Source organism: Corvus cornix, chromosome 10 (assembly GCF_000738735.6).
Source record: "Corvus cornix cornix isolate S_Up_H32 chromosome 10, ASM73873v5, whole genome shotgun sequence".
NCBI lineage: Eukaryota > Metazoa > Chordata > Aves > Passeriformes > Corvidae > Corvus > Corvus cornix.
Window position 1 is genome coordinate 12,331,333 of NC_046340.1, and position 60,948 is coordinate 12,392,280.

Genomic DNA, 60,948 nt, shown 5'->3' on the forward strand with positions numbered 1-60,948 from the left:
GGAAGGTGTACAGTGAAGGCATCTTTGCCTGGGGCTCCAAGCCTTGCTGAGCACCTCAGCTGCTTCGAGAAAGCAAATTCACTCTCCGAGAAGTGGAGTCGTTGTGCTGAGGCACTGAGAGACAGCCAAGCAAACCCATATTCACCGTGGTCACAGCATCTGTGTGATAAATGATGTTAATTAAGCAGCACATTCCAGCAAGTGCAAGGGAGCTGAATTCCCAAGTGAACCAAAGGCAGCATGTCCCACACAGACTGAACTGTGTCACTCGGGCTGTGGTCATACCTGAGGGTGGGAAGTAGAATTAGAAACAGAAGTGGGTGCAAGGGACATACCAAAAACTTGTCACGTTCACATCAGGACATTGTTGCAAATAGTTTCTGGTTCCCCTTACCTCAAACAGAAGTGGGATTTGCTGCTGCCTTGGTTTATCAGCAGGAGCAGGTGGGAGTTTCAATGGGATTATGCAACTCCTGGAATACAGGAGCAGAAGCAAAGGGGACCTCCGACCAGGGCTCCTGGGGCTGCACCAAGGGATGGAGCAATGGCAGGAGAAACCCTGATCTCCCCTGGACTGATTTGATCCCGGAGATAAAGCCTTACCATGACTATGGTAAACGGGAGGACAGACTAACAGAAGGGATAAGGAGAAGTGATAAGGAGCCAAAGGAATGTAAAGATCAAAAGGAATTTAACCAGAGCTGAATGCCTTCCTGCACAGAGCAGTCTGGCCAGGGAGTTACCATGCTGCAGTTTAACTGTTTCATTTGCAGCAAAAGAGAGAGAAAAACGGGTCTCTGTGGCAACAGAGTGTGCAAATACATCAGAGCACTGGCAGAGCTGCAGACAGGTCTTCAGGAGGACAATCTGTGGAGAGCCAGCCCAACTCAGGGGAAAACATCTCAAATAGCTGCTGTCGTCAGCACATCTTCCTCCATCCTCACGGATGGGCTGGCCAGCTGCACTGGAAACCAGAGCTCCCAGGCAACCACAGCGCACTTTCCAAAGCTTTAGAGTCAGTAGCAAAGGCAAAGCTCTTCCTAAGCTTCTTATCCTTGTGTGTGTGTGATGTCTGGGGTTGGACCATCAACAGCTTTGAACGTTGTTTAATCTCAAATGGATCAACAGTGAAACTGGAGCCCCGCGACCTTCAGTAGCTCCTTCACCCTATGTCTCTTCTTGGGAACTCCTGTCAGCACCGGAGAGATCCTGGATTCATTTTTAGGTTGATGAGGAGCAAAGCAAGCAGGGTCCCAGGTTAGCAACCATCCAGGCATGCAGGATTTGTAGTGTAATAATAGCAACCCCAGCGTCTCCCACAGTAACCCCAACCAGCAGCGTCTCCTGAAGCCAGAGAAACCCCACACAGCTCCCCGAGCCTCACAAATTAGCTCCATTATCTTGGCTGTGCCTTCCCTACTCTCCATCTGCTCTGAGCAGTGGGAAACCAGTGGGGTTTGAACTCCTGCCTACTCTGAGGGAGCAGCTGAACCTGCAGCAGCCAAATCAGCCTGGGCTCACAGAATGGAGCTGCAGCAGAGGAGGAAGAGGAGAGGCTGGAGCATGAACAACCCCCGGGGTGGCACAGGAGAACAGGGTGACCTGAGGCTGGCACACGACTGTCACTCACACCAGTTACTGCACCCCCGAGTTCATGGTACTCCTGCGAAATAAATCCTGTGTCTGCTGTTACTGCTCTCTCTTGGATGCTGGCCGATGGCAAACGGGGTCTGAATTTCCTGTGAATGGGATTCATTCTGCAAAGGAGCTTCGGCTCCTGCTAGGCAGCAATCTGTGCACAAATCCGGGAGCTGATCTCGCTGTAGAGCAGAGGCCTCAGCCCTTGGAGCAGTCCTAGAAGAAGGGGCAGGCACACAGTGTCCTAATTCCACTGGCCCCTCACAGCTTGCTGGACAAAGCCGCTAGGCTGCCTGAAATACCTGCTGGATGGGTTCGGCAGCTGGGAAACCTGAGCCGGCTCCCTACGGATCTGTGCTGCCGGAGCTATTCAAGGATGGGTTTTCTCAGTCTTGTCATTTCAAGAGGGGGAAAAATACCCGTGGGCAGAGCACCCAAACAGCCTGGGAACCTCTCCGGGAGTGCTTTGCTGTGCCCTTTTGGTGTGATGAGTGCCCGGAGCAGACACCAGACACAGTCCCGACATCAGCCCCTCCAGCGCCGCCGGGATGGTGCATGCCGCAGGGCATCCCACCTGGGAATGCTTCCCTGGCTGCGTGGGCAACTCCTGCTCCTCAGTTCAGGGCTTCTTTTAGCTGGTGAGACTCCAGCCCTGCTAAACAGTGTCAGTGTCCGTGTCCATCGCTCTTGGATTCTGTTGTTTGAACACACTTGTCTGCTCAGTCTCTCAAGTGCAGTGAGCAATCTGCAAACTCCATGGATAAAATAACCTCTGTCCTGCTACAGGGCAGCTTCCACACTCAAATTCTGCCTCACATCCAGCCTGGGACGCATTCCAGAGTGGTCTCTGCTGCAAGAGCCTCTCGAACAATCAGCTGTACACAGAGATCACAGCGTGAGTGATTGCATGGCTTCGCTCCCTCTCCATCCCCTGCAGGGCCCAGCAGCCCTCCAGGACTGTGCAAGTAGGGGAAGAGGCACAGCTAAATCCAAACCAGTTCCAGTTCTGCTGGACTGGGGTGAACTCTGCCCTAGGGGTTTCCCCTGTGTCAGGCACCACTGCTCCACGTCCCCCTGCATTTCCAGCTCGAATGAGAACACAGGATCCCAGAATCCCAGACTGGTTTGGGTTGGAAAGGACCTTAAAGCTGCGGGAAGTCATTCCCCCTTGTCCTGTCCCTCCAGGCCCTTGTTCAAAGTCCCTCTTCAGGTCTCTTGGAGCCCCTTTAGGCACTGGAAGAGGCTCTAAGTTCTTCCTAGAGCCTTCTCTTCTCCAGGCTGAAAACCCCCAGCTCTCCTAGCCTGGCTCCTTAGGGGAAGAACAGGAGGAACCTGAGTTACTTCAGAAATATTAATTCTGAAAACTTGGTAAACAAGGGCGAGGACAAAGCTAGCAGGGAAAAGTACTGAAACGGGGAAGTGAACAGTCAAACACAAGGTAATATTATGTCTTAAAAACCTAAAAGCTCAGGAGATCATGTTCAGGCATGAAAAACCAAAACCCCAATAAATGTCCTTTCAGAGTCCCTTCAGCTGCCCAGCCAGCCATGTCCCCTGCAACCCCACTCGGTCACCACCTCCCTGTGACACCGGTCCCTGGCAGTGCAGTGCCAGGAGCAGCCGTGGGCAGGCAGGGATGTTTGTGCTCACACTAATGAGCTGCTGCTTTGCTGTGTCCTCAGCGGAGCGTTCCAGGCTGCTGCACATTCCATGTGCCGGTCACAGCTGCTCTGCGCTTGGACTTTCTGGTGTTCGCACCGAGGAGGGAAAGAAAATGACTTGTATTTTGAATAACAGCTTAAATCCTGAACCACGAGACCCAAACACTGGGGAGGAGAGCCTGTTGCCAAGCCACCCTAATCCCAGCCTTTTCCTTCTCTGTGTTTAGCATTCCTGCTAATGGAATTTGGACTACAGCTAATGCTGATTAACATTTCCATGTTAGTTATTTCACATAATATCTTCTCCAGCTGTGGCAGAGCCTAGAGATGCACCATTTATCCTTGTTCAGTCTCTGCTTCCCGAGCTCTTCCCAACCAAACCACTGGGAATGAAAGGCTACTGTGTTTAGCTGCCCCTAATATGGATCAATTCCTAAATGCAGGAATGGTGTCCCTTCCCTCTAAACCTCCACCTGGATACCAAGATTGTGATTGCAGGCCAATCCTGGGGCAGGAACAGCACCGACTGGGAGGCAGCAGCACGGACACGACTGAGCCGGACGTTTCCGTGATGGAGCACTGGTAACCACCAGCCCAGAAATAATCAAGCTAATTTTACACCTGCACTCATTCTTCCCTGCAGGAATCCAGCACCAGAGACCAATGCCTAAAATTAGGGCAGGTTACAGACATGATCCTTTAACATGTTAAAAGTAGAAACATGCCAATGGATGCAGTGCTCTCATCTCACTGCTCCAGCCGCTTCCCACTCGGGTCACGGGAACATTCCAGACACCACTTGGGGCACCTCCCGGCTTTGGTTACAGGGCTCTGGTCGGGACAGCCCCCAGCTGCCACACACGAGGGCAGGAGCTGCTAGGGTGGCACAGGAAGGTGCCCAGACTCTGCAGGTCAACCACCGAAACTTCAGTCGCCTGTGTCACAGCCGGCTGTGCCGGGCAGACCTGCTGTGCTCCCACCCCAGCTGCAGCCAGCTCGGCACTCCCGCAACCTCCGGCACTGCCCCGGGCTCAGGGATGCAGGAGCTGAGCGTGGTCGAGCAGAGGTGACAGGGTCCCCAAGCCAACCACTGACAGCTCTCTGTGACATGAGCTCCCCATCCTACTGCACCTTCTCCTTCCAGCACCAGCCTGCTCCACTAACCCTCACTTCCATCTGCCTCGGTTTTCCCAGCTCTTGGAGTACTGATCCCGTCTTCTCAGAGGACTGGCTCAGGCACCAGCTCGGGATTATTCTGGCATAACTATTTTTTCCTTCCTCTGGGGAAAAAAAAAAAAAAAACAAAAACATTTTGTGACACAGCAGTTGTTAATCAAAATTAATTTTTCTCTGTCATTAATTCTCCAAGGGTGAAAAAAAAAATACCACAGACATGTGTGACTGCATCTCTTTGCAATATATAATCAGAGCCCACTGTGATGTTGACTTTATGGAGGGACCAGCGGTTTTTTCGCCCGGACCTGCGGGCAGGTGAGGCAGCAGCTGCCGCACAGATTCAGCTGGGGCAGAGACACTTCAGAGCAAATCACGGGGAACAGCTTCTGCTGGGAAACGCCGAGAGACAAAGGATCACGAGGAGCTCCTCCCCGGCCTCTCCCAAGCGCTAATTGCTGAACCGCTGGACCAAGAAGCACGCAAGGATGGCCCGGGCCAGTAATTATCCCTCCTCCTCCTCAGAGCATCACCTCCACCTGCGGCCGGGTTCAAGCGCAGGCTTAGAGGTGTCGGGGTCAGGGCTCCCCGCGCAGTGTGTGGTGTGGTGGCGATACCTGCCCTGGGCTGGGCTGGCAGCAGGACCGGGGTGTCGGGGCTGCCAGCGGCAGGAGGAGCTCGGCCAGCCCTACATTCCTCGCTCCCGGCATCACTCATGTATTGAGCAACCCAGGGAGGGAACAGGGAAAATCAGCACAGCCCAGTCCCTGCCGTGCAGCTCTCCTGCTCTGTCCCGCTGCCCCCTCGGATGTCAGCGGGCACTGGAGCAGCAGTGCTGGGCAGCGAGAGCGCCAGGAACCTGCCCTGCTGCTGTACAGGAGCCGCAGGTCCTGGGACGGGAAGGGCCAACCCGTCCCTTAAGCATGGAGCACCCTCTGAGTCCAGGGAGGAGACAGGGATCGGGCCATCCTCTCGGTCTGGGGAGGGCACAGTTGCTTGGGTGCCAGCTCGGAGCCCCGGCATCCATCGCCCTGCTAACACCAGCATGGCTGTGGGACTCGCGGGGATGATGCTGATCCCATTTCCATGGAGAGCTCGATAGAGATCAGAAGAGATGGAGAGGGGTGGGAGCTCCATTAGTACGATTCCGAGCACTGGGGCCCTGGATAACGAATCCCTCTTGTTTATACGGGAAGGGGACGCCGGGTTTCCACTCCCCACCCAATACAGAAATATAAGCAGTGATTGTGGCAGCGGGAGCGTCCGGCTGATAGCGCACCCGCAGCTCCGCAGGGAGGTTGTCCCGAGCCAGCACACACCCGGATGGCTCCTGGAAAAGCCACTTCCCTCTTTCCTCGGGGTGTGCCCGCGGGCTGTCGCAGGCTGGGAGCCAGGGCAGGTGCTCGGCCCTGTCTCCCGGGAAGGTTTCCCAGGTTCAGGTGTGCCCGTACCACACCGGAGACCCACGGACCCACATCTGCTGTGCCGCAGTGGGGCCAACACCCCAGGAAAACAGCCAGGGACGAGCAAGTGGGAATAGGGACACATTTCATCCCAGTTTAGTGCTCCCGAGGAGCAGGAATCTGGACATGGTGCAGCCCAAGAGCCGTGAGCTCGACAGTGACAGTGGCAACGGCCAGCAGTAACAAATGCAACAACATGCCATGTTTTGAGAAGGAAGAATTTTGGGGTAGAACATTCTTTTGTCACACACCATTCTCCAAATTTCAAAAGCAAAGCCAAAACATCCCAAAACTTTCTAAAATGTTGGTGCCCCCTGCTCCCTGAGGCAACGCTTCATTGCAGCCCCTGGGGCCATGAGGGAGGGAAGGAGTGGGGCAGAGAAAAGAAACGAGACAAAAACCAACAAAGAACTAAAAATAGTGCAGCACCGAATTGTTCAAGTGCACCACAGTCTCTCACAACTTCTCTCCCACTTCACTGAATCTCAAGGAGCCCTGAGAATTCACAGGATCGCTCACAAGGCTGCTCCTAAAGCACTGGCAGCAGGAACACTGCAGTGCAGGGGGACGCAGGGCCTCAGTGTGGGCACCTGAGGAACCTCTGCTGCCCAGGACAGCAGTGGGGGAAGGAGGGCTGGCCTGGCCACCACGTCCTGCCTGTGCCACCGTGCTGTCACCCAGCTTTGATCTCTGGGAGATGGGAAGGAGGGAGCATGCACAGGTTTGTGCTTGCCAGCTCCATTAGCTGGCCTAACGAGGTAACAACACCCCTGTCCAGCCCTGGCCTTTCCCAGATCACCGAGCTTCTCCTGAAAGGCTGCTTTAGAGAATAAACTAATTAGCCAGCAGCCTTCACTGCTGCATTGAGCAACCTCTCAGTGCCAATTACAGGTGACAGCAGCAGCTGAGCCAGAGCTGCTCCCTGGCCCTGCTGCCCTGGCTGCTCCCCCTGCTCTTGCCAAGGACAGGGACTGGATCCCGTGGGACTCCCACCCTCCACCCATTCATGTTGCCAGTGGGTGCTGCCTGGCCAAGGCCTTCCAGACCCTCCAGCAGCTGGTGGGTGATGTGAAGCCATGGGAATACCCTGGGAATGGAAACCTAATGGTGCCACCCAGCAGCAGGAGCAGGGTCCTTGAGGGGACACGTGGCTCGTGGCAGCCCCTGGCACCCCCTGCTCATCACCCAGGGCAGCTGCAGAAAGCCGCTTTACTCCCAGAGAAGCCGATTACAGCTCCCTGACACCCAGGAAGGCCACACAGGCAGCAGAACCCACAGTGGGGCTGGATTCTCTGCTGCCACCTTTCCTCCACAGGCACCAGCAGGTCCTTGGGGTGATGGGCCAGGGGCGCATCCTCTGCGGTGCCCCCTGCATCTGTCCACCCTTCAATTCATTAATTCCAGTTAATAATTGACAGGAATGAGTGTGGCAAGGCCTTGGCATAATCCTGGTGTGGCATTAGAGCCCATGGAAAGCCCGGTGCACACATACCTATCACAGGTAACAGGGAGCCCCATGGAGCCTTAATGGGCTTTGGGACCCGTTAGCTCCTTATCCTCTGGAATAAGCTCCTTATCTCTTACAGGGAGCTCCAGAACCCCCCAGCAGCTCAGACAGCCCCAGCTCCTTCCCTCGGCCGTGTCAGGCCCCTCACTCTGACCCAGCCCCACGGCCACACGCAGGGCCCCTGTGTGATGTGTGCACCCCCAGCACAGACCCCGGGCAGGGCACAGCCCCCGGGCACATCCCGAAGCACACGGACACAGCACATGCAGGACACAGCCAGGAGGATGCCAGGGACGTGGTTATGGGGGGCACTCACCTGTGTGGATGCCATGGCTGAGCTCGGGCAGTGCCACAGGGATCGCTCTGCTCACTCCTCTCCCGGCTGTCCCGCGGAGCCGAGGCAGCCGGGCTCAGGGCAGGGACCAGCCCTGGGGATGGAGGAACGTCGGGATCACATCTGGCACAGGCGCTGCTGTGCTGGGCAGGCTCGAAAGGGCAGCAGGAAAACAGGGCGAGGATGGACCCAGCCCTCCACACCCCGTGGCACAGGAAACCACCCTCACAGTGGAGCAAAGGAAGGAAGACGGCGACACAGTGCGTGGGGCAGGGTGCATGGCCAAAACACTGGGAACAGCACAGACGGAACACGGGGAATGGCACAGCCAAAACATCAGGAATGGCACAGCTGGAACACCAAGGATGGTACGGCCCCACCCTCCCACCGGGCTCACCCCAACAGGGACAGTTCATCATCACTGCTCCCCACGACCTCCTCATACAGTCATTTTCCATGTGTAAAAGCACCTTTTCCAGGAGGGAACTCAGCCAGCTGAGCTCCTCTAGGCTCTGTCACACCGTGCTGTGCCAGGGACTCCACTTCCAAGAGCCTCCCTTCCTGGGCACTGGGCTTGGCCCCCAGTAGTCCATCCTTGCAAAGATGTAATTTTCTGCTCTACAAACTCCTCAGCTTTCCAGTGGGTACAGCCCTGCCTGAGGAACCACAATGATGAGCACACCCAGCCTCTGTGGGGTCTGAGGGTACCCACAGGCTCTTAGCTCATCTTCCAGCTCTCCAGGGATCTACAAACTAAACACAGGGATGCTGGCACAGCTCCCATCCCTCTATCCCAGATCTAGCTCAAAAAACTGGGCTAAAGATGAGTCCCTACCAGTGATCCAACCTCAGAGCAGTGGTTGAGGCTGCTGTGCCTTGGAAAAGAACATGCACATCCCAGAGCACTGGGAGCAGGAGCTTTTATTTGTGTGGGTACAAGGCACATGTTGTAACCCTTCACCTTGTGAGACCCAGCCTGACCTCCAGCAGGGCACTTACTCCGGGCTTGGCATGGAATCCATGATCTGAGAGATCTTTTCCAACTTAAACAGTTCTGTGAAATCACTGCCTGGAAGCCGATGATTCCTCCGGCCAGCCCGGAAGAGTTCACCCTTCCCAGGAGGAGCTGGAAGGAGCAGAGGCTCCCAGCTCAGAGGGGCAACACGGTACCAGGTGTCCTCTCCCTGGGAACCTAGGTTTTTCAGCAGGACCCCAGGGACCTTCCCACATGAAACAGAATCACCAGAAAATCCGAACGGGCCTTGGTATAAACACTGTTCTGTGAACACGAGCACTGACAGCAAAAGGCCATTTCCACTCTTGGGGCAGCTGGCAAAGGATAAATCCATTGTTCAGATTGGAACATGATCCTGGCTCCGGGTAATGGCCAGGATAAATAACGAGCAGCAGCTAATTAACAATGCTGAGGTGAGCAGACAGTGATTGGAACAGCACCAGGAACCAGAGGAGCACCCACCTTCTTCCCACACGGCTCCAGCCCAGCCCAGAGCTGAGCAGGGAACCCACAGTGCCCCTTCCCTACTCCCTGCCTGCCCTGAACAGAATTCCAAGTAGGAACCTGCCTTGGAAGTGCCACAGCTGCTCCCAGCCCTGCCTCAGTTTCCATGGCAACTTCCCCTCACCCTATTGCTCAATATTGTTCTTTTTCCATGTAACAGCAGATCCTACTGCTCTTTCAAACAGCTCCTTATCTAACCGGACCATCCCAGCCCTAGCACCACTAGGCGTTGTGCTAGGACACAGGACAGCAGGGCACCAGGGCAGGGTGGGACAGGACCCTGCTGGATTCCTGTCCAGGGAATGTGCTCACACCTTCCCTCAGCCCCGAGCAGCCCAGCCCATCCTCACCCCCAGCAGGTGCTGGGAGAGCACAGCCCATTTTGGGGACACGTGTGGGACCCTCCTGCCCCTCAGCCCCCGCAGGAAAGGCTCAGTCCCACCCCAGCTGCACCAGACCAGCCCTGGGGCAGGACAGGTCCCAGATCCCTGGACACTGTGGCTTCCTGCAGTAACATCTGTGATTAAAACCTGGTACTTTGCCTGGAAAGAGCAGCTACTCAGAGCCCAGCCAAGTCCTGCAATGGCTTTGAGATCCAAACCCCTCATTCCCTTGGATCAGCCTGGCCAGGACACTCACACAGCAGTGACTGATGCAAACACAAACATCAGAAACCACATTTGAAATTAAAAAAGTTTATTTGCAGATCTGTAAAACAGCTCTGCGAAAGACCAACACTTGCAAACACTACGAGATGAGAATGCATTTTCCTATTGTTAGAATATAAAAAAAGTCACAGTCCTTCAACTACCCCAAGAAAAGCAGACATTTATGAACCAAACATCGAACTTCCAACACCAAAAAGTCACTGGGGTGAGTGAGACAGTCAATAGCACCAACACAGGTGACACAGCCCTCGTGGGTCTGTCATTACTATGGAATAAAGCGGGTAAGTGAGGCCAAGCCTCTGGGGAGAGCAGCCCTATGAGCACTGAGTTCAGACAATGACACACCAGAACACATTCCTCTACATCCCAGCGATGCAAACATCAAGCCAGAAACACCACAGAGCTCCCAGGAGCTCCGAGCTTCCACTTCAGGACAAGAAATTCCATTGGAGAACAAGAAATCTTCCGAACTTACGTGGCAGTTCCATTTCACACACACAACTTTATTCACTTTATGTTTACAGGAGCTGTGTGATGGGGAGGTGAAGGACGGGATGCAGAAGTGGACAGTGGTGCAGGATCCAACTCTTGCTCCATGGAAAAGTGGGATTACACCGCTTTCCGGTGGTACTCCGGAGGAGCCACCTCATAGTCACTGGCACTGAACAATGCAGAGGAATTCTTTGCTAAGTACCTACAAAAATAACAAAAATGTTACATTACTTCTTGCCCAAATTCTCTGTTTTTCAGTGGATTTGTGAATCAGGCGGTGTTTGCCCAGACACACAACAGGGTTTGAGAAGCACCAGTCCCACACGTAGCTGCTCACGTCAGCTCTGCCAAGCACTTACAGATCTGACAGCTCAGCCAAAAAGCCATTCCAAACAAGCTGCCAAGCACCTCTGGCTCCAGGTGAGCTCAGGCAGCTCGGGATTAACAGGATGAAGCCATTGATATTTGAGGTTCAGGCAGCTGCTGTACCAAGAATCGATTTGCTACTGCTCTACTCAAAGGAGCAGGGGCAGGGAACAGGACACCAGGAAGCTCTGTCTGCACAAAGGTAAGAGTTATGTGCCATTAATTCTCATGGAATGGGTTCAGGATTTCTGGTCACTGGGTTCACATTTCTACCTCACAGCCAGAATTCTTCAGCACCTGCATTTACCTCAGACTGCCCCAGAAGACCATGGCTATCCCCCAGAGCAGGTTTTCCCTGACTACCAGGCTGATTCCTGTCAAGCTCTGCTGCAAGGACATCCTCAATTTAGTGAGGGTTTTCTTTCAGCTTCCAATAGCTCCTAATCATAGAATCCTGGAATGGTTTGGGTTGGAAGGGGCCTTAAAGCTCACCTCATTTCACATTAAAGCGTTTTATTATTATCAGGATGTTTTCCTCCTTAACATCCCATGGCTACAGGGTACCATAGCACACTAAAGCCCCAGTGACAGTCTGTCCCAGAAATAACATTCCTAAAGTTCATCAGTTTTTAAACATTTGCTCAATTGTTGTTGAGTAACTATTGTGTAATTTAATAGCTTGCTGGAATTATCATCTGCTTTTTTTAGCAGCTATAAATAAATGTCGAAGCATTTATTTTGCAACAAGGAGCAGACGGGACGGGGTAGAAGTGCAGATTAACAGAACCAGAGAAGTGGAGTCTGAGAGGCTTCATGGCAGCCGTGGGGAAGATCCCACACACAGGCCCCAGTTCTACAACAATTCACTGAAAAGGAGCAGCCTCACAGCAGCCTGAGCTCCCTGACCTTTCTCCTTCTTGCTGGAAGACCTCCCAAGTACTCACTTTAAGAAGTCATGCAAGTAGTTTAAGAGCAAAGCCAGACTCTTCTCATCCAGGGGCGTGTAGGCCAGCATGGCTCCGATCCGCACTGCTCCAAAGGAAGGACACTTGTCACAAACACTGCTTCAAGTTGTTGTTGAACTCCACAACTTTACAGTAGCACAGAAAAGCAGCCCAGGAATCTATTCCAATATATACAAGCTCACCTAAACCAACCAGACTTAAAAACCCATTTCCATCCCAAGCCTCCCAATGGCTCTGAGCCTTTTGGATACATGGACAAGGAGAGAATGAACCCACACTTCAGAGCTGCCTGTCACAGACTGGAGAGAGGGAAAGAAGCACTTGAACACTTCCCACTGCTCTTCCTCAGCCCCCCAGGTGGCACTCACCAAAGAGCCTCAGGAGGTGTGGGGCACCGTAGACCTGGGACATCGGAGCATCCGGGTGATCCGCCAGGATCTCGGCGTACTGGGGCCTCTCGAACTTGTACAGCAGCTGAGTGCCCAGCATGACATTGAAATACTCCTTAATGCCAGCCACCACCTCGTTGACAGCATATTCCCTGGGGACAGAGAGCTCTGCTAGGCCTGCTCCAAGCACCAAACCAAGGACTGCTCCAGGCTTGGCTTGGGGAGACCACCAAAATCGGGAGGGTCTTTCACAGGCATTCAGATCTTGCAAGGAAATTTGTCTGGAGACCTTAAAATCTACAGCCACAGGGAGGAGTGCAATTCCAGACCTCTCTGGAAAATGGGCAGTTCTGACCTGAGCCGGGATTTAGGCAAACCAAGAGCAGCAGTTTTCAGTCATCCTGTCCAAGAGGTGCACTCTGGGAGCAGCCCTTCCGAAGCCACAGGCAGCACTGGGGACATTCAGCAGCTTTTCTCTTGTCACCCAAAGCTCATTCCAGCTCACACCAGGTTCAAAGGACAATACTGAATTAATTGCACTGAACAGAGGGATAGCCCCCCAACATTTCAGGCACCTGCTCCCTTCCTCCCAGGCCTCTCCTGCCAGATTCCTGCAGGCCTCCAACCTCACCCTGCCTGTACAAGAACTGGCAGTGACACTGAGGAGCACAACCCTCAACCCCACCCTGCCAACAAATTTAGAACTGGCATCAGGACAATTACATCAAGGAGGTTAAAACACCCTGACAAGTCAATAATCTGCTTCCTCTTGAATGGAAGAAAATTACTTCCCCCTTCTGTTCTCCCTTTCAAACATGAAAGTTTCCTGCAGAGTAAACACACCTTGTTTTGCTCAGGGCTGATTGCTGGGGTAATTACAAACAATAATTAGCTTTGCCCATCTGAGTATGTACAAGTTCTCGTGCACCTCCCTGGCCCCCAGCCCTGGGCTTGTGAGGGAGCCCAGGGGCACTGAGCTCTCCCCACACAGCTTTTCTGGGAAGTTTCTATCAGCTTCCTTCAGGAAAAGGCTTAGGGCAAGTGGGGAAGCAGAAATCATATCCAGAAAGCAGAACTGCAGTCTGGAATTACTCTCTCAGGGTTTCTGAACACCTCCATCTCCTTGGGCTTAGAACAGGGCACTGGATCTGGGGCTGGGCTGGGTTTCACAACCTTATTCCATTTTCCATGGAATCCAAGTCCAACAACAGCAGCCAAGGAAGTGTTTAAGGCTGGCAGTGACCACTACTCACTTGTTATCGGTATTTCCTCGGGATTTTTTGTAGTTTGCATAATCCTCTAAAATGGAGTCCACATTCTTCTTGGCAGGGAGGTAGAAGAGCTACAAAAGCAAAACAGAACAAATACAAGTTTGTCTCATTTTTGCAGACATTTACACCTGGAAGCTGAACTGAAACCCTTTCTCACCAGGACACTTCTAGGATGAAATCAGCAGGTTAAGCTGGTACAGGTTATGAAAGGAACTCCACCAACAGTTTTAGCTGGGCATTAAAATCCCCAACCAAGCTGGGCAACCTGGGATAGTGGAAGGGGTCCCTGCCCATGGCAGGGCCTGGAACTGGATGAGATTTAAGGTCCCTTCCCACCCAAATCATTCCAGGATTCTCTGACTATATCCATGTGTCCACTTAACACTTGTGCTGCTCAACAGCAACCTGCTGATGAACTGGTAAATGAGATGGTTCCAGTAAAGCCAGGCCCAGAGTGACAGCTCCACAGCAACACACACAGCTGTCCCCCAGAGCTGGGCAGCATTTCCACAGGTACCTGTTTCTGCCTGGTGATCAAGTCCCAGTCATCCACCAGCCACGGCTTCAGCTCTTCCGGGATCTTCACCTTCACTTCAACTCTGTTCATAAACGTTTCTTCCTGAGAAAAGCCAAGCCAGACTAATTACTCGCAGATACTAATTGGGAGCAGAGCACCCTTCTGTTTTGCACCCAAAATCCCTGGGAGGGAATGGAAAACACTCACACTTTCAACTGTTGGATCTACCCGAGCCCTCTTCTTCCTGGGAGGCTGGGGAGTCTCACTGGTGCTGCTCCCCTCTCCAATGCCTGGAGCTGTGCACAGCACAGACAGTAGCAGGAAAAAACAGCAGAGAAGATTTAGGAGAAGAATTTCAGAGTAAAGCTCAGATTTTTTTCAGATCACCTTTGCACCTGTTGGGTTTTTTGTTGTTTCAAATATTACTTGTGTTCTGGGAGTCCCCCATTTGTGCCAGTTTAAATTGCTGCACTGACACTTATCTGAGGGAGGTCTCTGCACTAGAACCAAACCAGTCTGTCATATTTTTGGGGGAGAATTTTTGGACCCAGCAGCTCACCTTTGCAGCTGTGTCACATCGCTATCTCAAAAAGAAAACCTAAGTTTGACTTAGGAAATTATTTCATCAGATCAACTTTGCTTTTCAATTGCAAGAGCTCAAAATCCTGACAGACTGAAACAAGTAGATTTTTGTGCCAACAACAAAAGTGTGACCCTTCCCCCTCCTGAGCAGAGAGCCCCAGGAGTCCAGGAAGGACAGCACAAGGTGGCAGTGAATTATTGGGGCAGACTGAAGGTCTTATTTCAGCTACGAATCCTTCACTAGAGAGACCCACACAGATGCAAAATAAGACACACTTACTTTTCTGCTTGTTCTTTTTTGTTTTCCTGCAAGAAGAACACAAATTATTGCACATATCAAGAGAGTGGCACTTAAGGAAGCCACAGCAGAAAGCCAGAAAATGTTTCAAGCATTCAGCACAGGGAGCAGATCTGCAGGGGCCTGGGCAGTGCTTAGCTAAGGACACACAGAAGAAACACAAGCTATGACTTGGCTTCAGAGCTGTGGTACCACAAGATTCTTCATGGAACAGGTTAGAATTCACCATTTTTGGGATGTTTTGTCCTTTCCAAGTGCTCTTGGAGAACTACAAGAGATTTGTAGCTGTTTTATCTCAGACAGAATATGGCACAAGGAAACAGGAGTGCTGGGAATTCCCAGAAAAATCTCACTCAGCTGAATTAACTTCCAGTAAAAGACTGAAAAAACCCTCCAGTTTTACCACTGCAGCGGAGGGAAGATTCAGGAGTACTTTGTCTACTTACTACCCATTTTCAGGAAGTTTTACCTGGACTACCACTACTCATTCTCAGTTTGCTCCCTGCCAACAGCAGCCTGCATCAACTGCTCAAAAGCTGGGCATTGGGTGGATAAACCTCTACCAGTCCAACACTGATTCCTTGGAAATTCAGCACTCTCTCAAGTGACTCTTGTTTTCAGGCTCTGAACTGCATTTATCAGGGCCAGGAAATAGGCAGAGTTCTGAGGAAGGGCTGGAGATAGGAAGAGTAAAGGGTTTGTTTAAAGTCAGAAAAGCTGAAATGAGGCTGAAACTGTGGGCAGGATAAATCTCATCCCTCAGAGGGAGCAATCCCAAGTTAAGTCACTAATAGTGGACTGGTGCATTGAAGAGAAAGGCTTTTCTTCCAAACCCAAAGTCAACAGGGGGGAAGAGGGAGTCCTTCCCAGGATTAATTCACAAGATAAAAATAATGTTAACAATTAGAACAGAATCAGAGTTTTTTTAAACTCCATTAAGAATTTAAAACCAGATGTTATTCCCTAATTAGTTATTCAGTGCCATATCTTCCCTCCAGAACACTTAGTTACTCCTCCTATTTTTCAAGCACCCATTAACTCTGACTGTTTCCTGATTTTTAGGCCCATGAAACATAGAATAAACTCGTGGAAGTCGGAATTCAGCAGAGCTACATTTAACAGAGTCAGAAGGTGTTGCATAGGCAGCCATAAAACCTGCTTTAACTACACATTTTTTCTGCTACAGCTTCCAGTTATCAGAAGATGAGTAATTATTTTAAACCCAACCTGCATTTCATGCATATTTCTATTTGATCACAGATTGCTTCAAAGTGTTTGGAGCCAGTTGCTGCAGTTTGCAGAACAGTTGCTCTGAACAGACTCAAAATACAATACAAGGAGCAGGTGCTGAGCTCTCCCTTCCAACACCAGCATTGCTCCCAAGGCTCCAGAAAACTCTTTGTTACTGGTTTCCATGAACTCCAGGCTTCAGGAAGCAGGCAGGCCCCTGGAACCTTCTAGAAGGATCCAGTGCCAAAAGTCTGGAGTCATTTGGACGCAGGGAGTGTCCTCCCACTGTACCCAGCCCAGCCAAAAAGATGCAGGGCAGAGGAACTGGAAAGGGGCTTTAACTAACCCCAAACAGGGCCCTGCTGCCAAACTACCCCAGGACCGCCGAGGGCTCCCAGGGTCTGTCCAGAAACCAGGAAAGAGGGAGGGTGGGATGCTGGGGTGGCAGCCCTGCTGTGACAGCCCATGCCTCACTTACCGTGTGGAGATGGCCGGGGTCTCCAAGCAGCAAACAGTGTGGGCTCCATCCCGCCGGAAAAACCTGGGGACAGCGCAGCAGGTTGGAGACAGGGTCAGAGCTCCTGGGCAGCCTTCACACGAGCCCAGGAGCCAAACATTTGCATTTCTGGCAGCATATCACTACTGAACATTCCTGGAGCATAAGCTGTGCTTACATTAGTGACATTATTGCTTGGTTATCTGAATAATAAATTTTAGAATATAAATTACCTTTCCCTCAGATCCTCCAGGAGTGCCACAAAAGGTAAATTCTGAGGCCCACAGAGGTGGGCAGTGTTACCCTTTTAGAACAGTTGTGTGAACAGTTTCTCCCCCTCCCCACCACCAGTACTTTATTTATCAGCAATGAGCTCAAATGTACAAGGGAACAATCCAAAAGTTTGATTTTGGAAGTGTATTTTGGGATTTTCCAGAAGCCCTCTCGCCTTTAGCTGTGAGCAGATATAAGAGGAACACAACCCAGGGCAAGTCAGAGCATTTCCTCTCCCTCAGCCTCCAAGAAGGGAAGAAACTGTTGGAAACAGTGCAGCTGTAGTTCAGAGGGATGTGCTGGATGTGGCACTCCCAGAGATGAAGAGCAAGATCAGTGCAAGAAGCACACAGGACCTGCTCTAACTCACGTCCCCCAAGCCAGGCTGCTGCTTTCCCTCTGCCTTTTCCCAACTCAAGGAATCAGTTTTTCCAATAACATGAAACAGAAGTTTCACATAATTACCTTACACCTGCCCTGCTGGAGACACCATAAAAGCTCAGAGCAGCGACGGCAGCAGAAAGCCAAGGCCCTCCCACCCCAAAACTGGCTTCAGCCAGGAGTGAGGTCAGGCCTGGTAAGGTGGTTTAAGTTTATCCTCACACAGGGGCTCAACCCAGAGGCATCTTTGCCATTGGGCCTCCCTTGGACACAGCCCTGGGTGGGGTGAGAGGATGAAGCCAGCTCTAACTTTAGGCCCAGGTGACCACTCAGAGTTCACCCAGGCAGAGAGGAGAACCCCCCTGCTCCCATCCCTGGTGACTCAAAGTGGCAGCAGTGGCACCTCCCCTGCAGTCCCTCCTGCCCTCCTCTCTTCGGTGCAAACCACACACATTCACCACTGAGTCACACCCACAATCAGCTCCCCTCCCACCACTCACACAGGAGACTCAGGTGCAACAACCCCTTAAGCAGCCAGATTAGGAATGGTCATCATTTAGACCTGTTTTAATTAGATTTTAATGACACTCGTTATCAGCTGCCTACACAGCTTTGGGCTGGGTTTTGTCTGACCCCACATGAGGACAGGCAGCGACTGGTCCCTGTGAGAGGTTGGTCCTGGGCTGGCAGAACTCACCTGACCTGGAGCACCGGAGCACAGGGGAGCATCCAGCCAGCACCAGGGTCCAGCATATCCACTGGGATCCCTTTTCCCCAGACCAGGAGCCAGCTACAGCCTTGGCCAGGCTTTGGCTAATCCCAAAGTGAAACTGCTCCAGGATCCAGAGCAAAACCCAGTTCCCTGTCCCCACCTGAGCTGCACTCCTCAAAGCAATGATTCACATTTCATAACAAACCTGCCCCTGAATGAGACATGAAACCTGAGGCTGCTGCCAAATCCACTTCTGAAGAAGGGATGGCATTTCAGCAGCTTCCTTGTGAAGGCCAGAATCACAAATGAAGTTAGGAATTCAAAACATCCCATTAGTAAGGCCATGTTCATCATTAAGTGAAACCCTGCCCAAACAGAAGATGATAAACGAGCAGAGCTGGACTGACTGTCTGAAAATCTACCATAAAATCTGCCATCTGCCCTGAAACACCAAAAGGATGGAGTGAAGGGAATCTGACAGTCACAGCTCAAATTAAGTTTTTCTAGTAGATGCCTGAGCTTGCTTCTGGTCTCTTCAGATGCAAACTCCTTTTTAATGGTGTATTTATTGGTTTAGTTTTGTCAAAACCAGCCAAAGAAAGACTCTTTAAATGCAGTTTTGACAACTCTACCATGAGAAGGCAAGGCATTGTAAGGATTTTATTCCAAAGTGCTTGGAAGAACTGGGAAATTCTATAGAGAAACTGATTTTACTGAGATATACAAGAATAATGAGCAATCACCGCTTTCTGAGTGTCAAGTCACCAACTTAAATGGAATAAAGTGAGAAAAATGCAGAGTGTGTCTACTCAGCATCTCAACTCAACATTAACTCTGTACCATCTAAAAGGCATTTTAAATAAAATACTTTAACAAAGGCCTTTTTGATACCATTAAACAGCTTCTGCACAGGCTGTGCCACGAGAAATGGAGTTGACCTGCAGAGCCATTAATAGTAAAACTGACAAGCAAAAGTTTGGGAGGTATTTTGGGCAGGGTTTGGGGGTGACTTGCCTTGTTTGGGTTTTTCATTTTTAAATAAAAAGAATCTTACACTTCAACATTCTTCTGCTGCAGACCAGAAGTCTTCTTGCCCGGAGCAGCTCCTCTCATCTTCCCCTCTGCATATTGTTCCCTTTAAACAGAGCATATTCAGAAATAAGATTTTGGTGGAAAAAGAAGCTTCTTTGATTTTGGTTTGAAACTCATTATTTTCCCCTGATAACTAGATAACCTGATTGAAGCTCAGTTGAACAAGTATTCCCTGACAAGCACTTCTTCCACACTACTCACTGGTTGGCCTTCTGGAGTTCTTTTTGTTTCTGCAGGTTGGTGTCCACGTATTTGAGCACTCTGCTTTCTGGAACCCATTCATCCCAGCTGGAAAAAACCCAGAGATCAATCATTACTTAAAACCATCCCATGATTGCCTTCTACACACAACAGCCAATTAAAAGCTTCACAGAATTCAAGACTAAACTCTGCTTTGTGTCAAATCATGGACTGGCACAAGTCAAGGTCAAAGTTACCAAACATTCCCCACTGACTGGAGCTGGAATGATTTCTCTAGGGAAGTGTAACCCTCTGTCAGTTCCAGTTTCCCAAACTTGAAGTATGGGCAATGTAGGAGGGAGAACACTGTCTTAAATTCAAAGGAAGCATCACGGGAAAAAAAATATTCTATGCTTACATAATTATGGGATATCTGTATCCATAATATATTACTGAGAAAGTTTCCTTTTTCTATTTCAACATTTTATAGGTTAACAAATTCAGCAATAGGATCTTACTGTAAGGAGAAGAGCTCTGATTTCTGTCTGTGAAGGAAACCAAGATGGCATGAATATTTGAAGAATCTGAAGTGAACGATTTAAGAGAACAGGTGTTGGGGAAATTGCCATTACTAGCAGGAATTCCACTTCAACAAAGAGTGGCTCAGCTGAGCAATCTGACAACTTATCTCAAATAAAACACATTAAAAGTGGCCAAGGTATTCTGAAGTGCATCAGGTAAAGCTCTATAAAGAGTTCTGTGCCATTTTTCAGTAGCTGCCAGTCTTGGAGCATCACATGGCCAAACCAAACCAATATTGCTACAGGAGCACCAGGACTTCAGAGGGTAGACAAAAGACAAGGGCAGCATCTAAAAACTGCAGAGAAGCATCTCCAGCTGTACCCAAAGATTGTGGGGTTTGGGCAGTGCTTTGCTCAGCTGTTTAAGCCACTTATCCCACTCCTGCCTGTCCAGCTGCAAGAGACCTTCCAGAAGAGGTGTGACACATTTATACCCCATGGTGACACATTTACGTCCCACGGTGACAAAGCTTTTTGGTATCCTGAATGTTGATATTGGCAAAACAATTCCAAGTCAGGCCATTACAGCTGCAGAAGGCCAAATGAAGGCTGTGCTGCCCTGGCTCTTGCAGCAACGCCACTTTTAATGTACTTAATTGGAAGCTTGAAGGCAAAAAATAAAACTCAAACAGCACAAGCAAGAAAAGCGGGATCAGGACACCACTTCTGGCCCCCTTCATGGCATAAGTAAGGGAAGGAAGGGCCAAATTTATGCTGCCTCATTAAGAGAAGCCGCCACACAAACTGATTACGCTCCTGTAAGTGTTGTGTTTACGCTGAAACATCCCCTGTCCCTCTGGCAGGAGGGGGAGCGGATACAATTAAAAGTCACATCTAAAACATGAGGCTCAGCTTTTAGTCACAGCACAGAGATCAAGGCTGCTATGACTAAGAGTTCTCAGCATTGAAATGAAACCAAACCAAACAGGAAACTGTGCTCTGAGACTTCTGGGTCTGAAGAGCCGAGGTTTTTAATCGCTTAGGAAAAAACCTCCACTTCTCCTGAATTCAAACCGAGTGGTAGAAAACAACTCAAAAAATGGGGAAAAAGTACATCAATATAACAACCTCATGAAGTTCTCACCTTTAATGGGCTCAGCATTTATCTCACAGAGGTGCCTGAAATCCTCAGCCATCTCTCACCTGGAATCCTGCCAGTTTTGCAGGAGGGAAAAGTATCTGCAAGTTTACTTTGAGAGGCTGGAACTGAAACACAGGCTACACCTGCTGCTAATCCAGCCAGCCTGAATACAGCCCTCAGCAAGCTGTGCCCCAAAATCCCCTGCCAAACCTGGGGTAAAAGGCGAGGGAAGGGTATTTGAGTGGTTTTGCCCCACCTCAGTAGGAGCTGCCTTTCCTACCGAGGCATAACAAGGAAGTTTTCATGGCAGACATTTCTGCCAGGGAGGAGTTCCAGTGTTACCCACCCTGAACACCCAGAACATTCCAGAGCACTCCCTCCTGACAGCTCTGCAGGAAATGGCCAGTTTGGCAACGTTCTCTTTGTGTTACATAAATCATCAGCTTAGGTATAAAATCTAAAATATAAAATTCTAGTCAATCCCAGACAATCTGCCAACAGCAGAGATGTGGCAGTGCTGCTGCACCCAGCTCACACTCAAACAAAGCATCTCCCTGCAAAGGAAAGAGAAATCCTGCTTTCATTTCATGCAGTACTTACTTTTTATTCCAACCACTGTAATGGATAAAGTATTTCACTTGCTTGTCCTTTATGGCAACCTTTACACACTGGAACAGAGAAGAAAGGTCAGTCAGTCCCAGAGAAAACAAGGAGGTCTCAGGGAGCTTTGCTGCTTTAGCTTGCAGAGTTTCCCCTGCCCCTGAACTTCTTGGCTGTACCAATTAAATCCACCAACTCAACACTTCCTCCAGGGAGTTCAAGTCCTGTTCTGGAGGTGCTGAGATTGAGCTGCCACTGCCCCCCTGAGCAGTGACAGAATGAGGCTGCTGTAAAACCTGCAGGGTGCCCCTCCAGGGCTCCAGATTTGAGTCTCTTTAAAAGGAGTTTTTCTTCCTTTGAAGTAAAAACTACTCACAGGAGTTATAATTGGTATTTTCTTGGCATGCAGAGCCACCTCTAAGTGTTTGAGAGGGCGAACCTTTGGCTCTACATTTTCTCAACACCGCACTGTGCTGTACCCTCTTCAACTAAGAACTATTGCCAGAGAGGAACCTGTTTCAGGAAACACCTGCAAAATGCCACATAGGGAACTTAAATCCAGGCTCACGTGGACTTGCACCCAGGACTAAGGTTCTCCTGCTCCTGCAGGATCCTCTGCTGCACCAGTGGCTTGCTCTGACAGCCTGAATTAAACACAGCCACACACAGCCTGTGCCTGTCTCTACTTGTTTTGGAGAATAAAGGGGCTGAGTATGAAACAAAAGATGACTCAAATATAGTTCTGTGGCAAAATATTTTCCGTGCTGGAGGTTAGAAGGGCCTGAAGTGAATCTCCTTTAACTCTGCATTGCAGAGATGCACAATCAGCTCCTGTTTGCCACAAGCCCTCACACTGCTCCAACACAAAGAGCTGCTCTGACCACCTTGGTGTGGGACACCAAGGATGTGGTCAGGAACAAAAACTGCTGGACTGAGAACCACTTGAGAAAAACAGATCAAAGGAGTAGGGAGAAAGCCAAGGTTATTAGTCATTACTACTGACAAAGCAGCTTTTAAAATTAAATCCTTTAAAATAAACAAATAAAACCTTATAAAATTAAACTTCAAGTTCATTCTGCCAGTGCACGAACTCAGAAGGACCCACTCAACACAAACAGCCAAACAAAAGCTACTTGTGAGCTGGGAAATCCCTTCCAGCACCCAGCTGGCACAGCCTGATCCTGCAACACTCATTCCACTCCGGAAAAAGGAGGGACACAGCATGGGCAAGCACAACTGCTGTCCAGCTCTGGGCTGTTTGAGTGACACAAGGTTATTTCCTCAGAACCAGAAGCCTCAATCACCCTCCCCTCTGCAGGCACTGGCACAACAACCCCGAGCACACATTCCCAACAACCTCATCCTCCTGTTCCAGAGATGGCAGAGAGCAGAGCAGGAACACCAAAGTGGGAATGGTTTAGAGCAGCCCAAACCCTCTCAGTGCTCTGGGTGTTATTTAAGCATTACAACAACTCTTTCTCCTGAAGAGAGAAGTCAAGTGTTTCTCCTGCCTCCCTGTGTTAACATTTACTGACACTAAATCCTAAAGGATTTAAATCCCTGCCTGAGGTACCCCAGGAATTTCTGCAAGCCTTCTGACCCACACAGCTATAAGAGCTCTTTCTTTCTCTTTCAGAGGGAGTGGGAGCACTTAAACCCAGAGCTGTGCCTGCAGTAACACTGAGGCAGCAGGGGCACAAATGCACAGTGCAGGTTCTTGTGGTCTAAAAGCCAGAACTGGGAATGCCACTTCCTTTGTCACTGCAATGCAGCTTCTCCTGGGCACTGGTGGTGTTGAAGACCACAGGCTGTATTCAGCCGCCTCCCCCTGAGGAAGCTCCAGGTGCAGGTGACAGAGCAGCTCAGGCACCAAATCCTGCAGGCACAAAGGCTCCCCAGTGTTCTGGGATATTCCAACAGCCTCTGGGAGCTTACCAGCATAGCTGCACAGTGCCACTGGGCTTCCTGAAATTGTTCTGGAATAGAGCTCCAGGGTTTAAAATGGATTTCAGACAGGTTTTTGTTAATTTTAGTTCCAGTCCTTGATCCCGTCTAGAGGCACAGCAGGCAAACTAAAACACTCCCTTGTTTTCCTGGGGAGCAGCGAGAGCCACCTGCAGCCACACACACCTACCTTGGCTTCATAAAGGAGAGGTCCATGGAAACAAAGCACTCGCTCACCTGCAAGGGAAGCGCAGACAAACAGCTCAGAGCTCCAGAGGGCCATTTCCATAAGTTGTGTCATCAGGAACCACACAGAGCCAGTCCAGGGGCAGCCTGGGAAGCTGCTCAAAGAAAGGTACTGACTGGAGAAGCAAATTCACTCTCCCACCAAAGGGGATCAGAGCTGTGATTATTTCGACCCTGGAGCAAAGCTCCCTGACGATCTCCATGCAAGAGCAGCTGCACACAAACAGCAGTGCTGGTGACTTTGGCAGCACCTGGCACCAACCCCCACATTCCTGCCCCTCCCTGAGCTGACAGACATTCCCAAATCCCACAGCAAACCTGGCTGAGAACTCCTGCCCAGCCTCAGTTCCAGCTGCAGCCCCCAAACCAGGCTGGGCTCACGCACAAGCAGGTAAAGCTGCCCCTCTGAGGGGTTATTGGTCCAGGGCACTCTCCTAAGATCCTACCTCTGCACCTTAAGCTTCTGACACGTGAAAGCCACTGCCATCCGTGTCCTTTTCCCGCAGGAAGAGCAGCCCCTGGCACTCCCAGTTCAGGGAAGTCAGGAAGAGAGGCCCCCCTGCTGCTTCCCACCTGACCTGCGGGCTGGGGCTGTGCAGCAGCAGCAGAATCTCCTCACTTTGGGGCGTTTAAGCAGGATAAGATTGTCCTTCAGCCTGGTTTTATCTCCTCAACAGCCGAGTCTCATCGTGTGGTTACACTGTGGGAATTGCAGTGTACTTATCACAGGACATCTGAGTCCACACGTTTCCTTCTGGAAGCTGCAGTGCCTCATGTTTTTGGGGAGATGAGGTGCAGAAAGGGTTCTTTGTCTCCATGATAACCTGGCAGGCTCATGCTCCCTCACACAAGGCCTGTCCCCTGGATCCACACACTGTTCCTTATCCCAAAGCTCATCCCATTCCACCCCGCCATGGGCAGGGACACCTTCCACTACCCCAGGTTGCTCCAAGCCCTGTCCAACCAGGCCCTGGACAGTCCAGGGACGGGGCATCCATCTTAAACCATATTGCTATTTTTATTAATCTTATTATATTACTCTCAACTACAACCATTACCTAAAAAGCAAAATATAGGCAGAATAAGCCTCCCAAAAAGCCCAATTCACCTTCATTCACCTAAGCCCCGGTGCTTTGTTGCAGATGTGGATTCCGGCACAGCTGGAATCCAATGCTGCCTTCATGAATCCTCCTGCACTGGGCTCCCTTCCAGGGAACAATAAATAATAACCATCTTTCAAACGCATTAAAATAAAAATCCCGACAGACTTGAGGGATTTCAGCAGTTTTAATGCCAATGAGTGTCCGCGCAGGAAAATGAAAGATGTTTGGAATAACGGGGTGGGAAGGGCCCGCGTGTTATTGGGAGGAAAGAGAAGGGACAGGAAGGGACAAAGACTGCGGGAATTCAGCTTTCCCACCTCGTCAGAGCTGAGCAGGGAGCGATGAAAGCCAAACGGCCCCGAACCACGAGCACCGGGGCGAGACCCCCGCGCCGGGCGCGGCCCCGGCACCCCCGGGCCCTCCCTCCCCGCAGCCCCGGGCCCTGCCCGCACTCACCCTCCTGGAACTTGGGTTTGGGGTCCTGCTTGGGCGCCATTTATAAGGGCCGGTCCCTCCTCCGGCCGCTCCCCGCGGGGCCCCGGCGCTGCCCGGCCCGGCCCCGGCGCTCCCCGGCCCGGCCCCGCCGCGCAGCCGCGGCTCGGGCATGCCGGGACATGGAGTCCGCGGGCTCCCCGCCCCGCTCCGCTCCGCTCGGGGTGCGGGGGCGGGTTGGCTGAGAAATGGTGGCTGCTTGAGCCGTGAGGAGCCAGAAGAGGGGAAAAAAATTAATAAAAACCGAAGAAAAAAGAAAAAGCGAAGCACGCCCAACGTGGGGCTCGAACCCACGACCCTGGGATTAAGAGTCCCATGCTCTACCGACTGAGCTAGCCGGGCGCCACACGTACTCTTTGGCGGCCTCAGGTGTCAGCACAGCCCCCCCGCCGGCCCCGGGCATTCTTCGCTTCGGCCGCCAGAGGGCGTGTGCCCCACCTGATTTACATATTTACATTACCGTGTAATTAAACATTATCCCAAAGCCGGCAGGTGTGGAGCGCCGGCAGACGCCGCCGTCCCGGGAAAGCTGGGGGATGCCGGAGCCGCGAGCAGCCCCCGAGGGGTTAATTAACAGCGCCGAGTAATGCCAGGTGTACGCTCCCAGTTCGCTTTAACCTGAGAGAAAACAAAAAGAAGCATTGACGGGTAGCTCCGGCCGAGCTGAGGGGGGATATGACGGCATCATACAAGCACCGGTTTTAGTTTTTGACCGAAAATTGGCCGAATTGTTTTGATTTTTCTACCGCAATCCTCACGGCGCGGCAGGCGAAGCACAGCGGCAGGAGACCGCCAGGGGGCGCAGTCGGGCCACGCCGGCACCGCGCGCTGTAAGCCACGCCCACTGATATGCAAACCCCGCTCGTGGTATTTGCATATCCCCGCCCCTGGTGTGCTTAGCCCCTCCCATGTGATTTGCATAGCCCCGCCCCTGGTGTGCATAGCCCCGCCCCGTCCGCGGCCCCGCCGCCGGCGCGCGGAGCCCCCAGCCCGCCGCAGCCATGGCGGCCCTGCCCGCGCTGCGCCCGCTCCTGCCCCTCGTCCCCGTCGCCGCCGCGCTGGCGCTGGCCGCGGGCGGGGGCGCCGCGGGGACAGGTCCGCGGGACAGGACGGCGGGGACCGCGGGAGGGGCGCGCGAGGGGTCCGCGAGGATGAGTGCGGGACGTCCGTGGAGCGCGGGGTGTCCGCGGATGTCCGCGGGGCTGAGCGGGATGAGCGCCGGGTGGCCGCGGGGATGCGAGCGGGATGTGCGCGGGGATGCTCGCAGGGCGCTCGGCGGGGCCGGGACCGGACAGCCGGTGCCCCGCCGCTGCCGCGCTCGCCCCCCGGGCTGGGCACGGTCGGACGTCGGACCCGGCGGCCCCGGCTCCCCGCGGCCGCAGCGCGGAGCCCTGGCTGGGGAGGCTCCGGGGCGCTCCGTGCCCGGGGTGCTTTGCCCCCAGAGACGGCGCCCCAACACCGTTTGAAAGTGGGAATTTGGTTTTTTTGGGAGTTTTTTCGTTGTTTGGGGGTTTTTTTACTGGCAGTCGGAGTTTAACAGCGGGAGTGTATGCGTGGTAACCGCGGCCAGCCGGGGCCAGAGCCGAGCTCCGGAGCTGCCCGAGCCCCCCTCGCCCACCCGCCCCTAACCCTGACCTTAACCCTGTCCCCACGGCAACCCCCAGCCCTGACCGCCCGAGGGCAGGAGGGGCAGGCGGAGTCCCTGCTGTCCCTGCTCCGTGCCGTCCCAGTGGCCACCAGATCCAGCTGGTGTCTGGGTGCCTGAGGCCACCGCCACGGGAGTTCGGCATCGAGCGGGGGGAAGGGGTGGGAGAGGAGAGGTGAGGAACCCTGCAGGTAACCACTGCACCCGCTCTTCCCAGAGCCGCCCCCGCCGCGCTCCGGCAGCGACATCGTCCATCCCATCAAAGTCGACGAGAGCGGATCCTTCCTGTCCTATGACTTGTCCCACCGGGCCCTTCACCGGAGGTCTCCTGCCTCCAGGAGCAAGCTTCCTGCGTTCTATGAGCTGCAATACAAAGGGCAACCCCTGAAATTCAACCTGAGCCTGAACAGGCACCTCCTGGCTCCAGGGTTTGTCAGCGAGAGGCGTTTCGGGGGCATCGCCGGCGCCAAGATCCAGCCTCACTCCTACAACTCCTGCCATATGATCGGGGAGGTCCGGAGCCGGGCGCTGCAGGGAGGCCTGGCTGCCCTCAGCACCTGCGATGGCCTGGTGAGTACAGCCCCAATCCTCAAGGAGCCTTAATCCATAAGGCAATAGCAGAAGCTGGGTGAAACCCTTTCTTCTGCCAAAACTGATACCAAAATTCCCAGCAGCAGCAGTCAACGTCTCATCTATAGGTCTGGTGCAGCCATGGGAGAGCTGACTGTAAATTTCCCATGGATTCCAGTGGTTTGGGAACTCTCCGGGGCTGGGTTTACTTGTTTGTGTCCAAATTCCCAAAGAGCAAATCTCTGCCTTTTAGTCCATAAGTGTGGGATTGCAAGGAGCACATCTGGAAACCAGGGGCTCGGAGCTGGAGGTGTTACTGATAGCACAGCCCCTGGGTAGTGAAGCTGCTCGCTGCTTCCTGAACTCTCCACTGCCTTACTCCACTCTAGGTGTTTCCAAAGGCAAAAGTGACCTGGAAGAGTGGCAGCTGGGGGAAAGGGCTTAAAACCTCCTGTGGGTTTGCAGAAATGGCTCCAAATAACTGGTGATGCAGTGCTCATGCTGGTGTCTTTCACTTTGGAGGGAGGACAGCTCCATCAGATCCTCCATGGCTTCCCACTGCCGGAGGGCAGGGATAGGTGGGATATTGGGAAGAATCCTCCCCTGTGAGGGTGGGGAGGCCCTGGCACAGGGTGCCCAGAGAAGCTGTGGCTGCCCCTGGATCCCTGGAAGTGTCCAAGGCCATGTTGGGCACTGGGACTTGGAGCAGGCTGGGATAGTGGAAGGTGTCCCTGCCCACGGCAGGGCTGGCACTGGATGGGCTTTAAGGTCCCTCCTCACCCAAACCATTCCATGATCCTGTGATTCTGTGATCACTCCCAGTCCCAGGTTCCTCAGGGAGAGCTGGGGTGCAGGTGGCCTCACGGTGCTGCTTTGTGTCTCCCTGCCAGAAAGGTGTGTTTCAGCTCATGAACGAGGACTATTTCATCGAGCCCGTGTCCAGCAGCCCTCGGGAGGAGGGAGCAGCACAGCCCCACAGGATCTACAAGCGCCAGGTGCCCAAGGACAGGGCTGAGCAGGGCAGGAGACCCCCGGCTCCAAGGGAATCCTGCGGTGTGCGAGGTACTGTCCCTTCCTCTGGCCTTCTGGCAAAGTTTGTGACACCAGTGACTCAATGGGTGCTGGACCTCAGGCCTCTTGCTCTCATCTGCTGCTCCCAGCCTTGCTGCAGGCGGGGAATGATGTGGGGACAGAGCATTTGCTTTCATTTCCATGAAAACTTTGCTTTTTGACCTGCCAGGGCATTGGACTTTGGGAGTGGAACTCGGTCGCTGCCCCGGGAGTTCCCGGGGTGGGCAGAGTGCATGTGGGTCCTTCCCTGTCCAGAGCAGATGGGTTGGATAAACTCCTAAATCCAAGATTTCAAGTACTGAGGAATTCAGTACATTCCCAGAAACTCATGGGCACGTTACTCCCTGATGTGCTGCACATTTCCTTGAGCTTTCTGCTTTCACAAACTGGGGTTTGTTTCTGTAAGAGGGTTATCTTCAGGCATTCTTCTGATAATCCAAATTAATTATTTAATCTGTGGTAATAATCTTAATGGCTTCTTCTAAGCTTTGAAGTCTGTTCTTGAAAATTATTTTCTCTGGGTATACCATGGCCTGTGTGTAACTCATGTGGATCTCCTCTGTAATCAGAGCTAGCGGGGTGGATGTGCTGTGCATGCCCTGGAGAGGAATCCCAAAGAAATCCCAAAGTCTGTAGGATTTTAGTGACTGCCATCCTCTCACTGAGCTCTGCTGTGCTGTTGGTTTGCTTTGCCCCACAGCAGGCAGATGCTGCTGGTGTTGTTTCGCTCCTGTCAATACATGGGGCCACCTGTGTGCACAGCTGGGTGAGTGTTGGACAGGGATCATCCCAGAGGGAAATGCCACAGGAGCCCCCCGGGACCCCAGGGGAACCCCCTGCTCTGCAGCAGCCTCACGTCGTGGCTGGGAGCTCAGCAGCCAAGGACACAATGGGAATGAGCTCCAAGGAAGCTGCTGCAATTAAACTGTCACAGTGGTATTAGCAATTCATCAAGTGGTCCAGATAGTTGGGATTTTTCATGCTAGGGGATAAAACGCCCTTTCACAGCTAACGTTCAGTACAGCCCAGAAAATGTAGGAGTCCATTGTTAGGGAAGTGAGGCTGAGCCCTCCGAAACCGGCCATGAAAGCGATTCCCACTGTGTGGGATGAGGTTTGTAAAGCCTTCACCCAGCTTGGGGCTGACCCTGACCTTGCTCTTGGAGCCACGTCACAGGAAAAGTCCCCGCTGGAGAATTCCCAGTTGCTGGTGTGCGTGAGGAGTGGCCGAGCTCTCCTCCGCCTCCGGACTCCGCTCAGCCCAGTGAACATTCCCATTGTTTCCCCTTGGGAAGGCGCAGTCCGGTCTCTGTGTGCCTGAGGGAGTCTCTGTGCTGGCCTGCAGTGTCTCGGCTTGCCCAGGACTCTGGCACTTGTGGGATTTGGCTCCAGTCACCAGTCCGGCTTTGGGGGCACAGAGTTTATTGTGATGGGAACTGTCCCTTCCTGAAAATACGCATTTGGGATGATCCAAAATGTTGAGCCACCAGGGTTTTTCTCAGGTTGTTTCTCAAGCATCTCTGCAGGGTCTGTAAATTCCTGTGCCAGTACAAACGCTAATACTGCTCTGGGAGAGTTCCTCGTTCCTTGTGCAATATTGCAAACCCTCTTCTGGTCAAAGAAATTACTTTGAATGCTTTGTTTGTTTTTTTTGTGTCATGCTCATGTGCAGCAGACTGAGCTCAGAGTCCTTTGGAACAGAGCACAGCAAAATGCACACGAGTTATTGAGTTATGGGTCTAAGTGTGGAGCCTTCTCCACATCAAAGGTGATTCCCGTGAATTAAAAAAGATATTTTATCAAAGTTGCAAGCATTTTATCAAGGAAAAAAGTCCTTTTTTCCCCTTAAATCCCTCAGAATCTCAGGAAAGCCTGGAGAGGTCTGAGAGGCGCAGGGAAAGGTGGGAGCAGAAGCAGCACAGGAGGAGAAGGATCAAGCAGCGCTCCATCAGCAGGGAGAAGTGGGTGGAGACGCTGGTGGTGGCAGACACCAAGATGGTGGAGTTCCACGGCAGTGACAACATCGAGAAGTACGTGCTGACCGTCATGAACATGGTGAGTGCTGGGCCCTGCGGGGCTGGGACGCAGGGAGCCACGGAACCGTGGAATGCTTTGGGTGGGGAGAGACTCAAAGCTCATCCAGGTGCACCCCTGATGTGGGGCAGCGTCACCTCCCACAGGCCAGGTGGCTGCAAGCCATGTCCATCCCCTGCCCCATCCCGTTCAAGGGATGGGACAGCCACAGTCTCCCTGCATCAAAGACCCCAGGGCTTGCCAGGAGTGATCCCTGGTGGAACCTTGGCAAAACCCCACCAGCAGGTTGTTCCCACCCTGCCCTCGCCATTGCTGCTGTGCCCAGTGCCCCAGCCCCACAGGGGATGGGCAGGTGGCAGCAAACTTGATGCGAAAACCTCCCTGCAGGCAGGAACAGCTCAGCCAAGGCCATTTCACCTTCCTCTGGGGCTTGAGGGCTGTTCCCTTGTCCTTCCCTCCTGGGGACGGGGGACATGGCCTCCCAGGGAGGTGCCAGAGAGGACAGCTGAGGGAAGGAGAGCCAGGTTGTGGTGGTCTCCACTGGGAATCTGGGGGGGCTTTGCTGGCACCATGAAACAAGCAGATAAGTCTGGGGGAGGTGGCTCAGTCTGTCCCTCTGCTGCTGCCGAGGTTGCACCTCTGCATTCCAGAGGAGAGCTTTGGTTGATGCCAGGAAAGGGTGAGATTGGGCAGAGGACCTCAGGTAACATCCCTGGATTTCTGGGGGGTGGTGAAGGCACCCAGAGAGCACTGAATTCCTTTGAGATGTTAAACACATCCGTTAGGAGTGAGAGCAGAGGGGTTCCCCAGGCGTTTCTGACTGAGTTCCAGTGTCTACACAGATCGTATCGAGTGTAAATGGATTTCATGGCAGGCCTCACTCTAGGCCCGTGTCTGTTCTTGTCTCCCATGTGGGGAATTCCCGAGATGTTGTCAACAACCTGCAGCAGCTTCCCCTGGAGCTGCTGCTCCTGCAGCTGGAGGTGCCAGCAGCAGTGTCCCGGGCTGCTCTGTGCTCCCAGCTCTGTTCCCATGGCTGTCCCACTGCAGGTGGCGGGGCTGTTCCACCACGCCAGCATCGGGAACCCCATCAACATCGCCATAGTGCGGCTCATCCTGCTGGAGCACGAGGAGGTGAGGGCACAACGGGGACTGAGCCCTGGCAGCCAGGCTGGGATGGGCTGGGAGCTGGTCTGGAAAACCAGGCTCCCTCCTGGGCTGTCCTCGTGGCCTGGCCGAGTGTGTGTGAGAGAAATCCAGGTGACCACGTTTGCTTCCATGTCCTGGCTGGTAGAGCCAGGGGCAGTGTGGGCAGAGGAGCTGCAGAGTCTGGTTTCTGGGGTGGTTTATGATAACACAGTGTCAGTGAGGTGGCAGAGGGCTCTGGGTCACTGCATGGTCATGTCCCAGCTGCTGTGGTGGCTCTGGGGGGCCTGAGGCTGCTCAGGGGCTCCACAGCTGTGTCCTTCACCCTCAGCCAGCACAGGGTGTTTTCCTGCAGTGGTTCTTAACCCCTGTTACTGGATGATTTAATGTTTTGGTTGAATCACAGATGAAAAGAAAGCAGGAAAAGGGCTGTCTTCCCACCCAGCCTACAAGCTATAAACATGGAGCTATTCCATCTGGATGGCAGTCACTCCCAATTTTGCTCTCATGTATCTGGAATCAGACCTCTCCCCTCCCCATCCCAAAATCCAAACAGCTCCGGCAGATTTCCCTTTATGTTGGCAGGAGGACCTGAAGATCTCCCACCACGCAGACAACACCTTGAAAAGCTTCTGCAAGTGGCAGAAGAGCATCAACGTGAAGGGAGACTCCCATCCCCTGCACCACGACGTCGCCGTCCTGCTCACCAGGTGAGGAGCCCACGCGCTGGTTTAGTGCTGTAGGAGCTGCTCTGGCAGCTAAAAACACACCTGGCTGCAGGTGGGGGCAGGCAGGGGAACATCTCCGTGGGAGCTGTTGAAATCTCACTCTCCCTGCCTGGACACATGCATGTAAGATCTGTAATGTGAAATCTGGAGATATTTGGGTCCTGATGGCTGGAACTGCCGTGGAAGGTGTAGGGGGGTTGGAATTAGATGATCTTTAGGATTTCTTCCAACCCAAACCATTCCATGAGTCTGTGATTCTATGAACTGGTCTCAAATCTCAGGTTTAAACGTGGACACAGCTCCCAGTTGAGGTTTCCAAAGCAGGTTTTCACCGTGGCCCTGTTGCCAAGCCCCAGAACGGCTGGATCCTCCCAGTAGTTGTACACAGGGATTAATTCTCCTTTTTCCCTTGGAGGCTGGGCTTGGCAGAGGAGCCTCTGGGAAGCCCCTGACCTCCCACGGAGCTGGCAGGAACTCCTGCCTCTGGCCAAGTTTGTGTACCTTGCAGTCAAAGCCTGGTTTGAGGCTTTCAGGCTGCCGTGAGTTTGCTGTTGTGGTGGTTTGGGTGATGATTCACAACCCAGAACAGCTTTATCTTCTCTGGGAAGTTGCTTTGTAGCAGAAATGAGGCACTTCAGGCCTTGTACTTCGATGGAACTGTTCTTCCTGGGTGGCTGGAGCTGCCCTGGAAAACCACAGCACCTCTGGGATGTTTCCCCAGAGCATTGCTTGATTATCCCCAGCATCAGCTTTATTTATACGAAGGAATAAACGTAGCCAGACTGGCCAGCAGCTCCCATTAATCAGGCTTAATAATGAGCTGGGGATAGTGGGAGAGGAAAGGGGAAAGGAAAGGTCATAAACGTTTTCCCTGTGGAAGGATGTTGGATGTCTCCATTCTCACTCCTGTTTGGCCGCTGTCTGTGTGCTGGGTCCTGCCGCCTTCCAACGCCCTCTCTGCTCTGTGTCTGTCTGTCTGTGTCTCCTCATCCCCTCGGCCAAGGAAGGACATCTGTGCTGCCATGAACAGGCCCTGTGAGACCCTGGGGCTGTCCCACGTGGCCGGGATGTGCCAACCCCACCGGAGCTGCAACATCAACGAGGACACGGGGCTGCCCCTCGCCTTCACCGTGGCCCACGAGCTCGGACACAGGTAACCCTCTTCCTCCTTCTCTTCCTGTGCATGCGCTGTGGGGCTGGAGAAAGCACAGGGGGAAGTTGGGAGACGGTTCCCAAGTGGTTCCTCGCTGGTGCAAACCCTGCCTTGCTCCTTGGGGACTTCATTCCAGAGTTAAGTTTTGGGTTGTCGCAGGTTTAATGAGAGCCACGTAATCCAAGGCAGCCTGGAGAAATTGCACTTGTGTATTGTCCTGTGGTGGTTTGGGAAGGTTTTGGAGCAGGGGTTGCCCATTGAGAAATTTTAAAGTAGGATTTGTCTGTAGTATCAGCGAGAGAATTTTGCTTGTCCCAGTTTCAGTTGAATTTTGACAAGGTCACTTGAACATTGCAGTTCCCAATAGACAGACATCCGTGTGTGGGAAAACACCCACCACTATGATCTTGTTGAGTATTCCTGAGTTTTCAGTGGGAAAGCTGAGATAGAAGCACAGGACAAAGTTCAGGGCTGTCAGTAGCACGTCCCCCAGGGCAGATCCCTGCTCCTGTGCCGGGAGCGGGGCCGAGGCCGTGCCCGGTGTCGCGCTGTGCCGGGAGCGGTGGTTGTGGTGGCTGTGGTGGTTGTGGCTCACCTCCCCTCCGTGGGCTGTGCTCTTACACAGTTTTGGGATTCAGCATGATGGAAGCAGCAATGACTGTGAGCCAGTTGGGAAAAGACCTTTCATCATGTCTCCACAGCTCCTGTATGACACGTCCCCACTCACCTGGTCCCGCTGCAGCCGCGAGTACATCACACGCTTCCTCGAGTGAGTGCTTCCTCCTCTTCTTCCTCACTGTGGGGCCTGGGGGGTCAGGGCCAGGGCACGGGGGGATGCTCTTAACTCTGAGATCGTCTCTCTAAGAGTGTTGGGGGTCTCTTGCCCAGAGCAGCTGTGGCTGCCCCTGCATACCTGGGAGTGTCCAAGGCCAGGTTGGATGGGGCTTGGAGCAGCCTGGGATAGTGAAAAGTGTCCCTGCCCATGGCAGGGGATGGGATGAGATGGGCTTTAAGATCCCTTCCCACCAAACCATTCCATGATTCTGTGAATCCTGCCTGGGTTGCCTCACTCTGTGCTGTAAAGGGGGGTCAGGAGTGTTTGGGGCAGGCCCAGGGGCTGTGGTTGCAGGGATAAAACCGGAGTGTTTTCCCTGATGCTCTCTGCAGGTTCTGCAGAATCTCTTCGATTCTCTCTGCCTGACATGGGCAAACCAGACCCAGCCAAATTCTTCCCTGCCTTTGTTTATTTTTAGCACCCGTGGCTGATTTTTCAGCCTGTTGTTAGGAAGTTCTGAGGAACACAGCCTGGAGTTTGGTTTGTCAGCCAGTGGCTTGCACTGGAGGAACATTTTCCTCCCTTGCTACGGGAAGGTTTGCAAACAGTGAGGAGCAGCGAGGGGAGAGCTGGGCCAGGGGCCGGCATTCTGTGGCCTGGAGGCTGCCAGGGCTAGGCTCCCCCTCCCAAATCCCAGCCTGGGACATGTGGGCTTGGCCCCGTGCAGGGGGAATTACTGCTGATTTATGGCATTCAGAGGAATGGAGCTTTCCCGCATCCGCAGCACCCCTGGCCCTCTGCTTTTAACCTTCACTTTGGGATGAAGAATTTCCTGCTTGTGATGACCCTGAGCTGCTGCGAGCTGTGATGGGGGAGACAGAGCAGCTGGAAGCTGGGGTTTTGCTCTCTTTGCTCCCCCAGAAGGAGCAGCTCTTCCTTGGGAGCGGCGCAGGGCCCGGCAGGCGTCTGTCACCGGCTGTGACACCCCCGGGCCAGGGGGAGGCCAGGGCCAGCACAGACATGAGCGTGTTATAATGAGATGTTGGCAGGAGAATGGGAAGGAGGGAGCCGGAAAACGGGACCCTGCTGACCTGGGTTTGCTGGATGTGCTTGGAACAGACCTCACGTTTGGAAAAACCACACTCTCAGATGATGGTGATTATTATTTTACACAAGATTATTATTATTTTACAAGCACTGCCGAATGTTTGAGCATCTGAAAGTGATTCCCGGCAGCAGCACAGCCCCAGCCCTGTGGGTCAGCACTGGCTGCAGCTGGGGTTGCAGGGTCAGGGTCTGCCTGGACATGCGGGGGCACTGGGAGAGGTCCCGTCCCTGCTGTGGCAGCAGTGTCCCCAGGGAAGGTGTCCCCTTGCTCAGAGCAGTGTAGGATGCTGGCACAGGGTGGCTGGTGATGCTCCTGCGGTGGGGGGACCCTTCAGTCTTTGCTGTACATCAGACAACCAGATTTTCAGCCTCTTTCCAGTGCTAAAGCTCTTCTTCCATCACCCTCCTCTTCCCAGGGCCTGGGGCCTGCTGCCCTTTCCCTGCCCATGCCACTCCTCTGCCCGTTCCACCAGCTCCGTGTTGTGCAGCTGATTCTTCCAAGCTCCAAGCCTTGCCTTTGTTTTTGCTGAATTCTGTCCTGGCTTTTTTGGACCCTTCCTCCAGTTCTCTGGGAGCTCTTGGAATTTTAATCCTGCTCTCAAATGTATCTGCAGATCCTCTCAGCCTGCTCACAGATGGGGATTTAATCATTGTTCCATCCACTCCATCCTCCAGCTCGTTAAGAAACGGGCTGGAACAGGCAGAGCAGTGCAGGCCCCTGCGTCTTTCCCTGTGGACTGGGATTTACTGCAGATCCCTGAAAGCCAGAGGGAAACTCAGGCCAATTTTTCCCTGCTTGGAGATGTGTTTTGGCCAATGGAACAGACCGGGAGAATGACTGTAAAATATTTAACAAAGAAATAGATTCTGGAAAAGCTGGAAGGCTGAGGCAGATCCCAGTCACCCCCAAACTGGACAGAGACCCCTCCATAAGCTGGGCAGTGCAGGGAGTGCCCCAAGCAGGTCAGAGGAACAGGAGGCTCGGGGCAGTTTGTGGGGGACCTGTGGGGCCCCTGTGCCGGGATGCAAACAGGCAGAGGGTGAAGGGTCCAGAGCAGCACAAGTGTGACACCTGGGGCTCATCCAGGATGAAGTGCTGGAGCCTGGACTTTTTCCAGTAAGGATACCATTCCTTCCATTTTTAGAGAAAACTCTCCAAGTGTAAAGAATGGGAAGAGCTTTAAGGCTCCTTCCAACCCAAACCATTCCAGGATTGTTACTTTATGGAAATATGTGCAGAGGTGCCATGCAGTGACCCCCCTGTGTGCCTGACACAGGCTGCACCAGGACCCTGTGTCCAGCTGCCCAGTCCGTGCTCCATCCATCCCAGCTCAGCCCCACATCACCCACAGCGATCCTTCTCTTCCCACTGGGCTGGGAGCAGCAGGATGCTCCTGCTGTTGGGAGTTTGCAAATGGAGACTTTCAAGCCCCTGGGCTGCTGAAAGCAACCCATTTCCTGCTTTTTCCCATAGGGAAATATAAGTATATTGCAGTAAGGATATACATGGGAGTTTAAGGGGCTGTCTCCAGCCAAGGGAGCTGTTTGCAGGTGTCCAGTGTGGAACTTGGTGGGTGGGTTGGGAAAGGGAGGAGGGGGTGCTGGTTCTGCTGGGCATCACCCCAGGCACTGCCAGCACCCCAAAGCAGGAGCTCTCCTGTTTCCAGCCCTTGGTTCCGTGCTGCTGGTTTGGGTTAAAAAGGAATCTCATTTCAAGTTAATTCAGAGCTGTTCCCAATCACAACAAACCCGAGTAATCTGATCCACCACGGCAGCCTTGCCAGAGGCTTGGCCTTGCTGGAAACAAGTTTGTTTAAATCAACACTGGTGACAATTCCGTGTGCGTTTGGGAAGTATCTGAGCAAAAGCAGTTGGAGCAGCAGGATGCACCGCCCGCCTCGGCCGCTCCACTCCCACCTCTGCTCCAAAGAAATCCTGTCCAGCCTGGTTTGAGCACTCCTGGGGTGGCAGTATGGAGATGAGCACGTTTGGCTGCTGATAATCTCCTTTATTCCTGTTAGCAGGGTCTGCAGGGACATTTCTGGAGGTTGTGGGTCCACCGAGACATTTATGGTTGTTGCCCCTTCTGTCTTTGCCCCTTTGCCTTCCCCATGTCCTGCTATCCCTGGGAGACATGGGGGCATCCCTCTGGGGGGCTCCCACCCTAAAAGATACCCAGAGGTGCCCATCCACACCAGAACAGCTCCAGGGATGGCAGAGCCAGGGTCGTGTCAGTGGGAAATGCTGATTGCTCTCATCATGGGACATTCATCAGCTGCTGTTCCCCCTGGCATCTGCCAGAGGTGTTGGATGCCTGGGGTGACACTGCTGTGACCTGTCTCTTCCAGCCGGGGCTGGGGGCTGTGCCTGGATGACCCCCCAGCCCGGGAGGTGCTGGACTTCCCCCTGGTGCCCCCGGGTGTCCTGTATGATGTGGGCCACCAGTGCCGGCTGCAGTATGGCCCCTACTCCACCTTCTGCGACGACATGGACGTGAGTGGGGTCCCTGGTGGGCAATGGGCTCTGAGGGGCTCTGGGCTGGGGATTTGCTGGGGCTGTGCTCTCCCTGCCGGAGGGTTGGATCTGTGCCGGAGGGATGGATCTGTGCCGGGATCCACGGCAGGAACCGCGTCCCTCTGCTTCCCACAGAGCGTCTGCAACACGCTGTGGTGCACGGTGGGGAACACGTGTCATTCCAAGCTGGACGCGGCTGTGGACGGCACAGCGTGTGGGGAGAGCAAGGTAACAGGGGGGACACCCCTCCATGGCCTCGGGGCCCCGTGGTCCTGCACACACAGGAGCTGTGCAGGGTCCAGTGCAGGGATGGGCTCATCCTTGTTCTGCCCAAACAGCCACTGCTCCCACTGCCCTTAGGGAAGCTTAAAAGTCCTGGGGAAAGTGACTCACTTGGGATTGCTTGAATCAGTTGGGAAGGTGAAACCCACAGTTAATGACGGTGGTGGGAGAGCACAAGGCTCTCCATCTGCTGCCATGGTGGATGGTCATCCCTGGGACCTTCCCCACTGCTGGGGAGGCACCTCTGAGCCCCTCTGGCTCTTCCCTCTGGGCTGACACTGAGCTGTGAATCCCCTTGCTGAGGGGTCTCCATGGAGGTTTGGGTTTGTTGCCTCCCTCAGATCCTCAAACAGCCCAATATCTATGAGTTTCCCATTGCCTGAGGAGCTCCAGGCTCTGGCAGAGCCCAGCTGACCCCAGGCACCTCCATGCAAGCGAAGCATGGATTTCCACAGGACAATCTGTGTGCTGCATCTCAGTGCTCCCCATCCTTAACCTTGTGTTCTCCCCTTGCTGCCTGTCCCCCCGCAGTGGTGCTTCAATGGCGAGTGCGTTCCCGTGGGATACCGGCCCGAGGCCATCGACGGCGGCTGGAGCTCCTGGAGCTCCTGGGCCTCCTGTTCCCGCAGCTGTGGTGCAGGAGTGCAGAGTGCTGAGAGGCACTGCAGCCACCCCACGTAAGCCAGCCCTCACCCTGGGGCTGCCCACACCCCCAGGACACCAGTCAGGAGTCACAGAACCCTGGGATGGTTTGGGTTGGAAGGGACCTTATTCCATCGCCTGCCCTGGGAGCGTTGCAGTGTGACTCGAACAAAGGGCAGAGACTCCACACTCGGAGATGTAAAACATATGCAGTGTCCTTTAGTGACAGAACAGCAAACCAGGCATTCTTAGAGCCTGATTCAGAGTTGTTTTGAAAAATCCTGCTGCAGTTTATCACCCTGCTGCATTCCATGAGCCAGTGCTGGCTCCCGCCTGCAAGTGTCCGGGCACTGCTGGAGGAGCTGCCATCTCCATCCCAGGATTTCTGGGCTGACCCGTCTGCTCCCCAGATGTCCCCTTGGTCACCAAATCACTGTTGCACTGGATTCAGCCAAAACCCCCGGCTTGCCCTGGTGTCAGAGCACCCTGGGATGGGGAGGAAAAGGGCTTTGTAGTGATGTTCCAGGGGAATAATTTTTACATGGCGTGGGGAGCTCTGGCAACCACAGGACTGAGCTTCTGATGTGCCCAGACACGTGTTGTGCCCATCCTCTTCCTCGGGTGACTTTGGCACGTGCTGTTGGGCTCTTGAGGGAAGTGCTCTGTCATCTCGGTCCCGCATCAAGACCTGGATTTGTGTTTGACATAAACTGTGGCAGAGGTGCCATGGTTTATGGAGTTTTGGAGTGTTCCAAACACAGCTGTGGACAGGCAGGAGAGCAAACACTGGGAATTTCCCAGGCATTTGTTTGCTTTGGCCACTGGAGGTAAATCTTTAGCTTTGTGCTTGGGATGAAGTGAGAAAATGTGTGCTGGGCATCCCCCCCTTCCACAGCCATTCGCTCAGGGCAGGGCATGTAAACACAGCCCTAAAATAATCATTAGCTTCATTCTCTTCAGCAAAGTGTGCCCAGGAGAAGGAATTTTCATGAGGTCACTGGGACATGGGCCATGGAGAGTAGTGTGACCAAAGGAAAAGGCAGCGTGGCGGGAGATGGTGGCTGTGTTGTGAGGGTCTGCTGGCATCTGAGAAAAAATTGTTGACGCTTCTCAAGTCTCTCTTGCTTTAAAAAGTCCAGTGTCAGCTTTGCTATTCCCTGGGGCAGTAGAGGAGCAGAGTCAAGAGGACACCCTGGATGGGATGGGATGGGATGGGATGGGATGGGATGGGATGGGATGGGATGGGGAGCAGCTCCTCTGGAGCAGCTGCAGGATGGGCACCAGGCTGGACAGGGCTTGGAGGAACCTGGTCTGTGGAAGGTGTCCCTGCCCATGGCAGGGGGTGGAACAGGATTGGCTTTAAGGTCCCTTCCAACCCAAACCATTCTGGGATTCTCTGATTCTCAAATCTCTTTCACTCCAAGCCCTTCTGTGACTCCTGTTTTTCCCTGCCATGGACAGGCCGAAGTACGGGGGCCGGTACTGCCTGGGGGAGCGGAAGCGGTTCCGGATCTGCAACGTGAAGCGCTGTCCCCCGGACAAGCCCTCCTTCCGCCAGGTCCAGTGCAGCCACTTCAACCCCATGCTCTACAAAGGGAAGCTCTACAAGTGGACGCCGGTGCCCAACAACAGTGAGTGGAGGGCAGAGACCTCAAACCTGGAAATGCTTGGACGTGGTCCCGCAAACGGCTGGAGTTGGCTGTTTGTGTCCCAGCGTTGCCTTGCAGCCTGTTCGTGCTGTATTTTGTGTTTTACACTATGGCTGGGCTTGCAGGGTTGATTTGTGTTTTCGGAGATGGGCCCGGGTGCTGGGGTTGAGTCTGTGCCTGCTGTGCCTGTTCCCCAGTTAACCCCTGCGAGCTGCACTGCCGGCCCGAGCACGAGTACTTTGCGGAGAAGCTGCGGGACGCGGTGGTGGACGGGACGCCCTGCTACGACAGCGACGCCAGCCGCGACGTCTGCATCAACGGCATCTGCAAGGTGGGGCCTCGGGGGGAGACAGGGACACCCCAGGCCTGGGAGAACACGGGTGGGGGCAGGACGCACCTGTGGGTGCTCAGCGTCCCCTCCCTCCCATGCTGAGCCCACTCTTTTTGCCATTCCCCATTCGGGAGGTGTTCCTGATTCCCATGGGGTGTGTGGTATGGGCTGTGTCAGCCTCTGTGCTGGCCTCAAGGAGACAGAGCACCCAGGCCAGGCTGGATGGGGCTTGGAGCAGCCTGGTCTAGGGGAAGGTGTTCCTGCCCGTGGCAGGAGGGCTGGAACTGGATTGTCTTTGATGTCCCTTCCAACTCAAACTATCCCATGATTCTATAAATCCTTTGGAGATGGTGCAGTCAGTGCTATGAATGATGTGGGAGATGCCGGTGTGGGGCTGACGGGGCTCTCTTGCAGAACGTGGGCTGTGACTACGAGATCGACTCGCACGCGGTGGAGGATCGGTGTGGGGTCTGCCACGGGGATGGCTCCACCTGCCACACCGTCCACAAGACCTTCGAGGACAGCGAGGGGCTGGGTAAGGGCACCTCCTGCTGCACCCAGAACACCGTGTGCCTGGGCCAGCACAGCTGGGCTGCTGCTGCTGCTCCTCCTTTGGAGGGGGAGTTTAATTCCAACTTGCTGATTTTTTGGGGCTAAGACTGCAGGGAACTCAGGTGGGCTCAGGGCAAGGGAGGGTTTGGTGCCCACTGGTGCCTTACAGAGGTGTAAGGATTGGCACAATGCTGGCACCCGGGGGACACAGCACCCACCCAGGGGACACTGGCACCCACTCAAGGACAAAAATCATCTCAGACACCTCTGACTCCACCAAGACCAATGCCTGGTTCCATTCCCAGGTTATGTTGACATCGGGATTATCCCCGTGGGAGCCCGGGAGATCCAGATTGAAGAAGTGGCAGAAGCCGGGAATTTCCTGGCGCTGCGGAGCGAGGACCCGGAGAAGTATTTCCTGAACGGCGGCTGGACCATCCAGTGGAACGGGGACTACAGGGTGGCAGGGACCACCTTCACCTACAAGAGGACGGGGAACTGGGAGAACCTCACCTCCCCAGGGCCCACCGTGGAGCCTGTGTGGATCCAGGTATGATGGATCCTGCCTTCCTTGTGGGGCTGAGCTGCCGTGGTCCCTCATGGCCCCTCCCTGCATCCAGGGGATGGGCTCGGCACCTCCTCGAGGTGTGTTTCTCTGGGAGCCAACGCTGGAGCAGCCAAGCACGTGCTGCTGGCCCGGGGAGTGTTTCCAGCCCACACCACTTCCAGCTGAGCCTCATCCCCTTTGCAGCATTCTGCAAAATATTTACACAGGAGAGGGAGAGAAGAGAAAGAGCTGTTTCCTGAGGCCTTTCCCCTATCTTATCAAGAGCAGGGAAAGAACCCCCAGTGCTTCTGGCTGGGCCGGACAGTCAGGAGTGAGGGAGCTGCCAGTTCATGCAAAAGCTGTTGGGAGTCAGTATCCTTGTGACTGAGGCCAAGCCTTCCTCTGGAGAAACCAGTGGGAATCATCCCACAGATGATGGCACAGCTGGCACCAGGCTGAAATCCCTCGTGGTGCCAGGTGTGGTGCAGAGGTGGTGATGGCCACGGAGCTGCCCTGGACCCCCAGGATCCCCCTGCCCCAGCAGTGACGACCCAGCCCGATGCACCCCCCAGAGCATCCCCGGCTTTGCACGGGTTCACCCGGAGCTCAGACACCCTGAGCAGCCAAAATCTCCTTCTGCCTTTCCTTCAGCAGCAGCTCAGGGTGGGATGTGAATGGGATCCTGGGCCCGCTGCTGCCAAGGGCTGCTGTTAATGGGAACACTGGCGTGCTCGGCACCCACAAATCACTTTCTGGGATTCATAACCTAATTAAAACCTTTGGACAAGAATGTTTCGATACTTGTGGAGAGGTTTTGGAAAGACGCCCTGGCTCCCGCCAAAGCTCCAAGAACAACAAAGCTTTGGCAACAAAGGGAGTGCTTAGGCTAAGAAAAACAGGGATGAACTCCCAGCCCTCGCGAGCGCGGGTGTGGGAGGCGCTTTGAGCAGGACTTGTGTCAACCACAGCAGCAGCCGGAGCCCGTTTGGAGTGGGAAACAATTTAGGAAATTCCACCCATGGGCAGGGACACCTTCCACAGACTGGGTTACTCCAAGTCACATCCAGCCCTGGTGTGGAGCTGGGCACAGGGTCACATCCTTCTGGCCGTGCTGGGTGGGTCCTTCTCTCCTGAGAAGCCCCCGGGGCAATGCCACCCCCCACTGCCCTGCCTGGCCACCCCCTGACTGTCCCCTGTGTCCCCCAGCTGCTGTTCCAGGAGACCAACCCTGGAGTAAGGTACCAGTACACGATCCAGCGCCCGGCTGACAGCGAGAACGAGATTGAGCAGCCCGAGTTCCTCTGGCGCTTTGGCTCCTGGACCACCTGCACGGCCACCTGTGGGACAGGCAAGTGCAGCCCCACGGGACACCCACTCTGAGCAGTGGAGCATCCCTGGGGAGCCTTAGAAATTCCTGGGTCTTGGGTTTCACGAGGTCTTAGGGGAAGAAAAAAGCGACATCTGCTGAGGTCACGGCTCCGGTGCCCCAGTGGCACTCACTATGAACCCCAGGGCTCTATTGGCGCTTTGCTCCCGGCTCGGTGTCCTGTTACCCGGCAGGGGATGGAGACAAAAGACCTTTAGAGAAATCAGGGAGTGTGGAAGGGCTGGTCTCCTGCCTGGCTGGGCCTCTCCAGGGGGGAGAATATCCAGGGTTTTACAGAGAGCGCTGGGGTCCCACACGGTGTGTGTGGGTGGGTGTTTGCTTCCCCCTGTCATGCCCCACTGCACTGCTGGCTGGGTATCCCAGGGTCCCCAGGGCAGCTTTTGGGGCAGCTGGTGCAGAGGGACATTTCTGGAACTCTGCCAGGGGAGGCTGGGACCAACAAGTACTTCCTCGAGAGCAGCTGGCACTGGAAAAAAGGGGAATTCAAGGACACTCGTGCTTTCTAGGTAGCACAGAGTGCCAGGACATGGGCTTCATTTAAAACCAGCTTTCCTTTGTATGATTTGAGTGCTTGGCTTCCAGAACAGAAGGGAAATAGAGGAGTGAATCAGGCAGGAGTCAGGTGAGGGTGAGCAGCTGGAGGAGGCCTGAGCCCCTCTTCTTGCACTGAGTGATGGCGTGAGCTGAGACGTGGATTTGGGAGAGCTCACACGGAGCCTCTGGTGAGTCCCAGGGCCCTGTAAGCTCCCAAGTGCTTGAGCCAGAGCCCAGCTCAGCAGCTTCAGCAGGGTTCTGTCAGTCTCAGCTGAGCTCGTGGTGACAGCTCTCCATGTCACAGGTCAAGTATGTGTTACAGAAACAGGGACAGAAGCCGGAGCGAGACAGTGTGGTGAGGTCACCCTTAAAAACCCCTGTGAGCAGACTGGGGACACGAGGCTTTGGCCAGTGATTTATCCCTAGGCTGGGCTGGGGCAGGGCTGCCCAAAGAGCTGGGTGCTGCCCCTTGGCTCCCCACAGCCCCCAGAACTCCCAGTGCACACAGTCTCCGGTGGCTGGGTGTGACTCTGGGCAGTGGTGCCAGGACGGTGCAGCTCTGTGGCTGCAGCACCTCCAGCTGCCATCCTGCCCCAGCTGCACCGGTGCCATGGGGCTCTGTGAGGGTGTCACACCCTCAACACAAATCAACTTGCAGATTCAAGTGGTGGTTTCATTTTATTTCCCCTGTTTTGGTGGCTCAGGCTCACCAAGAACCTCCTGCCACCTTCTGCCAGAGGGTGCTGGGTGGTTCAGTTCGGTTTCCAAAGCCGAGCTGGTGCCTGTGTGGTGTCAGAGCCCTCAGGGCTGTCAGTGTCCTGTCGGTGCCCCCGGGGTGCCCTCAGTGTCCATCCTGCCCGCAGGGGTGCAGCGGCAGGTCGTGCACTGCGTGGAGAGGCTGGCGGGCCTGGTGGAGGAGCGGTTCTGCGACGCGCTCACCCGCCCCGATGACCAGCAGCGCACCTGCAGCGAGGAGCCCTGCCCGGCCAGGTGCGACCCCACCCTGCTCCTCCCCTCTCCCTCACGCTGGGGATGGGTCCCAGGCCTTGTTGGTCCATGACAGCATCCCTGGCATTGCCTGACTGCTGCAGGGCATTGCCCACCTGCAGGCTGAGCCTCACGGGAGCTCCCATCCTGGCAGGATGCTCCCCTCTGCCTCTGTGCACATAACCCTGGCACAGCTCGGGGACTGTCCCATCCCTGACCCTCTGTCCGGGCTCCCAGACCTTGGACTGACACATCTGGGATCCTCCTTTCCCCATGGCCCCACGTGACAAGCAATGGGATGGATCCTGCTGCGCGGCCACTTGCTCTGGCTGAGATCTTTCCCTTTCCCCTTTTCTCTTTCCCGTTTCCCTTTTCCCCTTTCCCCTTTCCCAATTCCCTCTCTGCAGGTGGTGGGTGGGGGAGTGGCAGAAGTGCTCGGCCACATGCGGCCGGGCAGGGCTGATGAAGAGGACGGTGCTATGCATCCAGAGTGTGGGGCTGGACGAGCAGAGGGCCCTGCAGCCAGCGGACTGCCAGCACCTCGCCAAGCCGGATGCCACCGCACCCTGTCACCCAGAGGTCCCCTGTCCCTCCCAGTGGGCTGTGGGGAACTGGTCCGAGGTGAGAGAGAGCGTCGGGGAGGTCCCATTGTCTTGCAAAGTGGTGGGAGCTGGGGACAGGTGCCCCCAGACACCCCAGCCTGCCCAAGAGCGATGGGTGTGCTCCTGGTCACAGAAGATCCATGGATGAGTCTGTGTGGGCTCAGCAGCTCCCATGGACAGGAATTCCATTGCTCGGAGAGGCCTCAGAGTGAGGAAGGAGCGTTGGGCATTTTAACTCTGCCCCATCTCTGAGCTTTGCAGCTCCCTCACACGGGGTGAGGGCCACACTCTGGGCTTGGCACAAGGAGGGCAGAAATGAGGTTTTCAACTAGGCATGGCTTGGAACAGCCTGGTGGAGTGGAAGGTGTCCCTGCCCATGGCAGGGAGTAGAAGTGGATGATCTTCAAGGTCCTTTCCAACCCAAACCATTCCATGGGGTGATTAATGGTGACACTCTGTGTAACCTTGATTTATTTTTGTGTTTCTGTGAATCAGCTTAACCACAGGCTGAGGGTTTCAACCAGAAAATTATAACTCCTAATTTAAGCAGCCGTTCCAAAAGTGTTCAGAGTGAAGACAAATATCAGGAGAGAAAAGAGAGAGCCTGGGAACAGAGCTTGTTGCTAAGGAACAAATGGAGTCAAATGTGAACGGAGAATTTGAAGGCTAGATGAGAGCAAGTTGCAATTATTTTTCTAGGGGCCCACAAAAGCCACAATTAAGGGCTGAGAAAGATGGATGCAATGGTTTAACAGGAAAATTATGGCTTGTTGGTGGGTCAGTGCTGGGCAGGGCCAGCCCCAGCCCTCACAGTCGTCCTCTGTGGTGCTGGCACCAATGGATTTGTGAGCCCAAGAGAAATGTGGTTGGGATTTTGAGGTTCTGTAATTTTTCTGTCCTTTAATTTAAAGGGAGAGCCCTCTTTCCTTTCCATTTCCACCACCACTACAAGTAGGGGAATTGGAGGGGCTTGGAAGCCAGAACCGTGGTCCTTCTGTCAGCAGTACCAGCAGGGTGGGGCAGCTTTGTCCGTGCAGAGCCCAGGCAGGACACATGCCCATCCAGCACCGGAGCACCCAGCACTGCCATGCCAGAGGGGCTCTCTGGGGCTTGGGTGGCCAACAAACTGTGTAAACACTGGGACTTAGTGCCTTAGAAGGACCCTGAAGCACTGTACATCCAGCTGTATGGACTTTCCAAAGAAGCTAAAGCAATCAGAAGGCTGGTTTGTTGTTCATTAGTTCCCAAACAGGATGGCTGTGACCTGGCAGGAGCACATCCTGCCGTGCCAGCCAGCCCTGATGCCTCCTGCCCAAGGCTGAACCCTCCTGGAAAGCTTGGTGTGTTCCCACACAAGGCTCCTAGCAGCCCTCATTCCTTATCTGTGTCCCAAGGGCTTTCCTGATAACCCAGCCTTGGTAAATAACCTCCCTCCTTCCCCCCTGCAAGGGCTGTGATACCTGGAGTTATCTCCTGGATGGAGCTGGTGGCCTTTGCTGGGAAGTTTCAGCTTTGTGGGAGTTGACCTCTGTTTTCCCTGGTTTGGCAGTGCCATCCCAGGGGGAGGAGCAGCTCCTTGCAGCCCTCTCACAGGTGTTGGTGTGTGGTAGTGTTTGATTCCAGCTCCTGGAAATGCCTGGTGGTGGCCACGTGGTGTTGCCAGAGAACCCTGGAGCGCTCTGGGGTGGGACCTTAAAGCTCATCTCGTTCCACCCCCCTGCCATGGGCAGGGACACCTTTCACAAGGCCAGGTTGCTCCAAGCCCCAAATGCAGCAGAAAATGCTGCTGTTCTCCTTTCCAGCTTCTCAGATTCTTTTGTACTGATCCATGTCAAAGAGCCCATTATGGGGGGACAGGGTGTCCCCAACAAAGCTCCCTCCTGACCTTTGCTTTTTCCCTACTCGGACAACGCCCATGTTGTTATTCCCTGCTTCAAAGAATGCTCTTCTACAAGAAGAGATGCAATTCATGGCAATAGGTCACAAGAAAGACTTATTAGATCATCTTACCCCTGCCCTTCCCAAAGTCCATCTCCTGGGAAAACTGCTTCTGGCTGGAGTGCAGGTCAAGGATCACCCTGAGCAAAGTCCGCGCAGCACCAGCCCTGCTCTGTGATGGTCTGCAACGGGGGAAGCCCCAGAGGGCAATTTGGGCAGTTATGCTCTGCTTACCAGTGTGACCAGTGCCCCACAAGTGGGACTGGCACAGGAGCTGTCCAGGGACCCAGGAGGGTGGTGGGAGCAGGCAGAGTGACATGGAGCCCCGTGCCCAAAGCACTGTGGCACAGGGGACAATGGAGCCCTCACAGAGGGAGCACCGGTGAGGGCATGGACACCGCTCCTGGCCTGGCCCTGCAGACCTGTCCCTCTCTCTTCCCTTCCCAGTGCTCCGTGACCTGTGGAAACGGGACCCAGAGACGCCCTGTCCACTGCAGCAACAGCACCGGGGCTGCGTGTGACCCTGCGGAGAGACCCAGCCCTGAAAGGGTTTGCTCCTTGCCACAGTGCCAGAAGAAATGGGATGGTGGCAATGCGGACTGGTCTGGCAGCGGCTCCTCCAGCAGGGAGATATTTAATGAAATCCATTACATCCCCAGCAACCACATTGCTAAATTTAACCCCTTAATCCCAAACATCCCGGAGTCCAATGATGTCAATGTCATCACCGAGGAGGACTTCTCAGCCAGGAAGGGAAATGTCTTTGTTGATGATTTTTACTACGATTATAACTTTATCAACTTCCATGAGGATCTGTCTTACTATCCCTTCACGGAGAAGGAGACCAAAGGTGAGGAGCCAAAGCCAGAGCTGAGCACTGATGACACGGAGGGGCCCCTGGAGCTGCCCACTGAGGCCCTGCTCACCACCGACCTGGGAGGAGAGAGCGAGGGCACCAGTGAGGAAAACACTTCTGCTCCTGTGGATGAGCAAGAAACAGAGCCTGGGGATTTAGCCACGAATGACCTCCTGAGTGTGGTCCCTGAGGATGTGGGATCAGTCACTCCCAGACACACCACCCCTGGCTTTTTGGGTGAGGAGGGGGAGGATACAGTGCTTGTGCCCCACTCTGAGCCTCACCCACCCACCCAGAGCTCCGTGAGCCGCAACTCTGCAAAAAGCCACGGCCACCTGCCCTGGGATGAACCCCACCAAGCTGTGCCCACCAGGACCAGCCCTGGGCAGGATGCCCCAGTCCATGGCCTCGCTCCCTGGGATCCCCACCCAGCTGATCCAGTGCCCACGGGCTGGGGCAGTGCTGATGTGGATGTGTCCCATGGGCCGGGAGCGGTGGGCAGCGGCGGCGATGGCCTTGTGAGCACAGAGGGATATGGCATGGCTGGGTCTGCAGGGAGAAGCCACGAGGACTCCAGGGAAATGGGTCTGGCCATCACCAGAGACATTAATGGTGCAGCTCCCCAGCCCACGGGGCAGCACGGGTGGGCAGGAATGCCAGAGGGGATGTTGGACACGCAGGCAGGTGGGCAATCCCGTGGGATGGAGAAAGTAGATCTCTCCTTGCCCACTCCACAGGCCCCGGGCTGGGAGGTGGCAGGGAGTGCTGGCAGCCCCCATCCTGCTGTGAGTCCCCCTCCTGTGGGTGCTGATGTGGCCCCTGTGGGGCAGGGAGGGCACCAGCTAGAGCTCCACAGCCCCACAGCCCCCTCCTCAACCCCCTCAGTGGCCACAACAGCCCCTCCAGTGTCCTTGTCCCCTGCCATGCCTGGGCCAGCCACCCAGCTCACCTCCCGTGGCCTCACCCAGCAGGATGCCCTGGCCCCAGCCATGCCCACAGCCCCAGCTCATGGCCCACCTGCCCACACAGCAGAGTTCCCCCTGGAATGGGGGACAGAGGGGGTGTCCCAGCTCCCGGATCCAGCATTGCCCCACACCAAGCTGACCTCCCATGGGACCCCACTCAGCGTCACTGCACCAAAGGAACCCTCACCGTGGGCACCCCCAGGGACATCTGCCTCCAGTGATGGGGGGCACGAGTTGTCCCAGCCCACCCCTTTGCCCCCCCCACTCTGGGAGAAGAGGCTGGAGGAGGAGGAGGCTCTGCTTCCACCATCGACCACCGCAGCAGCCACTGCCAAGCCCAGCTGGGAGGTCGGGAACTGGAGTGAGGTACGTGGTGAGACCTGTTAAAAATGTGACATGGCCAGTATGGATGTGAGACCTGTCCCTGTCCTGGCTGGCTCTGGGACATTGCTCTTGGCAGCAGTCAGTGGCTGGGGTCATTGGTGCTAGTTAAGAGACAACTGGTAACCAAAAGTGAAAGGCACCCCCAGGCCCAGGGTGCTGCCCCATTTTCCCCTGAGCTGTGGGCAGCCGTGGCCATGGGAATCCTCCTGGGAGCAAACACTAAGGAGGGAGAGGAAGGATTAGAAAGAAACAACTGGAATGGGCTATGGAGGAGCATGTTCCTCCTCCTTCCCTGGGCTGAGAGCTGCCTGATGTGGGATTGCTTAGCGGGGAAAGGTCCTCTCCCCACATCATCCCACAGCCCCAGTTTACCCAGCACCCTCCCAGTGCCCATGGAAGAGGCAGGAGCTGAGTGCCCAGGGACCTTTCTGCTGGGTCAGCAGGCTCCCTCCTTGGCCAGACCTAGCGCTGGGGGGTCAGGGGCGTCAGGATGCAGAGCAGCAGGATCCCTGTGTTGCAGTGCTCGGCCACGTGCGGTGTGGGCGCGGTGTGGAGGCCCGTGCGCTGCAGCAGCGGCAGTGACAGTGGCTGTGCCGCGGCCGACAGGCCCGTCCCTGCCCGGAGGTGCTCCCTGAGACCCTGCTCAGCCTGGCGTGTGGGCAACTGGAGCAAGGTAAGGGAACCTGCCGGGAGGGAGTATCCCCAAAACGCACGGGACAAGGCGGGTGTGGGGTCACACCTGCTCCTGGGGAGGGCTCTTGCCCCATGGCTCACAGAGGCAGATGGTGGAGGTTTGCACTTGCCACAGAGTTTAAACTGCTCATCCCACAGTATTTTCATTTTTCCTGCTCTTGGGCTGGTAAAAAACGTCAGGAATTTGCAAAAGCTAAACAAAGTGATTTGAAAGGCCAGGTTGGGTGGAACTGGGCAGCCTGGTCTAGTGGGTGTCATCCCATGGTAGGGGCTTGGAACAAGATGGTCTTTAAGGTCCTTCTCAAACCATTCTGTGGTTCTATGATTTGTCAATCTCTGGACAATGTTCTGGCCACTCTGCACTGCCAGGGGATGCTTGCAGTTGGGTTGGGTGAATTCGGTAGGTTTGGTGATGGGGAACAGCCCTCCTTGCTCTGGGTCATTGCTGTTCCTTGGGATCATCAATTTTTTAAGGCATAAAGACTGTGCTTGTCACAACTGGAAACCGCCTGGTTTCAGAGGGGTGATAGTGACAGATGAGCTGCACACTGCTCTAGCTTGGCGTAGAGCAAGAGGGGAAAGGAGGTTGAGCGTCAACTCAACCCATCCCAACGCAGAGCTTGTCCCTGGGGTCACCTCCCATTCCCACAGGGATTCCCCCTGCACCGGCCCTCGCTGCCCTTCCCCAGCGTGGTGCTGTGTCCTTTCCCAGTGCTCCAGGAGCTGCGGCAGGGGCACAAAGGTTCGGGATGTTCACTGCATTGACACCAGAGACCAGCGGCTGCTGCGGCCCTTCCACTGCCAGGCCGTGCTCTCCCAGCCCCCGGCACAGCTGCCGTGCCAGAGCGTGCCGTGTCTGGACTGGTACACGTCCTCCTGGAGAGAGGTAGGGGCTGGCCGGGGGCTGGCTGGGGGCACAGCTCGTCCTATCCCCTGCCAGAGCACGGACACCTTCCGCTATCCCAGCCTGCTCCAAGTCCCGTCCAGCCTGGCCTTGGACACTGCCAGGGATCCAGGGGCAGCCACAGCTTCTCTGGGCACCCTGTGCCAGGGCCTCACCCCCTCACAGGAAACAATTCCTTCCCAGCATCCCATCTACGCCTGTCCTCTGGCAGCGGGAACCCATTCCCTGTATCCCGTCCCTCCATCCCTTGTCCCAGGTCCCTCTCCAGCTCTCCTGGAGCCCCTTTAGGCCCTGGAGGGGCTCTGAGCTCTCCCTGGAGCCTTCTCCTCTCCAGGCGAAGACGCCCAGCTGTCTCCAGGGCAGAGGGGCTGCAGCGCTCAGCCCCTGACGGCGCTGCCCGCTGTGTCCCGCAGTGCTCGGAGCCGTGTGGCGGCGGGGAGCAGGCGCGGCTGGTGACGTGCCCGGAGCCGGGGCGCTGCGAGGAGACGCTGCGGCCCAACAGCACCCGGCCCTGCAACACCCAGCCCTGCACCACCTGGGTGGTGGGGTCCTGGGGGCAGGTGAGCGGGGGCTGCTCCCCTCCACGGGGAATTGCAGCGAACGGGGGGGATCCCAGCCCTCCCGAGCGCTGCGGTGGCGCTGGGGTGGCGCTGGGGGCTCTGCGGGACACGGGGAGGGGTCCCCCAGCCTGACCCCGGGGTGCCGCTCCCGCAGTGCTCGGCTCCCTGCGGAGGGGGCATCCAGCGGCGCCAGGTCAAGTGCATCGACACCAGGACGGGGGTGGCCGAGGAGGACAGCAGCCTGTGCGACCACGAGCCCTGGCCAGAGAGCACCCAGAAGTGCAACCCCCAGGACTGCGACAGCTCCGAGCCGGGTGAGCAGCAGTCAAAACCAGTCTGAAAAATGATGTGGGAAGTCTGTGGGGAGATAGAGCGAGTGCTTCATACATGGATTGTGTAAGGCTGACTTGGGTAATTGATAATTAAGTGGGAATGTTATAACCGTCTGTAAATGTCCGGAGCATCCGTCCCTCAAGGGGCCAAGCAGGGTTTTGCTGGCACGGATGTGAGCTGGGATGTGCTTGTTGGAGTCAGCAGTGTCACCCAGCACAGGGACACCCGAGGGACCCCTTGGGCTGTGGGGTGAAGGGACCCCATTCAGGGGCAAGGGGCATTCAGGAAAAGGAGGGCAGAGGGGAATAGCCAGTGATGGAGCTCTCAGGAACCTGTTTAGTGGTAAAGTCCCAAAACGCAAGACTTGTGAAACAAGCTGGGCCCAGCATTAGAAAATGGAATAAAGGAGGAGTTCTCCAGCATCTTCAGGTGTGTCTGAGCAAGTGCCCCAGGGAGCCAGCCCCGTTTTAACCCATTTTTCATTTAACTGCCGTGCTGCAGCCACAGTGCTTGGCCACACCACGGGCACTCACTTGGCTTCTCCTGCCTCCTCCACTCACAGATACATCCCAAGCACCAGGCAGTTCCCTGGGAGACAGAAATCTGGGGGCTGCAAGGGTTAACAGCATTTACAGAAAAGCAATATCATAAGGGATTAGATGTCACTGATATCAGCATGTCAATCATTTATCAGCTTTATCTTTTTAATGTGTTTGTGCAAAAGAAGAGCTCTTTGGCTGCCGAGATAGTATTGTTGGACCTCCAGGAGGTTTGTTGGATACAGGGAGGGCTGAGAGATGGAGCAGGGTGGGCAGGGGGGCAGCAGTAGCTGGTGCCTGGAGTAGAGGAGCCGGATCCATGGCTGCGTCCATGCAGGTGCCCTCTGCAGCCTGGGACACCCATGTCACCCTTCCAGCTCTTTGTGTTTATCCCATGTCCAGGGTGTTCCTCCTAACACCTATTCCAGAGCGGGTAGGAACGTTAGCTTTGATTAACTGGGATTTGGGCACTGGCTCTGTTGGCCATCAGGATGTTTTTAGCCATTAATCTGCTCCTTTTTGGAGCATTTGCAGGGCCATGGGACACTCCGGTATTTAGGAAATGATGAGTCAGCCCTGCTCAAGAAACAGTGTGCGGTTCCGGCTGTTTTGGTCAGGGGAAAATTTCCATGCCAGGCTTGGTGATGAGAGCTGTGGAGCCAAGGCCAGACCAGAATAACCACTGAGATGTGTAGGAAGCACACAAATAAATGGTAAAATCCTGGATCAAAAATGACATAAATGCTCTGGCTGCAGCCCAGGGCAGGAAACGCCTCTTGGAAATACAAACGTTTCCAGCCAAAGCATGAAGGGGAACAAAACTTTCACATGGCAGGAAATCCCAGATGTGTAAATGCACAGTCAAAGGCTCCCAGAAAGACATAAATGTAACTCAGCCCTTTCCTGTGCTTTAAGGGATCTTTACTGCACAAGATGGATTCAGGCTGGAGCGATCCATGTTGCTGTGAGGAGCACAAGGAACCTCTCCCTCTTCTGGCATCAGGTGCTCTGGTACCAGCAGAGCCAGGGCTGGGTCTGTGAGTGGCAATGTCCTCACTGGACACAAAAGTGCCAATAACCCCAGAAGGGTTTAAATGTTCAAGCCATTATCAGATGGATTTTGAGCAGAGATGAAACAGATGAAGCACAAACAAACATCTCACAGCAATCGGCTCCTCAATTAAAGGAGGTCGGGATTAATTAGAACCAGAGTCCTGAGCTGTTGCCAGGTTATAAATTAATTGAAGATTCCACCGAGGTTATTTTTGAATGTGGCTGCTGTTTTACAGCTGCAGCCAGCTGTGAGTGTGTCCCTAGATAGCTCCTGGGAGCTTCAGAGCCGTGGGCACCCCAGTGCCTCCATGTGATGCTCCAGAGGCTAGGGACATTTATCTGGGAATTGTTTATGGCGTCTTGGAAAGGAGCTGAGCCCCAGGTCCTGCATGAGGGCCTGGAAGAACCTGCTGCAGTTTATCCAGCAGATCAGAGAGGTTTAAACCAGAAAAGTGGGAATTGCTGCGTACAGGAGGAGGAAGCAGGGGATGAACGGAGCTGGTCACTTGGCTGGTCACTGCAGGGTGGGGGCTGTGCTGGACACGGCTTTTGGGCAGACCCTGGTGGTGGTGACACATCCCTGCTCAGAACAGAGCAGGGCAGCCGCAGGTGCTCGTTGTGGTCATGCCATGGAAGGAATCATTTCTCCAGATCCAATACCAGGGAGGTCTCTGAGTTCCCCAAATTTGCCCCAGGCAGGTGATGGGGCCAGTTCTTGGCTCCAACAGCAAACACGGCTGTTCCACAGGTGTCTCAGCTTGGAATTCCAGAGGGGTGAGGTAAAGACTTCACTGGCTCAAGGACAAGTGTGTATAAAGCGGTGCAGTTCCTCTGGGAGCGGGACAAAGCAGCGGGATGGAGCTCAGCCCCGTGTCCCAGGAGCTCAGCCCCATGTCCCAGGAGCAGCCAGCACGGGGGACCGTGCTGGGGGGCTGTGGGAGCAGCAATGCCTGGGGGGGGGCCAAAGAATGAAGCCCCTGCTCACACTGGGTCAATCCCAGACACCCATCACTCTCCAACTGCTCCCGTTTGCCGGCTCATTATCCAGGGCTGGCTGGATCTCGAGTTGCCACAAGATTAATTGGCAATTAAATGTGGTGCTCCTGCTTGCTCTCAGTAAGGAAGTGAAATTGTTCATGGTTCTGCAAGTCACAGAGTTTGTCCACAAGGGATCCATGGGGGAAATAATTGCAGCAAATCCTAATTTTCTCTGTCATTTGAGCGTGTAAGTCCCTATCTGAGTGGTGAGGCCAGGAGGTGCTGCTGAGTGAGGCATGGAGAGCAATTAATTAACTGCTAATTAACAACAGGAGTCAGTGGGAAAGGGATGCTCTGGAAAGGACTCCCTCTTTTGATAAAATGTAGGAGAAAGATGTTGCCGGCAGCAGGACTGACACCTGAAAACTGGGGGGTTTGTGGTTTTCTCCCAGTTTTCCCAGCTGTGGCCGTGTCAGTGCCAGCCTGTGCAGGCCAAGCTGGCAGCTGGGGGTACATCCCATCCATCCCATCCATCCCATCATGCTGACCAGAGACCACAGGGAGGCACCTCGGCCTCAGAGCAGGACCCTGGAATAATTTACTTGTTAAATTCAGCCCTGGCTCTGAGAGCATCCCAAGGGCCAGAGGTCAGCAGCCTAATTCCCTGGATTTGCTAGCTCAGCTCTAAGCTCAACCAGCTCAACCTTTCCTTGTTTTTACAAAACGTGTTCCAGGAAGTTTATTTTTCCCAGGAATAAAAGTAAAAGCTTAGGTCTGGCTGGCAGAAGCTTAAATGAAATTTAAAGCAACTTCCACACCGACTTAAAAAAACAGCCCAAAAAAAAGTGGGGGTTTTCAGTCTCTAATGTGCTGACTTAGCCTGGATTTTTAAAGCCCTGCTTTAAGCTATTTCTTTAGCCTAAAATTTGGCATGGACTTATGGAGCGTGTGTCCAAATGAAGTGTGAGGATTATATAAAAAAATTGTTACCAGAAAGAAATAGCAGTAAAAGGATTAAATGAAAATTGGGTGGGTTCTGTAGGTCCCCCTCTGAAGAGCTGACAAATTAAGTGCTTATTACACTTTCCCTTTCCGAAGACAAAATTCCAGGGAGGAATCATGAGCTTGGCCAAGAGTTTCAGACCTGAGCCTGACCCTGCACACATCCACCCTGAGACTGCATCAGGATCTGGGAAAGTGATGGGAACTCAACCCCTCAGCAACTCCCATTGACTTCACTGAGTTCAGGGAGCATTTGGAAAACGCTCTCAGGCACAGGGTGGGATTGTGGGGGTGTCCTGTGCAGGGCCAGGAGGTGGACTGAATGATCCCTGTGGGTCCCTTCCAATTCAGGTGTTTTATGATTCTATGAGGTCATTTTGCTTTGGACCCCTGGGGGCCTGCCGGGGTCTCCTGTAAGGTCAGCAGAGCCTCCAGCCAAGGGTGGTGGCTCTTCTCCCCCATCCTCAAGCCCATCCCAGCTGTTTTCCACAGTAATCCCATACCTTTGTGAATAAGGAGGTGTTCAGAGAGCAGTAACCCCTGGCAGGGTGGGCTCATTGCTGCCTGGGCATGGCGCAGGGACAGGAATTTCCTGACAGGCCCAGGGTGCTGACCTGCTGGAAGGGGATCAGGAAAGAGCTAAACCATCACTCCAAGCCTGGAAAGCAGCCTCTCAGTGTGAGCCTTCAGCAGCCTGGCCTTCACAGCTCTTTCCAGGGAAGGCAGGAGGCAGCTTGGTTGTGATCCATAAATAACTTTCTAGGAAGCTGCGATAAACCCAGTGAGTGCTAAAAATACCGAGGGGCTGGGCAGGGTCTGCCCAGGCAGAGCATCCCCCACCAGTACCCAGGACATTCCCACCCATTCATGGGCATCCAGGCTGATTCCCACTCTCATGGAACACCCCTGAGGTGTTTTAGGAGCCCTGCTGAGCCATCCCTGTCCTGCAACAAACAGGAATACCTGTATTCCTGTGCTCCAACGTCCCGATGCAACAGGGCCCTGGGGGTTCAGGGGGTGCCTTGTGGAGCCACAGGGATGCTCCCAGGGAATATTATCCTGAGAGCCCAGTGGAGCATAGCACCAGCAAGTACTTCCCTTTTCCCGATGGCTCCAGTGCTCTCAAAGCAGGTCTGGGATGTGCTGCACTCCTGGCCTGGCCCTCAACGGGCTGTGTGGAGATTTCTTATCTGCTCTGCTCACCCAGCAGGGAAAATCCCAGCATACAGGGGCTGGAGCGAGCCCCCAGCCTGGAGGGGTGCTGTGAAGCCGGGATCCCCTCAATCGCACTCTGTCAGCACTGTTGGATCCAGCAGTGCTGGTGATAAATGGCTTTTTTGGGACAGAGGGATGCTCTGGCCAGGCACAAAGAGCTGCAGCTTGGGAGGCAGAGAGGAAATACCTCAGCTGAAACAGAAAATAAATTTTAGAGCAGTGTAGTGACCTTCTCACTGCTGGGCTGGGGGAGGGGGCTGTGACTGAAATCCCAAACCAGGGGAGAAGTCTCTGCTCTGCATCTGCCGCGTCCTTCACATCGGCCGCGGGTCGGCTCATCCCGTGGGAATCGGGGCAGCAGCCGTTCCCTCGGCACAGCCTTTGTTCCCAGAGGGGACAGGCCGAGGGGTAATGGTCAGCGAGAGCTCCCCTGGCTCAGTCCTGGTGTTTCCCCTGCAGAGAAGTGTCCTGAGAAAGAGAAAAGCCCATTTACCTGCCCCATTTCTGCCCCTGCTCTGCATGGTCCTGGTGGACGGTGCCCAGGGAGAAGCAATGGGGGGGGTTGGCCCCAGAGTGCATCAACTCTGCCCTTTTCCAGAGAAAAGCTGTCATTTATTTTAATTCCTTGTACAGGAGGTAAAATTGGAATCACAGAATCACGGATTTTAAGCTTAGGCTCCTTTTTGAGTTGGTGTAATTTAAGCAAGTGTTATACCACTGGATGAGAAGCTGCAGGCTCAGGGAGTCGTGCCTTGCTCTGAGATAAATTAGAGAAGGAGGAAATCAGAAGTTCAAACAAACCAACTATGTATTCATAGAAACAGCGTGTATTTGGTGGTGGGTGTCTGCTGCTGCACTGAGCCCAGGCGGGCCTGGTGGAGCCTGGAATGGCTGGTTGTGGAGCTGGGGCTGCTGATCGTGCAGGGAGGGCTCTCCCCTCTTTGCCACATCCCAGCCTCTTCCCTGGGATGCATGTCGCACATCACCCATGGGATGATGTCTCACAGCAGCCCGTGGGATCCGTGGGGTGGCAGGTGTGAGGCAGTTTTAGGTGGGATGTCCCACCCACCCTCTCACTCCCTGGGCAGTGCTCGCTGTGAAACCCAAACCCCTGACCTGCTGCTCCTGGCCCTGGAGTGGGAGCTGGGATTTCCAGACGGTTTGAAGAGAGGAAACAGTTCCTGCAAACAGTTTGCTCAGCCTGGGGGTGACTCAGCTGGGGCGGCCAGGCTGTGGCCCGTGGGCAGCACGGTCGCTGCTGCAGCTGCCCGGGCACTCCCCCACAGCAGAGCCGGGGCTGCCACTGGAGCAGCCGTTCCCAAAACAAAGTCCATCCTCAGAGCAGCTCCAGCGTTGTTCTGAGGTCTGCAGGACACCTGCAGGAAGCGAACCAGATGATGCAGGTTCTCAAAATAACCTAAACAATTCAAAGGAAGAGGAATGCTGGCCTTTCTGCCACTCTGCTGGCACTGGGGGGGGGCTGGGGACTGGCAGGAGATGTCAGTACAGGGGGGTTTGTCCCCCTGCACCTCACCTCTGTTCCTGGGAGCATTGCTGCCCTGGGAAGATGTTTTGGAGCTGCCAGAAGCAGCACAGGTGTGGTTTCTGCTGGGAATGGGAGATGCCACGGCACGTCCCTGCACGGCAGTGCCCAGGTGCAGGAGGGCTCTGCGCTGGGGGAGCTCTGTCTGTGTCTCTCCAGCCAGTGCCAGCTTCCATAGAATCCTGGAATTGTTTGGGTTGGGAGGGACCTTAATGATCATCTCGTTCCACCCCCTGCCATGTGCAGGGACATTTTCACATCAGACACCTGATGACCCTGGTGGCACTGGCACTGACACCCTCCTTGTCCTCCTCTCTGCCCTCCAGGTGTCCCCTGCGAGCGTGACCGCCTGACCTTCGCCTTCTGCCAGACGCTGCGGCTGCTGGGCAGGTGCCACCTGCCCACCGTCCACGTCCAGTGCTGCCGGAGCTGCCGCCAGCACGGGCTGCTGGCAGGGCCCGGCCGGGACCGCGGCGACGAGCGGCTCTCCCGGAGGTGACAGGACCGTCCCGAGGGCGCCGGGATCCGCGGTGGCTCCCTGTGGCTGCTGAGCCACGGTCAGGACTGGTGGCTCTGCCACTGCCCAGGGAGGCCCCGGGCTCTCTAATTCGTGCTACTCTCTAATGGTGCTCAAACCATCAGTGGGGCTGGTGGGGCTGGGGGTGCAGATCCCGCTGCTCCTGACAGAGATTCCATGACCTGTCGGGGTCACGCTGCCCTGGGGGACCAGCAGGGAGGCTTTTTGGGGAAGGGGAGCTGAAAACAGCAATAATTTGGGGAAGACCTCTCAGAAATGCTTATGGTGCTATCATTTGACATTTGCAGCCTCTCGAAGGTGTTGGCTGGCCAGCACAAACCTTGACTTTTATTATTATTTTTATGTATCTGAAGTGAGCATCCAGCATTTTGCTGGCTCTGCCGACCCTTTGGGGTAGGGATTTTTTTCCTTTAAGGGACTTGAAGCTGGCAACCCATTCCTGTAATTTTCATTAAAATGTTTATGCACTGAAGCTAAATAGATTTAATTTAAGAAGTGGAAACAGGGCAGAGGACTAAAGTTTCAGCTTCAGTTGGGGGTGTGCAGGGCTCTGTACCCCATCTCCCCACTGCTGGCTTTCTCTGCCAAACCCATTGCTGTGTCCCTCTGGAGCAGAGGGGATCATCAGGGACACCAGGGTTTGGAGTCCACCAGCTCATTCCCTTGCATGTATGTGGGCAGGAGAGGGAAGCTGCCCTGGCAGTGGGTGGCACATCCCCTCCTTCGTGGGCAGCCAATGCTCAGTCCCTGGATTTCTGTATGTGTAGCAGTTTAATGCTCAGTTAAGGTGTTTTTCTGTGGCCTTACAGGCTAAGCCCTTTTTTTCCTGCTTATCTAGATTCTCCTCTGTTAAGGTTAGCTGATTTTTAACTAGAATATCCAATTTACTCTGAGGCACAGCCCCTACCGCCTGCTCTCGGAGCGGTGTGGGAATGAATCCCTCCCTGTCTTGGGGAGGGTTTGCTGGCAGGTTGGTCTCTGAAGGTGGGCAGGAGCATTTAGGTAGGAATTCCTTTCCCTATTACTCTTCAGGCTGTGGAGGATGCCCAAAAACTGGGGGACCTTTAGGGGCAACACTCCCTGCACTGGGCAGAGTCAGGCTGGAGCCCGTCCCAGGCTGCACAGCTCCAGATGCATCTCCCTGGGCTGTCAGGAGCAACACTCAGTCCAAACAGGGAAATTCCTGTGTGCGATTTGTATGTAAAACACAAGCCGTGACTTCACCATTTGTGCTTTATTCTGTTCCAAGGTGATGTAAATTTTTTATGTTCCAAGAGCCTGCGTTCAGTCCTGGTTTCTTTGTCCCCAGCACTATCTGTCCCCCACCCTGTCACCCTCCCAGGATTGCAGAGTAACAACCCTTGTGTTGGGGTCTGATGGCCACAGCTCATGAGTGTGTTAAATTAAACAGTTACTGAAGGAAACAGGTGGGTTTCACATTTTCTCTTCCCCTTGGGGAATTCTGAGGGAGTTTTCAGTTAATTTGAGGTGGTTCAGGCACTGGCAGCAGGAAGGAACGATCAGTTTGCATCTGAAAATTATTCACAGCTCGTGTTTGCAACTGGAATGTGTTGATTAAAACTTATGAGCTGGGTTGATGGGGTAAATCAGTTCTGCAGATCTGTGTTACAGGATCTGGTGAGCCCCTCCTGCAGTGCCTTTCCATGTGCAGGGTCCCATCTGTGGCTGGTTGAGGCATGGGATAATCCCTCCTGTGGGACACCAGGCCATGGCCAGAGCCCAGTGCCCACCTATGCCTCATGTCCCTGGGGTCCCTAGCAGAACCTTTGTGTCTCTTTGGCACAGGGAAATGCAGCAGCCAGGAAGAACCTTTTCCTTTCAACCAGAAACCTCTCAATTTCAACCCCAAACCTTCCTGTTTCAGCCCCAAATTGGTGTCCCCAGAAGGGCCAGCCCCACCAGGCACTGGGGTTTGCA

General features: G+C 54.4%; 2 protein-coding genes and 1 non-coding gene across 3 annotated transcripts; 1 reads left to right on the forward strand and 2 right to left on the reverse strand.

The window, feature by feature from the left end:
- Positions 1-9,974: 9,974 nt before the first annotated feature.
- Positions 9,975-25,343, reverse strand: MORF4L1 (mortality factor 4 like 1). The gene is made up of 13 exons (XM_039557865.1): positions 25,219-25,343; positions 23,604-23,650; positions 21,470-21,537; positions 19,229-19,315; positions 18,990-19,070; positions 16,552-16,614; positions 14,826-14,851; positions 14,171-14,259; positions 13,964-14,065; positions 13,429-13,517; positions 12,155-12,327; positions 11,766-11,850; positions 9,975-10,657 (listed from the first exon to the last, which is right to left on the reverse strand). Exons 1-13 carry the CDS (start codon positions 25,256-25,258, stop codon positions 10,573-10,575), a joined length of 1,035 nt encoding a protein of 344 aa, XP_039413799.1. The 5' UTR covers positions 25,259-25,343; the 3' UTR covers positions 9,975-10,572.
- A 180-nt stretch (positions 25,344-25,523) lies between these two features.
- TRNAK-CUU lies at positions 25,524-25,596 on the reverse strand. Its single transcript has one exon. It is a non-coding gene; the product is annotated as a tRNA-Lys (tRNA).
- A 659-nt stretch (positions 25,597-26,255) lies between these two features.
- ADAMTS7 (ADAM metallopeptidase with thrombospondin type 1 motif 7) lies at positions 26,256-60,434 on the forward strand. Its single transcript, XM_039557795.1, has 24 exons — positions 26,256-26,349; positions 27,117-27,469; positions 28,360-28,531; positions 30,398-30,594; positions 31,624-31,707; positions 32,305-32,429; positions 33,451-33,600; positions 34,226-34,369; positions 37,831-37,975; positions 38,132-38,224; positions 38,810-38,955; positions 40,382-40,551; positions 40,767-40,900; positions 41,315-41,435; positions 41,758-42,002; positions 43,206-43,347; positions 44,784-44,910; positions 45,315-45,528; positions 47,895-49,634; positions 50,173-50,325; positions 51,058-51,231; positions 51,663-51,809; positions 51,964-52,123; positions 58,799-60,434. The coding sequence occupies exons 1-24, from the start codon at positions 26,256-26,258 to the stop codon at positions 58,969-58,971; spliced, it is 5,403 nt and encodes a 1,800-aa protein (XP_039413729.1). The 3' UTR covers positions 58,972-60,434.
- The last annotated feature ends 514 nt before the right edge of the window (positions 60,435-60,948 follow it).

Coding starts and splice junctions, on each gene's coding strand:
- MORF4L1 (XM_039557865.1), bottom strand. CDS start 25,258: ATGGCGCCCAAGCAGGACCCCAAACCCAAGTTCCAGGAGG. Junction 23,651..25,218: donor CAAACCCAAGTTCCAGGAGG/GTGAGTGCGGGC, acceptor CTTCCCTTGCAG/GTGAGCGAGTGCTTTGTTTC. Junction 10,658..11,765: donor TACTTGCATGACTTCTTAAA/GTGAGTACTTGG, acceptor TTATTTTTGTAG/GTACTTAGCAAAGAATTCCT.
- ADAMTS7 (XM_039557795.1), top strand. CDS start 26,256: ATGGCGGCCCTGCCCGCGCTGCGCCCGCTCCTGCCCCTCGTCCCCGTC. Junction 40,552..40,766: donor GACGCCGGTGCCCAACAACA/GTGAGTGGAGGG, acceptor CCTGTTCCCCAG/TTAACCCCTGCGAGCTGCAC. Junction 51,810..51,963: donor TGGTGGGGTCCTGGGGGCAG/GTGAGCGGGGGC, acceptor CCGCTCCCGCAG/TGCTCGGCTCCCTGCGGAGG.